Consider the following 72,089-nt stretch of genomic DNA (forward strand, 5'->3'; position numbering starts at 1 on the left):
CTAGGGAGTGGAGACCCTATGTTGGAAAAAAGACTAGGGATTGGAGACCCTATGTCTAAAATATCAATCAACTAGGGAGTGGATACCCTATGTTGGAAAAGGTGAGTAGGGAGTGGAGACCCTATGTCTAAAATAAAATCAACTAGAGAGTGGAGACCCTATGTTGGAAAAGGCGACTAGGGAGTGGAGACCCTATGTCTAAAAATAAAATCAACTAGGGAGTGGAGACCCTATGTTGGAAAAGCGACTAGGGAGTGGAGACCCTATGTCTAAAAACATCAACTAGGGAGTGGATACCCTATGTTGGAAAAGCAGACTAGAGAATGGAGACCCTATGTCTAAAAACATCAACTAGGGAGTGGAGACGCTATGTTGGAAAAGATACTAGGGAGTGGATACCCTATGTCTAAAAATTATCAACTAGGGAGTGGAGACCCTATGTTGGAAAACACAGCTAGGGATTGGAGACCCTATACTACTATGATTTGTTTTTTCTTTCTTTTTAATTTCATATATTTTTTTTAAGATAATGAGTAAAATGCGGTAAAGAGTTTGGAGAAGACTTCCATTTTGCAGTAGTTGCTTCAATACTGTTTCTAGCCTTTGCGTAATTTCGTTTTGGTTGCACCTTCTTCTTGCAAGGTTGCTTTTGGATTGCACCCGTTTCCTATTTTTTTTCAAACAAAGAACAATGTGTCAGTTTGAAACGGTGGTTGGTTTTGTGGCCTTGATTGTTTCAGTCACTTGGTCTCTATCCTTTCAGTTGCAACTGGTTGTTTCCTGAATATCGATTGCATTTCTAACCTCGGAGAACCTCTGGCTTTTTCGGACTTTGCCATGATGGTTAGTCACGTGGGACTTAACCTTTTCAACTTTTATTTTTCCCTTGTGGGCATTTGACTTTGAATTTCCTCTTTCAACAGTTTTTTATTTCTAAACATCGGCCAACATGGCCAGTTGGAGTCAACTTGATGCCCTTGCCGAGATTGGGTGCCTTTTCTTTTGCATATTGGCTTGTATCAAGTGAGAACCCTGTAAATCAGTCCTGCCTTCCCTTCTTTGTCTTAATTTTAGAACAGAGTTAAACCGAAAAGGATTCAAAGAAAAGAAAACAATGGAATGAACAAATGAATTTAGACAAGAGGTATCCTTTTCGGGGAAAAGAAAGAAGGACTTATCTGGAGTATATACAGACTTCAATGAACATGACATGCCTCTTGGACTAGATGCATGATCTGTGTAAACCGTCCAACTCTCAGAAATTCATCACAACTCTTGCTTTGAGACTGAGAAACTTTGCCCAAGACTGTGTCGATGACAATGACTGTGAGGATCCTCTTTTCGATCAATGGCGCCCTTTGCGAGTTTTCACCAGCTGTCCTCTCTCATTTCTCTTCTCACCATCGCCTTATAGTGCTCTTTGTGAGTTTTCACTAACAAGACTCTCTCATTTTTGAATTTCTCTGCTTACCATCGCCTTATGGTGCCCGTGAGGTTTTCACCAATAAGACTCTCTCATTTTATTTCTCTTATTTTGTTGTATCAGATCCGAGTAACTGTATCCTCCCATTTTGAATCTCTTTGCCGATTGATCGGAAGGACTTAAAAAGGATTTGGGTAAAAAGGATTTGGATTGAATTACAACTTTGGAACCTTTCACACAAAACCATCACCAAACTATTATAACATCTGCCCCAGTTTCACTTTTGAGGGAATTTAGATTTTTGTTTTGGTGTGACTGAACCCCAGAGAGATACTGCCTACGTAAGTACGTATCCTTTCAGAATCAAGTCAAACGTAGTTCAAGGAACTTTTTTTTTTCGTAGTAACTTCCAGGTTCCAAAGAGGGTGATCAAAGAAACAAAAAAGGATCAAACATAATACCTCTTGACCGCATCTGCATTGACAGCTGTTTCGGGGTCATTTCCTTCAATGTCTCCCAAGTACAACGCTCCTTTCGGCAATAGTTTTCTTATAATGTACGGACCTTTCCAATTTGGAGCAAATTTTCCTTTTTCTTCCTCATTATGCGGGAGAATACGTCTCAGAACGAGTTGCCCCATTTCGAATTTCCTGGGTCGCACTTTCTTGTTGTAGGCACGAGCTATTCTTTGTTGGTACAACTGCCCGTGGCAAACTGCGACCATTCGCTTTTCATCAATCATAGTTAATTTTTCCAATCGGGCCTTGATCCATTCATCATCCTTGATCTCGACTTCAACAATGATTCAAAGAGAGGGAATTTCAACTTCTGCAGGTATTACGGCTTCAGTGCCATAAACCAATAAGTAAGGCGTAGCCCCAACTGATGTGCGCAGGGTTGTGCGATATCCCAATAATACGAAAGGCAGCTTTTCATGCTACTGCCTAGAACTTTGAATTATTTTCTTGAGAATCTTCTTGATATTCTTGTTTGCAGCTTCAACAACGTCATTAGCTTTAGGCCGATAAGGGGTAGAATTACGATGCGTAATCTTAAATTGTTTGCATACCTCCCTCATCAAGTGGTTGTTCAGATTTGCAGCATTGTCTGTAATGATAGTTTTAGGAATACCAAAATGACAAATAATGTTGGAAATGCATGAAGTCCACCACCGCTTTCTTGGTGACGGCTTTGAAAGTGACTGCTTCAACCCACTTTGTGAAATAATCAATGGCAACCAAGATGAATCTATGCCCATTTGAAGCTTTCGGCTCGATTGGCCCAATAACATCCATACACCAGGCAACGAACGGCCAAGGTGCTGACATAGGATGTAACTCTGAAGGCGGTGCATGAATCCGGTCACCGTGTATCTGACACTGATGACACTTCTGGACAAAACTGAAGCAATCCTTTTCCATGGTCATCCAGTAATAACCTGTCCGAAGGATTTTCTTTGCAAGGACATATCTGTTCATGTGAGGTCCACATACTCCCGAATGCACTTCGTTAATGATCTTTTCAGCTTCTAGGGTATCTATACACCTCAAGAGATTCAGATCTCGAGTTCTTTTGTACAAGGTTTCTCAGCTCAAGAAGAAACCGCTGGCAAGCCTTCTAATGGTTCTCTTTTGGTCTCCACTAGCCTGTTCGGGATATTTCTTTATTTTCATAAACCTTTTGATATCATGATACCATGGCTGAACATATGGTTCTATTTCAATTGTATTACAATAACCATGCCTCTCTCGAATTTGGATTTCCAGCGGGTCAATATGGACATTGCCCGGATACGGCATCATTAAGGCCAAAGTAGCTAATGCATCAGCTAACTCGTTGTGGAATCGAGGAATATACCCAAACTCGATGGACTTGAATCGTTTGCTAAGATCTTCTACATGTTGCCTATATGGGATAAGCTTGATATCTCGAGTTTCCCATTCACCTTGGGCTTGTCGAATGATCAAATCTGAATCTCCCATGATTAACAATTCTTCTACATCCAGATCAACTGCCATATTCATGCCCATAATGCAGGCTTCATACTCAGCGGTGTTGTTGGTACAGAAGAACCGAAGCCTCGCTGTGGCCGGTTAGTGCTGACCGGTGGGTGAAACCAAAATTTCCCCAATCCCGACACCTTTTGCATTTACAGCTCCGACAAAGAACATTTTCCAAGCATTGGTGTCTTCTGGAATTACTTCAACTGAATTTACTTCCTCGTCCGGAAAGTAAGTACTTAGGGGTTGGTATTTATCATCAACCGGGTTCTCAGCTAGATGATCCGCCAAGGCTTGAGCTTTCATCGTTGTACGGGTGACATAGACAATGTCGAACTCAGTGAGCAGGATTTGCCATTTTGCTAACCTTCCCGTGGGCATTGGTTTCTGGAATATGTACTTTAGAGGATCCATTCTAGTTATGAGATATGTGGTATAGGCCAAAAGATAATGTCTGAGCTTCTGGGCGACCCAAGTTAGGGCGCAACAAGTTCTTTCCAACAAAGTATACTTGGCTTCATAAATGGTAAACTTCTTGCTCAAGTAGTATATGGCCTTCTCTCTCTCTTCCCGGTCACATTATGTTGCCCCAGGACACAACCAAAGGAATTTTCCAAGACTGTCAGATACAAGAACAAAGGTCTTCCTGGCTCGGGTGGAACCAACACTGGCGAATTTGACAAATATTCTTTGATCTTATCAAAAGCCTCTTGACATTCATCTGTCCATTTGATCACTGCATCTTTCTTCAGCAACTTAAATATGGGCTCACACGTGGTAGTAAGCTGAGCAATGAACCTGCTGATGTAATTCAATCTCCCTAGCAGACTCATGACCTCTTTCTTGGTTCTCGGAGGTGGAAAATCCCGAATAGACTTTATCTTTGTCGAATCTAACTCAATACCCCTTCGGCTAACTATAAACCCCAGAAGTTTCCCAAATGGAACTCCGAATGCACATTTGGCTGGATTCAATTTCAAATCATACTTGCGCAGACGCTCAAAGAACTTTCTCAAATCTTGCACATGGCTTTCTTGTATTCTGGATTTAATGATCACATCATCCACATACACCTCAATTTCCCGGTGCATTATGTCGTGGAAGATGGCAGTCATGGCTCTCATGTAAGTTGCCCCGGTCTTTTTCAAATCGAATGGCATGACTTTGTAACAATAAGTGCCTCACGGCGTGGTGAAAGCCGTCTTTTCTGCATCATCCTCATCCATCAGAACCTGGTGATACCTAGCATAACAATCCACGAAAGACTGTATCTCATGTTTGGCATAGTTGTCAACAAGAATACGAATATTTGGTAGTGGAAAGTTGTCCTTGGGACTTGCTTTGTTTAAATCCCGATAATCAACACACACTCGGGTTTTCCCATCTTTCTTCAGCACTGGGACCACATTAGCCAACCACGTGGTGTATCGGACCACCTGAATCACACCAACTTTTAATTGTTTGGTGACTTCTTCTTTGATCAAATCACTGATTTCCGTTTTAAACTTTCTTTGCTTTTGTTGTACACGTGGGTAACTGGGATAAGTTGGCAATTTATGTACTACCAAATCAACGCTCAAACCTGGCATATCATCATAGAACCATGCAAACACATCCTTGAATTCAAACAAAAGTTGGATCAATGCATCCCTAGTTCTTTCATCGGCGTAAATGCTTATCATGGTTTCTCGGACCTCTTCTGGACTACCCAAATTAACTGGCTCAGTTTCATTTAAGTTTGGCTTAGGATTATTCTCAAATTGTTCCAATTCTCGATTTATTTCCCTAAAAGCCTCATCTTCATCATATTCTGGATCTTGATTCATTATTTCACAGTTAGACAGCGTTTTAGGATCTGGGCATGAAGTCTGCAAGCATGTCATGTTATTTAAGTCCGCATTATTAGAACTGAAAAGGAAAAGATAAGAAAAATAGTAAAATTAGAATAAAGAAAAAGGAAGCATCCATTGATGATGAAATATTGATTTCATTTCATTGAATTAAAGATAAAAGGGTTTACATCGAAATCAAAAGACAATAAAATAAAAACATTCGAGTTACACCCTGAAATAACTCGTAATGTAGAAAAGATGGCAAGACTCGACTACCGGGATTCCCGCCTGACAGGGAATGGGGTAGCTTTTCAATTCTGAAGCTTGGAATTTGGCCCCATGTATAACACCTCAGCAGTGCTCGTTCCTTCCCTCGGCTGGACCATGTGGGACTCATACATCATTCGTTTCATGGCTTCACAAATATACTCAATCTCTTCAGCCGTGAAGGCCTCTTCTTCTTATTCTTCTACATATTTGGGATCAATAAATGACTTGGTGAGATGCGGAACGGGCTGAGCCAGGACCCACCCATTTTTCTTGTGCTCATCAGCCCATTTTCTATCAGCCTCTGTAGCTCGGAAACCTACGCCAAAGAACTTCTCATTGGCGGTTGACGTAACGGGCTCTATGATGCCTTGTAGATATACCTCGAGCCCCTTTCCGGGCTTGTACCTATGTTTAATCATTTCAGTGGCGACCATGACCGAGGAATTAGATAAGCAAGGTTGAGGAAACGGGGCGCCTTCTTCGTATTTATCAGCAATCACAATTTCGAAGGCTTGGTAGATAATGTGCTCACTTCCTTCTCTAGCTTCGAGACATGGGACTGAAGGGTCCTTGTAAATGGACTGTTCATCCTCATCGTGGACAACAATTTCTTGGTTTTCATGTTCAAATTTGACCATTTGATGAAGAGTGGAGGGCACAGATCCTGCAGTGTGAATCCATGGTCTTCCTAGGAGAAAATTATATGTAGTATCCATGTCCAGAACCTGGAAAGTTACGTCGAAATCCACAGGGCCAATGGTCAAAATCAAATCAATTTCCCCTATTGTGTCTCGTTTGACACCATCAAGAGCGCGCACACATACATTGTTTGGTCGGATTCTTTCTGTTCCAATTTTCATCCTCTGGAGCGTTGAGAGAGGGCAAATATCGAGCCCAGACCCACCATCTAGCATGACTCTCTTCATATAATAACCTTCGCATTTGACAGTCAAGTGAAGGGCTTTGTTGTGGGCGGCTCCCTATTGGGGAAAATCATCACGGCTGAAGGAAATCCTATTAACTTCAAAGAATTGTTCAGCCATTCTTTTCAGTTGTTCAACTAAAGTTTCAACCGGGACATATGCCTCGTTCAATATTTTCAGGAGTACCTTCTGATGTTCATTTGAGCTAATAAAAAGAGATAAAAGTAAAACCTGGGAAGGAGTCTTCCTGAGCTGGTCAATTATTGCATATTCCAAAGTTTTCATTTTTTGGAAAAACTCTTCTGCTTCCTCAGAATTCATAGGCTTCTTAGGCGGAAACCGTTTATCCTTGCTCAATTTTAACATCTTTTGCTCTTCTAGGTTGTGGTACTTCTTAGGTTGGTTCATTTCGTTCACCTCTCCCATAATCTCTTTCCCCTTGTAAGTAACCACTGTTTTGCTGTAATTCCAGGAGACTGCACTGGGGTCTCTCATAAGGTTTTGTGGTGCGCGGCTAATAACCACAGGCTCATTCAGCCTTGGTGAAATTACCGGCCCCGCACCACATAAGTCCCTTTTGGCACATTTAGCGTGACTTTCCTCTGCTCAAATCTTTTGGGAGTATTCAACATGAGTTGTTCTTTCCTTGGGGCCCTAGGAACATAGAGAATTGCGTCCTTAGCAGGTGCTGCCCCAGTATTTGTTTCTGTAATTTGAGGAGTTAGAGTGATTTTCTTCTCATTTCTGGCTTGTTTCACCGCCGCTTTAGGTCTTGCCTCTGAATCGACAATGGCGATGATAGCTTTCAAAGCTGGATAAAACTCTTTATCATCACAAATCATTCCAATGACCGTCCCATTGTTGCGAGTCGGTAATGGATTGTTAGTCACATTGGGGACTTCCTCGTCCCTCAGCACCACTCGTTTTTGTTCTATCAAATTCTCAACGGCTCTCTTGAGAGTCCAACAATCCTCCGTATCATGACCCTCTGCCCCTGAATGATAGGCACACCTAGTACCGGACCGGTATGATGGAGATTTTGGATTTTGCCGGTTTGGAGGCACAAATTGCAATAGACCCATCTGGACTAATTTTGGAAACAAGCTAGAGTAGGACTCACCAATATGGGTGAAGTCGTTTCTCCTAGGATGCTCAAGAGGGCGTGTATTATGTTGGTAATTGTTTTGTGGGGGACGGGGGGTTATATGGAGCTTGGTAAGGATGGTTATTTCTGGGAGGTGGAGCTCAGTTTTGGTTGTAGTGTTGTTGTGGCCGTGTATAAGGTTGGGCATTCATCACCGCATAGGGAGGCGGCACCACGACATATGCTGCATCTTGATGGGGGTAGTAGTGTTGTGGGGTTCTGGAAGGCAGGTAAGAATGATCGCGGGATCGATGTGGGCCTCTCAAGCCTGAAGTCATCATGGCTCCTTCTTCCCTCTTCTTTCGATTTGCTAAACCTCCCGAGCCGTTCTGGATGGCTTGGGAGGTGGCTCTCAAAGCAGATTGACTTATGATTCGGCCAGTTTTCAAGCCATTTTCTACCATTTCTCCGATTTTTATGGCCTCTGCAAAAGGTTTGCCCATTGCATACATCATGTTCTGAAAGTAATCGGCCTCTTGGGTCTGCAAGAAAACGTTGACCATTTCTGCCTCATCCATAGGCGGTTTCACTCTGGATGCTTGCTCACGCCACTTGATAGCATATTCACGGAAGCTTTTCGCGGTTTTCTTCTTGAAATTGGTCAGAGAATTCCTACCTGGAGCTATATCAATATTGTATTAAAATTGCCTGACGAAATCTCGAGCCAAGTCATCCCATATATGCCAATGGGAGATGTCCTGATCTATGAACCATTCTGACGCAATTCCCGTCAAGCTCTCCCCGAAATAGGCCATCAAAAGTTCTTCTTTTCCAACTGCCCCTCTCAGTTGATTGCAATATCTTTTCAAATGAGCGATCGGGTCTCCGTACCCGTCGTACTTTTCAAATTTTGGCATTTTAAAATCAACGGGCAAATGAACATGAGGAAATATACACAGATCGGAGTAGGAGACACTCTTTTGGCTACTCAGGCCTTGCATGTTCTTCAGACCTTTTTCGAGGCTTTTCATCTTCCGAACCATCTCTTATTGCTCGGGGTTTCTCATAGCTCTTTCCTGTTCCATAGAAGACTCAAACTGCGGGTGCTGAGGGTAAGAGTTTGGGGTAACATGAGCGTTATCTAGCTGAAATTACGGGACTTGAAAAGTGAAAGATGAAGGCTAGAAGCATGGTTTGGGAACTGTTTGGTTGTGCCGTAGTAGAGACTGGTGGTGCGGTGAATAATGTAGAAGGTACCCCTGAAAATGGTGCCTGAGGGCGAACCTCAGAAGGCATACCGGTGAAATTGGCCGATATAGTGGGGTACCCAAACGGGATGAATGGGTTTGTTACTGGGATGGGGACATTAGAGATTCCACTCGTCCTGGGAAGAAGTTCAGGAAATCCGGGGATTATACTGGGCGGTTCTTTGCCATTAGACCAAGCTTCCCACATTTCTAACATGCGGACGCGCAACCTCCTATTTCCCTCAGTGGCTGCGGACTCTAACTGTGGAATAGCCGATACAGGACTATCCTCAGGCTCAATAATTGGTAGATGACTTTCAGAGGCCATATGAACACTGCCTTTAGATCTCGTGAAGTAAGGATGGGAAGCCAGATTACCACAAAACTAACCACCTAAACAGGACCGTTGATATTTGCACACACAACAATCTGGTTAGTTTGAGATTTTTAAGAGATAAGGAATCACATATTGGGGATGCCATGCACTTAAACAATTAAATGTTTCTAAATGTCTTTGCAACGGCTGTATGTTTTATCCCGGCTTTACTATCTCTTTTCTCAAATTTCGAATCCTTATTTATTTTTTCTTCCCTTATTGTTGTTTTTGCTCTTTTATTTTTCACTCTTTTTTCTTTCTTGTTCACTCAATTTTCCTTATTTTCCTCTCTTTTTCTTTATTTTTCACTCAGATTGTCTATAGCTACGATCGAATCCGATGGGGATTGCCTACGTATCATGACGCCGCATGAATCAGATCATTACGTAGTTCAGGAAATAAATGCAGAATAAAAGAAAAGAAAATTTTGGTTTTTGGTTTTTTTCAATATTTCATTAAATAAAATCTTTTTGGGTTTTTCTATTACAAAGATTTTGGAAATACTGATAATTAAACATACATACTCAAAACAAAAAAAAATAGACTCGAAAAGGTAAAATACAGACTCAAAGCCAAAAATAATAATAATAAAAAAATCAAAAATACATAAGAGCCTCTAATACTACTCCGGGGCCCCGTGGTACATCAGTCGGTCTCGACGTGGGCATGCGTGCAATCTCTTCTTGAAGATACTCTAAATCATCCATCACATGACGGACAAAAGTCATCACAGAAGTAAAGAACATGGACCTGGTCATATCTTCGCATTCATGGCATTTCATTGCAACGTAATCAGCGATTTCTTTAATCCTCATTCTAATAACGCCCTTTTCTTGGAGCAAGCGTCCAATTTGCTGAAACCGGGCCTCCAACACTTGTGTGGCCGTATGGTTTTGGTCTTGCAATTATTGTATGACTTATTCCAATCGGGAAATCAATGTATAACAATGCTCTCTTTCAGCTTTGAAATCCTTTATTTGTTGGACCATTTTATTTTCGAGATTAGTCAGCTTTTCCCTTAAGATCGCGACCCCTCTATCATACTTTTGCTTTAAATGCTGAACACACCTTGCCCGTTCTTCTGCATTATTCGCCAATTTTGCCTGAGCTTTTGCCAATTCATCCTCGGCCTTTGTCAAATCAAACCCATAATCATGAACTTTCCGCTTCAGATTGCTTATGAGTCTTTCATTTTTTTTTACTTTTTACCGGGTTTTCAGCAACTATTTTCATTTTCTGAATCTGAGCTCGGAGGGCTTCATTTTCTCGGGCCAACCTTTTCTTTTCTCCTTCATCATCGGCAGCCTGCAAACTACTGTTAAATTTAAGGTTTTTGATTTGATCCTCTAGTTTGCTTATGGTGGTCCGGTATTCCTTTTTTTAGCTAACCAAACCTATTGTTCTCGTGCTCCATCGGTGAATTGTTGGACATGGGGTCTTTTGGCGGGATGTTCTGTCTCTTGATCGACTCGAACTCTCTTACCATACCAGGTTGTGTAGTTAGATTCTACTTCACCCGAGGAACAATCCCGTACTTGAGTCTGTGGCTCCAGAAACCTACATTGGTGCCAAATCTGGCGAACCTTTTCTTCTGGGAATGCGGCTTTTGGGCATAGTTCAATAACCTGTGGACTCAAATCTTCATCATAAGGGACTGTTTGGTATCTTCCCAATTGGCGTAGGACTCGATGCGGAGCATATGGCTGAATACTCTGAAGTCCCATCAATAAAAGAAAGCACACTCCAGCAGACATGTAAATAACCTCGTTGACCGTGAGCCAACTGAAAGTCCACTTAATTCGGTTTGCGGTCAAAAAACTCAAATACGCGAACCAAGCCTCAGTAACCTCCGGTAACTCATGACCGTTTACCCGGTTTCCGTATTCTTCAATGGAATCGAGTCCGGTCAGACCGTAGTTCATGTACCTCGGGCGATGGCAAAGATGTTTCACCAGCCACATTTGCAAAAGCAAGTTGCAACCCTCAAAGAACTTTGTTCCAGCTCGACGGGCAGTTAGAGCTCGATAGATTTCTGCGAGAATTATCGGTATAAGAGTGCCGTTGGCCTTTTTGACCATAAAGTTGGCCATTCCTGCAAGTCCTAGCTCTATATGTCTGTCACTCCTTGGGCATATCAGAGTACCTAAAAAGGCAACTATGAAGGCTAAACCTCTGTGTGCTTCCCATTTGTGTTTATTTCCCTGATGACTCAAACCATTGTCCGGAGGCTCAAATCCTCGGGGATCCCCATACCGGCTGTATAAGAAGTGGAATGTGCAAAATCCTTTGACCAAATTTCCATCTTTAACCTGCCGGCTAATGCTCAGAAGGTCCAAAAACTTATGAGGAGTTACAGGTCTTGGTGCTACTGGATATCGGTGCCTGAGATTCCCGTCAAGACCAACATAACCTGCCATCTCTTCTAGCAAAGGGGTCAACTCAAAATCAGAGAAGTGAAAAATATTGTGCGTCGGGTCCCAAAACGGTATCAAAGCTTCAATTATATCAAGCCTTGGTTTAATTTTCAGAAGCCCGGTGAGCCCACCTAAAGCCTTTGTCACATAAAGCTTGCTGACCTCCCCCAGGTCATTCCACCACATGTGGAGTCCCAGTGGAATCTCATCTACGACCCGAAAGGTACATTCTCAACGGTGCTCATTCTGCACACAAATTGAGGACAAAAATCAAAACAACACATTTTTCAAAAACACAAAGTGGTTAATTTTAAAAATCCAAATCGGTAAATTTCGTAATATTTTTTTTTGTTGCAAATACGGCCCTTTCAACACTTGAGAAAAGTTTTTAGGGTTGTTTCTGCCAACTGAGGTTGGTTATAGGAGAAAAGACTAACTTGGGTTTACATTGTGGCTATTTTTGTGAAAACAGCTTTTCGGCGCTCCAAGAGAATGTTTTAAGGCTATTTTGACAAGAACGACCTTTGGTGATGATCATGTTTCAAAAGGTTCTTATTTTGGTTAGTTTTGAAAAAATGTGGTCGGACCTGATAGGGGTTGCCTACGTATCTCACATCCGGTGAGAATCAGACCTGCGTAGTTCGGTAGGTTTTGGAGCAATAGGAAAACACAACTTATTTTGAAAATGATTTTTTTTTTCTAGAGTTTCAGTATTTTTCAAATACCTGGATTTTCAAAACCGGGTAATTTTTTTTTTTTTTACCTCACTCTTTATTTTTTCTTGGTTCCCTTTTCCTATTCTAGAAGCCGGTCAACATGCAAGTCGAAACAAACATATGCACAAATAGCACGTAAAATGCATCAAGATGGTCCAATATATTGGGTACACCTATCCTAGACGGACCCAACCCCTATGTTGAGTCCCCAAAGTCAAATGCACGTGATGCAAATAAACGTTCCTACTAGAGATCCGGCATGAGGCTATGTTATTCTAGGTTTAGATCCTAGGTGTATTGTTCTAGACCTGGCTTACCCGAGCAGACAACTCGAGCCGAGGGGGGACAACGTACCGGGAATACAGAAGCTTCACCGGCTTTGCAACTTGTCCGAACCTCGTTCTAAAATTAGGGTATGACTCTAACAGAAAAGAAGCCACGCAAAGCACACGCTTCCCAAAAGATTTAGAAGACTCAGAGAGAAGAGGGTTTCGTAACAGTTTATATACAGTTCAAGCAATATCAAAGCGGTAAAAAGCGGCATTTAGCACATTAGGCTCAAACACATAAAAATCAGATAATAAATAAAAGCTAAGTATAACAGCTATTCTAAGCTCGAATTCTGAACCCTGAACCAGAGATTCTGGGTTCTTAATCCCCAGCAGAGTTGCCAGAGCTGTCACACCTCCTTTTTCCCGAGGGGATAGGGGATAGGGAATTTTTCCAATTTAAGTGACATTATTCGAAATAGGATTATTTATTTATTCAGAGTCGCCACTTGGAATAATTTATGGTGTCCCAAGTCACCGATTTATTTTAGAATCCCAAATCGAGGAAATTTGACTCTTATTTTTGGTCCGCGAACACAGAAGACCGGGTAAGGAATTCTGTTAACTTGGGAGAAGGTGTGAAGTACTCCCGAGTTCCGTGGTTTTAGCACGGTCGCTTAACAATTAATACTTGGCGTAATTATCTGATTTATTACATGTTTTAAACTCATTGTGCATTTTTGTCTTTTACCGCTTTTTAATATTTATGAAATTTATTTGAACAAGTCGCGATATCGCACACTTGTCGTTTTGGTACACATTGCGAACCGCGCCACGTGAAACGCACCCGCGATTTATAACATGTTTATTTTTATTATTATTTGAAGTTACGGTCAAGTCGCGTGAAACGCACACTTGAATTGGGGTTTACGTATCATGACTATGCCATAGGAACCGTACCCATAGTCACGATAATTTATTATTAATCGCGCCTAAATCAAGCTACGGTGTTCGAATATTATTCAATTACTAAATTTGACATTATTGTAAGGTCATGAGGTATGTATATTGTTACGGAGGAAATGAAGTAAATTAATTATGGAAAAAGTTGGCTAGCTTGTGAATGTTTATTTGTTTTTGGTCATGTGCAACAATTAGCCCATAAATACGCTAGGGAAGTTCAATTAAAGTCTTACACCAATCATGGCCCAACCTAATCTCTTATAATTTTACTGCTAAACAATATTTGAAATTAGACTAAATTTATGGCAGGAAAAGATAGATCAGGATCAATTTAGTCACTAAGATAGGAGATCAAAATGAAACTAAAGCATGTTAAAATGGAAAGCCATTACTTCATTGAATAAACAAGAAAAGTAACGAATTAATACATATTCATCAATAAAATTAACCATATGAACTACTAAAAAGGACAATAAATTAATCTTAACAAATACTCAACATGAGAACAAATTAATCTTAGCACACTCAGATGCGAACTCAATCATATCATACTCAAAGTTAAATTAAAACAGAGTGACCCAAAACATTAACGAGAAAAAAAAACAAAATAGAAAGAGAAGTGAACCTTTGTATTGATGATTGTGGATTTAAATTACAACCACTCAATGATCGGATAGCTCTCAACTGGACCCTTCGGACCACGAAAAACTCGAGCGGCAAATCTCAACTTGCAACCTCAATCGACCTTGCAAAACTAACGATTTAGTGGCTATTTTTAGAGTTTTTTTTTTAAGTGGAAGGGGGGGGGGGGGGGAGGGGGAGGGGAGAGGGGTTAATGATGGCTCAAAAGTAGTCAAGGGCTAGTGGTTTTGGGGTGGTGAAGCTGCTGGATATTTCGAAAGAAAGCCGAAGAAAGAATGACACGAGTAGAAATTTCCTTATCCTAGAAGAAGAAAATATTTTTTTCTCAATTCCTTCCTCCCTATTTTTTTTCCTTTCTTTCTCTCTTTTTTTTCCATCACATTAAAAAAAATTCGGAATTTTCAGATTTTTATTTATTTTTTTATTTTTAATTAAAAAGAATTTTCATTTCCCATTTTTCTTATTTTTTTTTTTAAAAAAAATTCCCCACTTTCCTTTACTTTTATTTTTTAATTTTTTACTTTTTTTACTTTTAATATATTTAAAATCCCACTTTTTTTACTTTTTTTTTATTTTCCACTTATTTTACTTTTCTTTTTTTATTTCTCACTTACTTTTACTTTTTTTATTTTCCACTTATTTTACTTTTCTTTTTTTATTTCCCACTTACTTTTACTTTTTTTTTAAAATAAATAAATTAAGATACCCTTACTTTTATTTTTTTATTCCAACTTTATTTTACTTTTCATTTTTTAAATTTTCACATTCTTTTACTTTTATTTTTTTAATTTTTCACTTTCTTTTACTTTTTTTATTAAACAATTTTTACCTACTTTTACTTTTACTTTTTAATTTTATATTTCTACTTTTCCTATTTTTTAATCCCCATCCGTTTTTTAATTTAAAATAATAATTAATTTTTATTTATTTTCGGTTTTTAATTCATTTTATTTAAAAATAAAGATAAAAATAATATTAAAAATAATAATTGACCTTTTAAATTATTAATAATTTCTCTCTCTCTCTCTCTCTCTCTCTCTCTCTATATATATATATATATATATATGTATAAGTGTAACAAAGCTAAAAATTATATATATTAAATTCTGAAAATATTTACATAGTAAAAGGTGATAAAATTGACAAGAGGGGTTGCTCTGATGGTAAACAACCTCCACTTCCAACTAAGAGGTTGTGAGTTCGAGTCACCCCAATAGCAAGGTGGGGAGATCTTGGAGGGAAGGATGCCGAGGGTCTATTGGAAACAGCCTCTCTACCTCATGGTAGGGGTAAGGTCTGCGTATATACTACCCTCCCCAGACCCCACTAGTGAGATTATATTGGGTTGTTGTTGTTGTTGTAAGGTGATAAAATTTCAAATATAGTCAAAAATTAGGTGCTCACAGGACTTATGAGAGATGATTGGTCGACTTCTCACTCTCTGTTGCGGAATGAATTCAATTGAGAGTGAGAATTAGGGATGTAGCCATTTAGGATTTCAATAGTACTTTATATACATAGGAGCAAAAGTATAAAAAAATTTAACGGGTTAACGGTTTATTTGATAAGAAAATTGAGTAATTCGTTCTCAAATCATTAAGCTCTTAATTATAAAATCTCAATCTGTTCACCAACCATTACCCCGATAACCCGATACTAATTAGTCAATAAGCTATCGGTTCAGTTCGGTTAACGATTACGGTTCGATTTTGAACCGCCCTACTTTTTATACAGGGTGCCATTGCTAATATATTAATATTTTCTAAATATATATATATGCATTCATAAAAAAATTTGCCGAACTGTTCGGGTGTCGGTGACCCCTCACTTGATAACATAGGTCCGCCTCTGAAAGAAAGCATTGGTCCGGCTCAACGCGCAAGAGAAGTTGAGCTCCAGAGACAAATATTATGACCAACCTAAAGGCCATTGCTCTAAAGTTTGTTAAAAAACGGTAGGATAAAGTTTTCCATCTTCGGATTATGAAAGCAAAAAATAGGGAATATGTGCAAAACCTTTTAAAACAGAAACAAAACATAAATAATGCCCTTAAAAAAAGTATATTTGGCAACTTCAGCTAATAATTAATACAAACTGTATTAATCATATTTATTGAACTTAATATTATTAATACAAAAAATAAATTTAAATACTAACAGAACTCACCCACAAAGTCTTGGGCTTGTTAAAGTTCCGGATCCAGTAAACTCGACTGAAGGACTTTCCGACGACCGACGACCGACGACCGATTCAGAATTCGCACCGCAGTTCTCTTTAGTTTGTGGCTAAGCAATTTCTAACCGTATCAGACGGTAGATTCTTCGTCCTTTATGTTTTATCTCTTTTTCTTATCTTTTGTGTGTCTGACCTGATAGAGGATGTCAGAACTCTAGAGCAATTTGTTGTACGAGGATTTTTTATTCATTTGATTAGTTCATTTACTGAATTTATGACTTATTTCCTGAATTCATTTCAACCACTCTGTATAATTTTGATTTGGAAACTGAATTTGAGCATTTTTTTAATTCCCTCTGTTTCGAAAATGAAAAGTTCAAAGTACTAAGTTTTTTTTTCTTTTCTCCAGAAGAAGGATGAGGGTTAAACCATATATAGTCTTGCATTGGGCATCCTTAATTGTTGCAATACAAAATTTACATATTCAGAAACTTAATAAGAAAATACTTCTACATAAATCACAATGTTTTAGTATTAAAATTATTGTAAAATGTATGGAAAAATATGATCTTGCTGCGAACCGAGTGATCATCCAATTGGATAGTTAGTTTGATCTACTTTAGTTCAGCAGGCAAAGTACTAATAATGGAATTTTGCAGATGCCTTGAACTTGAACTTTAGTGCCTAAACCTCAGAAGTAAGGAGATGGAAAATTGGATGGTCTAGGGCCCTTGATTTTTCAATACATATGGAAAATTGGATGGTCTAGGGCCCTTGATTTTTCAATACATATGCTTCTTTAGCTAGGAGTAACTTCAAGCTCTTTCTTGTTTTGTAGCTTTGCTATTGGTTTTATTCTGATTTTAATCATCTCAAGGACCTATCTTGTTTGCGCTTTTACAAGTTCAGTTGTTTTAAAGTTACCATATAAAAAAAACAGTTGTTTTGGTGTTATTTGCTTCCTCTCTCTGTCTTCTTTCTTTTCCTTTTCCGTTTTTCTCGAAACAAAGTTCTCTATTATATTCTCCACTTCTCATATCATATGTGAAATATTATACCATTTTCCCTAGAAAAGAAAAATTTAGGAACTGCTTCATCAATTAATAAAACTTTCCACTATGTTCCATTCCTTTCAATTCCTAGGTTTCAAATGATGAAATCATTTTCAACATCCAAAAAAGGGATTTCAATTGCCAAGAGTTTCATACCCTTAAATACAAGATTCATGACTTGGAATCCTCTTTGTATATCCAGATTCCGTCGTCCAAATGTTACCCTAATGAACTTCTTCAATCAATAACTCCCGATGCATATTAGAGTATTAGACTACTCCAAGTTGGTTCCAGGTGCCAAACTAGAGTGCTTTAACTCTGTCCAGCTTATATTATCTAAGCCCTGACTCAAGATGTTTCTTTTTTCATAATGCTGCATTCCCCTTATTAACTGATTTTGTAATTGAGGGGAAAATAAATAGAAATGGTTTTCGCGTATTTCGTTTATTAATACTCATCCTTTACTATTTGCTACTAGTATTGGAGTTTACTGACCTAGTCGCTCCCTATAGTTTCTCATGCTAAGTATCTAATAACTTTCTGAATGTTCTTGCAATAATTATAGCTATCTTGAAAATAGTATTCATTCTTTACTATCTGGCACTGGCATTGAGTTTGCTGACCTGTTTGGTCCCTTGAAGAACAATTTGACAGTCTCGCTCTCTCTCACACCTGAGTGTTTGGATTTCATTTATTATTATGTTTGTTGCTCTCGCTTGCTTCTCCTTTTCGAGCATTGTTTCTGCAAAATAGTTTTGTATTTGTGGGTTTTGGTCTTCTTTTTTCGTTTTCAATTGTTTTATTTCAGTGCTCCCTACTCTTTCTTTCGTATCTAAGTGAACTTTCACTTTTTGCTATTGGAGCTAATTAGGAAATATGAAGAGCGATCCAAACATCCAATGGATCAGCTTTGATTTGCTGCATAGAAGCTACATAATGCTCTCTCATTCGTCCAATTTAGACACTTTTTTGGTGTTGGGGAGTGGTGGCAGTTTCCAGAATGATTCTGATCTATAGTCCCTACAGTGTCTCGTTTCCTTCAAAATTGTGCTAGTATTTACATGATCTTCTGGGACTTCTAAGGCTGCATATCTTGGTTTTACTCATTGATCTGATTGCTAAACTGGACCTTACTATAAAGCAAAAGTTATGAACTTTGATCATTGGGTAAAATGATAATTAAATTTTTAGTTTTCTCCTTTACTGATTGAAAAAGATGGTAATTAATTATTATTTTTAGCTTTGCTGTGCGGCCGTTGTATTGGTCAAATGTCTCTGTCCCCGTGAAAGAAAAAACTAAAATAGAAAGGATTCCTGGTGTAATTTTTGAAAGCATGATGACAGCTAGAATTCTAATGATTTGATTAACAGCAGCAACAACTAATACTACAATGTCACAATTCCAAACTTGTTGGGGTCGGCCATATGAATCCTCAATATCTCTTCAGCTTTATTTGGGCCCTGTTTCATCCCAATAATAATTTGTCTTTAAAGATACATTAGGGGTTCTCTAACGCTTGAGGTATTTTTAGTCATAAAATTATAAAATTTGATACAGGACAAAACATTCAGATGCTATCATAAGAAGCATATTCATGAACAATTGTTTATATATTCTCCAGAAACTTCTTAGTGGGTCATTTAGTTGATACCAGCCTTAACGCTAAGCATAGCTGGAATCATGGAATCAACTTTAATTGCTTTCTTATTGTTCTATATACCTGGTGTACTACGAGAAATATCTCTTTCATAGTTCTAAGTCTTTTCCCTGTTATACATGGTTTTTCTATTTTCTTACTGTTTGAATTTGTTTTCCTTCCTCCCCTGTAGTTCATGACGAGAAATTCACATTCTAATACGTGTTTTCCTTGCTCCAGTTTTAGCTGATGGGCTTTGGGAATAGAGGAATAGTTGGTGACAAATGGTCAGGGAGGCTTTTATGGGTCTGTGCAATTGGGAGTGCAATTGGTATGGCTATCAATCTTCTTTGAGTGTTTCTTGAGATTTTTTTAGTCAAGGGATTTGTATTTTAAGCCTGTAATAGACTGGCAGAAATTCAAATAATTAACAAATTACCTGGCAACAGCCTCTCTACATTCACTGAAGGGGTAAGGTCTGCATACTATCTACCCTCCCCAGACCCCACTTGTGGGACTATACTGGTTTGTTGTTGTCGTCGTCAAAACTTAATAATGTCATACGTCAGAAATCTCCACATATTAATTGATGATCCACAACGAAAGCTCTTTATTAAGCTAGAAAGTACCTACTTGACTGCTAAGTGCTTATTTATTCATCCTAAAACTGTTGCATGTGATGTTCGTCAACTGATGGTATCTGTTAAAATATGGAAGGTGTTTGCTCTATTGGGAAAAGAGCTTATAGAAACATCCTATCGGGTAAAAGAATGTTCTACCAGTCAAGACATAGAGAAGTTCTTCCTAGATAACTGAAATATTGTTCTTCAATGCTCTATGTTATAATTTGTTTTAAAATTTTCAAACATTTGGAATAACTAATTTTCGACTTTCTTTGTGCTAATTAGAATTGGTTAACTAAAAAGTAATGATAAAATCTGAACCAAAACCCCGCTGGCCGAATGGATCAGCTTTTATTCACTAAAACCATTAAAGTTCAATCATATCTTTCATTTTTTTCATGATAGCGGTGGATTGTATCTTTAATTTTATTCTCTAGATTTTATTTACATGCCAATTTTCAGATTCTTTTAATTTTGTATAGGTCTTGAGGGGTGCTATGGGACATTATGGGGTATGGACGCTGAGATAATCTACCTCCTTTTTCCATCCCTCTAATAGTCTAGTCTCAGTATACACACCGATTGTCGTTGACTAATGAAAAATTATGAATAATAATGATACACTAAGATTTTGATATATATTTACGTTTACTGCAACTTATCATTTCTGAGTTCTTAAATTATTCTTAGCTCTTCTGTTTGAATATTTGATGCTGTTCTTTATTGATATCTTACTTGTTTAGGCTTCTATATGGTTGCTGTGGAAAGACAAATGCAGAATAGAGAAAAGATGATGGCTGAAGCACTGGCGGATGCAGGATCAAGTATAGATGCCAGCGACAGAAGTTGAATATGGACTTGTGATAATGCTAGTACCTTGTCATTAGGTTTCTTACTTCCTTTTTGTTCATGGGGCTTTTCTTATCTTTTGCCAGTCTGGATCATGCTTTAGAAACTATTTCTGTTGTAATAAATACTCACGATCCTCAAAAAGAAAAACCCATTGGTGGACAAGAATTCTAGTTGGGAAATGTGGGACTCTGGTACTTTAAGCATTTGCGCAGCATAAGTTTGGAACTAGGAATGCGAAAGAAAAGAAACTGCTCGTCCTAAATTAAATTGGTGGCTGCTACCATCAGAGCAGCAAAGAGGGGAACATCGGTAATACAATGAATTCTGGTTTGCGCAGCATAAAGGAGAAACCGTACTTATATTGAACTTTGTTTTGCAGTTAGGTGTCTGTTTTCAGGTATATTACTGGAAGATACCAACGTATCAGGGTGGAAAAGAATATTCTATTTCTTTAATAAGTTCCTTGACATTTTCTACTAGCTTCTTGATTTAAAAAAAAAATATATAATAAACTGTGCCGTCTGGACTAGCTTGGTTTCTTGATCCTTTTTTTTTAAAATTCCTTTCTGACGGTGATCTGAGTTAGAGGCTGAGGAATCTCGTTTGTCAAATTGTATGTCTTGTGCTTGTTGATCATGAAAGAAAAAAGATCTAAAAAAGAACAAATATATATGCAAGGTTGACGACTAGCGGCAATAATGGTGACATATAGCTTACACTATATTGTATCCATGCAAGGTTGATGACTCCCGTAATGCTAGAGCAATGTCAAGGGTGTTTCTTTCAAGATGAATTTTCGCATGCATTTAGCAAGCTATAAGTACAGATGAGTCCAGTGGGATTTCATGCAAAAGAAGCATTTCCAATTCACTACTTTATTTATCGCCACAATGGCTTCTCAAAGATGTATTCCCTTAATTTTATGGCTCTTCATTAGTTTAAGCCTTGGCTCTGCTCATAGAGTCCTCCTGGAACCCACAAAAGCCGAGAAACCAGAAAACACCCAAAACCCCATTGGAGTGACAAAACCGTCTAGCGGTGGTGGAGGCTTTGGTTGGGGTTGGGGAAGCGATGGCAATAACAACGGAGGAGGCGGTGGTGGAGGAGGAGGCGGAGGCGGAGGTGGAGGAGGTGGTGGTGGAGGTGGCGGCAGCTATGGTAGCTCTTGTGGAAGTGGAAATTGTAACCAACCAGGAATTCCAGGGTATATTCCCCCTGGAATTGGTGTTCCTGGTGGAGGAGGCGGAGGCTACGGTGGCTCTTGTGGAAGTGGAAATTGTAACCAACCAGGAACTCCGGGGTGGATTCACACCCCTGGAATTGGTGTTCCTGGTGGAGTATGCAATTGCCCAACTCCACCAATCCAATATCCTTGCCCTTATGGATGTCAGCCACCAGGTTTTGGCTGTATTGTTGGGAATGCAAAGCAGACTGACAAGGAAAAGCAAGATGGTGGTGATCAAGAAAATGGAAACAGGGAGGAACAAGTGTCACCCAATTTTGAGAAACATGACTAATTTGGACCAGTTAAGCTGACACCTACATAGGCCAAGGCTTTAGCCTTTACTAATAATGGCACCTTCGTTAATAAAGATGCTTGTCTCTAAGCATCCTTAATAATACAGTATGTACTGGTTCTTCTACTTTGTAGTCTCTATGAATGTTATGACTATTGGAAATCATACAGGATTGACAAATACATCGATTGTGAAATACAAGCTTGCAAGTCCAATTGAACCATAGTATCTCGAGTTTGTGACTTGTTTAACTTCTATTTTATATAGTGACAGTATAAAAAGAGTTTTACTATGTCAGATCGTCAAAGTAGTATGTAATCATCCAAAAAAAATGAAATTCGTAACCATAAAAATAAGGTAAATTACCTACTGCAACAGGTTAAAATACACGGATAATGTAAAAATTCTTTAAACTAATGGTATATAAGTTGAACCGTTAACTATTTAAGGGAAAAAATAAGCAATGCAAGCTTTAAGGTGCTCCATCTTACCTAGCCATCTCATACGTCTAACTGATTGTACAAGGGAAACTAGATAGAGAAACAGCGGTTATATAAAGCGTTTGAGAGAAAATATTTTTGTAACTATAAAAACTATTCTTTACTATCTGCAGATTTTCTTTGATACACATTCACATGTAAGCATTTTCCAAGTATATTGTTATATGCCAAGTTAAACAGCCTGCAAAAGTATTAACACCAACTCCATGTCATGTTCAACTTTGCTGTGGCGGTTAATCTTTACCCAAATCTCCTCTAGCAGGCATTGAAGATGATCTTGCTAATACTTCATGTGGAAATCTTGGGGAAGCTGCAGAAGAAATAGAGGCACAGGGCCGAAGGAGAGGAGTACCAACACGACTTGAAGTTTCGTTAATTGTTACTGAATGATGATCATCCGTGACAATTGATGGCGGCTGTAGCTCAATTTCAGTATCTGCACCATGGACTGTTCGAGGGCTATCAACCAACTGGTTATCGTATTCCTCGAGTGAAATCACTGTGCTTGTATCAGTGCGCACAGTTGAATCATCTGGGTACATGCGCATCCTCCTTTTCCTTCTTGCTGCCTTTCCCCATCCATGGATCGTTTCTCTTATTCGCTGTGGAATCAATGCAGCCTTATAGTTTGTACCCATCTGCAAAGGAGACAGTATAGCATGCTCAAAGCTTTGCTCTTGGCTAGTGAAAATATGAACAACTACAAGCTCATTTATTAGTCCATGAAAATTATTCGGAAGTTCAATGAGGATGTGCAACGTGCAGAGTTATTAGCAAGGTGAATTGCATTAGATCATATGCTAAATGGCCAGAAATTAGCAATGCAGACAAGTATTATAAAACAGAATTTACTTTTCAAGCACCTTCCATTGGTAGAAGACTAACATGATGAACTACATGTAGACATCACAATATTTAGTGAAGATAGAAAAGAATTTACTTTTTTATAAAGAAAAGAAGAATTGTTTATAAAGAATTTACTTCACAGGTCACAGCATAAGAGCAGTACATCTACAATTTGGAATGTCTGATGTATACATGACCTAGAGACTTGTTCAGAATACAAGTAACTAGAAACACAAGAATTAAACTCATCATCCTTGTGTTATGAATATTTTTTTACTTTTGACTTCAGTGCCATTCAACTTCCTAAACAAGACCACAAATAATGGACTTGTTCCTTTCTTCAGCCATGAATTACCCATATAAAGATACAGGAAAAAATGAACTTCAGGCGCAGCTTAATAACTCAGACTGTTGGCCGTCACAATCATTATGTTGGTTTATCTTCAAGTTCTTTTGGAAGCAAAATGAGCTAAGGATCAGACTTAAATCATGGATGTAATTAGGAAAGTGAACCAGGTTGTGCAGTAGTTTATAAAGCTTAATGTTTACAATTGTTCACTTCTACCACCTTTTAGGATGATCAAGAAGATTTTATGAGGACGATTACCTTGATCTCATAACATCCATCGCCACTTTGAAGTACCGCATTTTAGACAGAAAATAACCTTTCATGATTTAACATATACCTAAAGAGAATAGAAAAAAGTAAAGCCCCTTCCCTTTCCCCCGTGCCATCACCCCCCTTTTTTCCTCACCTACTCCAGTCTCTGCTGTCTCCCAATCTATAGTTCGTTTGTCATGTGGAAGAAGAAAAAAGAACTAGAATCGAAAATTAAAATTTTAAAAAAAAGGAAGAGAGGAAGAAAGACGAGGGAAGAACAAGTCCACTCCAGAGCAGTTTTGTCTTCTAACCAAGTTTAATTATTCTGGAAGGGATTTAACCATGTAGTCCATAAACCTTAAGAAGGTTATGAGAATATTGTAGAAGGTCAGAGAGGTAATATTTTGCAAAATGGAAAGTTAAAGAGAATATCATACTTAATTCTGACTTCTTAATTTAGGTTATATCCGTCATGACATATACCTGTGTAACCAGAGCATAGAGTGGCAAGGTGCTATAACTGCAAAGGAATTGTCCAGCAAACCTGGGTGACAACAGCACAGGCTCAAACAATTGCGCTAAACAGATATACATTGGTAACAATGTAAAACCTTAAATAAGAGATGAAAATACAGTTTGTAATTACACATACCCCATAATTAGTCGTAGATACACAAGTGTGTGATTCTTTATGAAGCATGAGTTATACCCAAATTGCCACTGGAATAAAAATGTAACATTGTCGAAACTCAGACATTCAGAATATTAGTGTCTACTACACATAGAAACAACATATGCATGTGGTAGAACATATTATTCAAGCTCACAGGATAGAGAATATTTTGTGAAAAATCAGCTTATAGGATCCCAAAACACTGAGGGTGCACTGAGAGAGAAATTATCAATGACAGAAAACACAAGGTGTCTATTGGTTCCTGGTGACAAGAGTCAAATGAAATTTGGAAATACTGCATTACTAACTTGAAGCAAGGATATTTACAATTTTTCAGAAGAACACTCAGACAAGATTTTGATAATCTAAGGGTTATATACAGAAGAAAAAGAATATTTTTGACTTACAAAAATAAAAAAAATTGCGTTTTTTTGTTGAGCAAATGACAACAAAAATGGAAAAAGAACGGGTGTTCACCCCAGTGTTCCAGTACTGTGCGCACGCTTCTATTAGTAAAACTATAGGAGATTGTATTAGCGAGATCCACAGGTGAAGGGAAAAAAGCCCTCAATGTTAAGAAATTATTTCAGGGAGAAAACGTCGTTTCATTCAACTCTAAGAAAGGATTTGAATTAAAAAGAAACAAGTATTAGTATTTGCAGAAAATTTGACAATGTCAAATGCTAAAGATCAAGAATGTTAATACAGTTAAAAGGGAAATGCTTTGACCAGGTATTAAATGAAAGTTCTAAGTTATAGAAAAATTAAGCTACAAGAAAGGGAACAGTGAATACCCAGAACCAAAAAAATGAAGCTAGCTCAAATGCATTCTGCAAAAATAAGCATGCAAAAACAAGTTAGAATATATAGTCATTAAACTATGTTAGTAGATAGTCAAAACAATTAACAATTGAAGTATGAAAATAAAACAAACCTGAAAAAGGACAAAATGAATCAAGGACAAAAGTAATTCTGGTTTCTTGAACCAGAAAAGTTCATCTCGTGGTTTTAACTTTGCCCTTGAGAATGAGCCAGTAAATCCGGCACTCTCCAATGCCAAGGTTGCGATTACATGCTGCAGTTTTGTACCCACGAGTAGGACAAGCTGCACAGACGCACAAGTAAACGACTATCTCTATCATATTATCACGTCCATAAGTTAATATACAAATAATTCAGAATGTAAGGGAAGAGATAAATATCTAACTATCCCAAGGAGGAGATTTTAATGTTTGGGCTACAGTACTGCAAATTATTTTCACCCTCTAGCTAAAGCAAGCATATGTTCTATCACATATATGTATGTTAACTCAACTATAGTCCTCTTCTATCCCAGTTAATCTTTCAATATCTCTCATTGGGGGAAATAAAACATTACGTGGCTGAAGGGCTTAATCCAAGTGTATCTCCTGAAAAAGAAACCGTGCAACCGATATGCTTGTAACCCACTATAAGTCCTAAATTAAGAAAGACGACTACTCCAGAAGGAATAAGAGAAAAAGGAAATAGGCATTGTTTTACTTTTATATACACAAACATATTCATGCATATATTAAGAATCGCACAATAGAATTTCAGTGGAAGCACTTACAATGATAGGAATTAACGCTATCCAGAAATACAGATTTGATCCTGCATGTTGAAGTTCAATTGGTCATTCATTTACAACAATTGTTGGGAAGCAGAAAATGCAAGCTTATCTAATGACCAAAAACCAAGGAATGGAGGACGCAGTACCTTTCACGTTGAACAGCATAAAACCCACCACAAATCCCCAGAGAGGGCCACTACAAATATACAGCAAAAAAGTTATGACAAAAAGTTTAAATCAAGAAACTAATGATGGAAAGAAAGAAAGATTGTTGTATTATATGAGATCCACTTTTTCATCAAATCTTAGAACTAATCAAAATCAACTTCTCTCCACATTTGGGACCACTTCTCTTTAAACAACTTTTTAACTCTCTGCCTAGTCAAGAAGAGGTATGAAAAATGCGAAAGGAGTACTTTATATGCTTACCTTACACCAACTATTCTTTGAAATTCTTCTTCCATTGAGCGAATCATATAGCTGTGAAAATCATAGTTTGATGTAAGGTTGTGATTCTGCCATGAATAAGAGGAGAAAGGTCGTAACTAGTAATCTATAACAGAAATCTCTATCTTATCAAGAGACACTCTTGTGATGGAAAAGAAAATCAGTGATACAAACATGAAGATAACTCAGAAAAGATCCCTAAAATAGAGCCCGTAATGAACCGGACTTGTTATATAGCATTCTAATCTTTTGGATAAACGAGCACAGGGTAAGTTTCATGTCTAGCTATGAAAGGAAGTGTTCCATTCTTGATAGTGTGCATCAATTGTATTATTATTATTACCATTATATATATATATATATATATATATATATATATATATAGTGTGTGTGTGTGTGTGTGTGTGTGTGTTCACTACTACTCATAATTTATTTTGGCATGATGACGATAAGAGTTGAGCCTAACGAAAGAAATGAGGATTCATATTGTTGTTGTTGTTTATCATCTATTTGAAATTTCCTGCTCATTACACTGTGCTATGACTGCTTCTTCTAATCATCAGACTGAGTCCTTTTTTGACCTGGTAATTTCCTCAAACCTAGACTAAGAAATTCCACATCCTAACTACTTTTTGAATTTTAAGTTACTTTGCAAGACTGCCTTCAAAAGCATTAGAATATTTTACTTCATCTTTTGCAAGTGATTAGTTCTTTTTTTCCCGGTTATTAAAGGGAAGTGGTTCTTGCTTGAAAATGTTTCAAGTTCTCTCTCCTCTTCCCTCTTGCATGCAGACAAATGCACGCCTGCAACATCATGTCTCACTAACTTTTTTCACTACATGGTTTTACAAGTTGTCTTGGATCCATACCGTGATAAAACCCTTGCGTAGAGTAAGGTAATCGGCACGAACAACTGAGCGGCCAAACTGCCGAAAGAAACAGGTCTGCAAAATTTGATAGAAATATACAAGGGTTATATGTCAATCTTAAAAAGAAAAAGAAAAAGAAAGAGAGTAAGTCAATACAAGTAACTTTAGATACATTGCAACAAATATTGGTGGACATTATTGGATGTATATTGTGTTGCAAGATTGGTATTGTCATCATTGCGCCTCTTGTTAACCATTGATTGCAACTGAAATATTATTGATTGAGAGCAGAAAGTAAAATGAAGAATGAAATGTCTCAAAAAGCATTTATCAGTTAGATACACAAATGTGTTTTAAAAGAAAATTTATTTAAGTAAACATAGTAGTGCTTGTCAAGAGAAGTACCCATAGAGAGGGAAATCACAGCCAAAAAAACTTTATTCATGAAAATGCTAATAAATAGACAATTTGAAGATTGGAAATCACAATTTAAAGGGAAAATGATAATACAAACTCACAGCCAAAAAACCTTTAATCAAGAAAATGCTAATAAATAGACAATTAGAAGATTGGAAATCACAATTTAAAGGGAAAATGATAATACAAGCCCTCAAGTCCATAGTATCATGCAAGCCCTTATATGTTTTTACAGTAATCTAAGCACTCAAACTCCTCTTTCGCACTTAACGAGCTCCTTTGGTTAGATTTGTACATGCCCTCTTTCGGACTTAACTTTCAATTTAATACCTTAACTAGAAAACCTAATATCCAAAAATAAAATGTAAAAAAATTGTAGTAAAAAAGATAATAACAAAATCCTCAAAACGAAATACTATAGTTTTGAAAAGTTTAAGGCTTGTATTTGTACCTATTTTAAAAAAAAAATCAATTAACTAAAATCCGTTGTTATTTTGTTTCACGAGAGAAATGATATAGATATTGATTAATTAAATCCATCGTTAATCAAATTTGTTGAATTGTGTGAAATGCCTCGTCTAGAAAACGTAAGTTGTTGGAGAGGAATACACCTACTTATTTACTTTAGGTCGGCAACGTGGCCCCTTTTTCTTTATTTACATTTTAAAGTCTGCAACTTTTTCCCCTTTTTCTTGAGCCAAGCACGTGGGATACTTTGAAAATAAGTGGTGGTTACTGGTTAGATTCAAATCCAGAGTAGTATACCACATAATTGTGTGAACCACCTCATCCAAAAGCTTAACTATTAAAGAGGAAATGCTTTTATTTATTTATTTTGGAGAATGAAATTATGTGAGGGCTAGTATGAAATATGTAAGAAGAGAACTAACCACCCAAACAAGGAAATGATTCCTGGCAAGAGGACTTGATGTGTGAACTCTGACAAAAGTCGACTGCCTTCGGAATGTCTTGGCTCTAGAAATTTCTGCAGTGGAAAAAAATTCAGTTTATTTTACTAGCTTTTTTCAGTTTTATCAAAGATAGAGAGCATGATGGATTTCTCCCCATTAAGCCATTCAAAGGGGCACAAATTGAGGTTTTAAGACATATTTCTAGAAGAATAAATCGCTGATCTCTTCAATGAATACCAAGCAGGTACTGAAGTATAAATACAGATAAACAGAAGCACAGAAGCAAAGTGAAGGAGAAAAATATGAGATAATAATCAATTCTCTATGGCTCTATCCGATCTTACTTGATCTGCAAGTCCAAGCAGTGTCCAATTTAGACACATACCTTGTCCTGTGAAGAACTCTCAAGAATAGAGCATGTTACCACATCTACTATTAACTGGAAGGCACTGATCTTGGACACTAGCAGTCGGTAGATTAACCCAAACCTCAGTATGATTTTCCAACTTTAATAACACTGGTTCTCTGCTTTGGTCTAATCAAATCTGTAATGGCCTTTCTCCAGCTTGCTTCAATTCTTATGACGATATGAAGATGTATCTTTAAACTTGGATCTAGTCCTACTGAATACAAGGGTTTATAAAAAAGACAGTGAGAGAACCAGTTCACCTTTCTACAGTTACATGAAAGATGAACCCTTGATACTCTTCTTTAGTTGATCTTAAATTAGAATAAGGAGAACTTCACCAAGTCGAGGGAAAGCCATCAGCTTTCTTTAACTTTCGGGTTGTTTCCAAATACTCACTTTAGACATCAGCTTATGCATGTACATTCTCAAGAGTGAGTAGAGTCTCTGAAGATTCCCCGAAAAAAGTGATCCAAAAATGGATTTGACCTAAAGTTTCAGGGTATGTCCGACCAAAGATTTTACCTACCCAATAGTGAAATCATGCAAATAAAGCAAAAACGGCTCCCATAGAAAGTACATAATGGAAATGTACAACCACATAATAAGTATCATGTAGAGCAATGTCTAGCCCTGAATTAGCCAGAACTATTCCAGTTATCAGAATCCAAATTATACTTACAGTACAAAGGGTCATACATTAAACTGCTAATTTGCCTTGCTCCATCTCCATCATAACACATGCATGGTTCTTGACACAGCTGACTTTCTTTCTAGTACAAAGGCCTTATAATTCCTTTTAGATAAACTATACAAAGGCTTTTGCTTTCTAGTTCTGAACACATTTAAAATTGCATCTCTTGTTAAAATAAGAATTTAAAATCAGCAGATTTTCCTTACCCCAAAAAATAAGCAGCTTTTATCCACGATGATTACAAGGAAACCACAAATGGTAGAAGCTAGAGAACAAGATTACATTTTGACAAATCATATGCAAGTATAGCTTACCGGTTAGCACATCATGTCTGTCCATTTGAGCTTGATCTTCCCATTTCCTCCAACTGTGGATCTGGCCAAATTTTCAGTTATCAGTCAGCTAGCAATGAAGAACATGTGAAGAGGAAACACAGAAGAAAACAAGAAGAGAGCAGTGATAATAATGAGGATAAAGATCAAAAAGAGGTATTTCACAGATAAATGGCTACTTCTGCAAGGAAGTGGCTAGTAGCTAACACAATTAGGAAGTGATAAAGAAATGAAACTCTGGATTATTGCCAATATGGCATGACATTCACCAATTTCAATATAGACAATCGGATGTTCACCTAATGTAAAATCAAAGACGAGCTGGGCTGCAGAGTGAATGAAACTGCTAGAGATGATATGCTTAAATGTCGAAATAAGAGCAGCAAATCTTGTTGACAAATGAGGACAATGTTCAAACAGATATTGTTACATATTTGTAGACCAGTGCAACTTTTGAATGGACATATTTCCTCATAACCAATATTAGCAAAAGGACCCAGACTTAAGACATAGAATAAGTACATTATATCTCAGTATTGATAATGCACATTCTTATTTCAAATTCTCTCCTGCATTTTATTACATATATTCCAACATAACTTAATGTGAGTATTATGCTTTAATACAGGAAATCAAAAGCTGTATTAGTAATGCAGGGATTACTTTTTCTTATACGACCAACTAAGCGCTACATTAGTTATGCAGGGATTATTTTTCCTAATCCCTCTAACAAAATATTTTATTATTTTATGCAGAGTATATCTTTCCTAACCGTTTAACCAAGCAATCCCTAAGAATATCAGGAACTCAAGCAGAAATCTTCGGTCCACAAGGTACTAAGTGAAGGGGAAATAAGTGAGGATGTATTGTATTACCATCATATATGATTGTAGTTTTTTTTTATATGACTGTAGACTTTTCAAGCCAGATCAATACATCACAAATTACTTTTACGTCCAATCAAACTAGCCACTCGGAAAAGCATGGACAATTAGATTAACATATACAAAAAAAAAAAAAACTGGACTTCAAAGATTTCATCAACACAATGTGCATTTGTTTAGCAAGGTTCAAGTAAAATAGATAATACTACCTTAACAATCGCCAGCAGCATTGTCAAGCAGCTGTAAGATATATGAGTAATGGCCATGACGAAGATGAAGCGGTGCAGCTGCTCTAGGCCTTCATATGATACAAATGGTTCATGATTCTGACAAGATGTTAGACTCAGATTATTGACACTACTACTTCAGAAACAATTTTAGAAAACTTAGAGTTATTTCCTTTTTGTAAGATAATCAGTTGTAGGTACATATTTCTGAGGATGCCAGTTGCAGATCCATATTATGGAAACAGAAATAGAATCGAACAAGATATTGAAATAATGGTCTAATATGCCACATGGAAAATCAAATTTACCTCTCCGCAGGTGTTTTGATTGAAGGTATTTAATACTCTCCTCTGAAGAGTAAAAGCCATCAAAAGTTTACGCTCCTTCAAATCTTTATTCTCCATTTCTTCATCAACTTCAGACTTTGTACATGGAGCAAATACATTATTGTAAAACTTTGACGGTATGCAAGTACTAGATATGATGCTGGAAGTTGCCGTGAGTAGGAGAGAAATGAATCCAAGAAGCATCAACTCTGTATGCCAAACATTGAAAACGGTTATGACACGAAAAACAATGCTTTGGGGGATGGAATGAGAGGACTCCAAATTTCAAAGAGACTTTTCCAACTTTTTTCAACACAGAGTACCTTCTTTCATTTTCTCGACAGCTGCAAACAATGGCTTTCTATTGGTTTTCTGCAACCACTGACATGAGAAAGTAATAAAAGTTAAGTAGTTAGTTTTTAAAGACATAATCATCCGTGCTACAAGAAACATAATCAACCAAATACAACAAAATTGTTTCAACAAATATTATGATCTTGAAAAGAAAGAAGTTGCGCATTTGTTCCCTATATTTCTCTTTCCACTTGGAATTTAAAATGGGGCTTGTTAAATATGAGCAACTATCCAAGACCATAAAATCTAGGATAAGTTCCTCAATGTGTAGTCAATGTTTAAGCAGCTTCAGCAATCAAAAGCAAATTTGTATATGACCAAGAACTACTGATGAATACTTAGACCCTTCCTACTGGTCACAGAGAGAACCTCTTATTCTTATAACATCCCCCCACCTCTTCAATAAGCCTGAGAATAGTACTAACCTAAAAATCAAACATAAAATTAGTCCTAGAGCAATGTTCCAATAAAACTAACAAAACTACTAAAGTGAAGAAGGGTAGAAATCAAAGGAGCAATTGTGCTTACATTAGATAAGCGGTGGATGGATCGCTCGACAAGGAGTGAAACAGCAACAAATATAGTCAATACAGAAGCAACAGACCATGTTGGTGTCAAGGCCAATGACCGAAGTTCTTTGTTACCTTCTTCCATTCCCAGTGAAATTTTTTTTCAAATTGATCTATCCCACAATTGAATCAAACTCTACCACCAATTACATAAAAATTACAACTTTCTTGCAATCCACATGATTGGGAAGTACTCCTGACATAAAAATCAAAACTTTCTTGCATTGTCCTCTACTTAAATCTTTTCACATTACCTACTAAGTAGAGGAGAAACTCTGAACTTTTTCCAATAGAGACTGAAACTTTCAAAAAAGATGTGTTCAATTTGCAAAAATTATAAAGTCCAGCAAGAAAAAGGGTGTTGTTGATTTGTGCCAGTAACCTAACAGATGTGCCAAATGCAACACTATAATAGATTTGATTTGATGTCTAGAGCTAAGACCCACTTAATAATAATGAGGTAATAAAATGATTCCTGAAACTAATGAGAACATACACATAAACAGCTACTCTTTCACTGAGAACAGAAAGGTCCAGTCTTTATGGGTTTTCTGAACTTAAAATAGCAAATGTTGACTGAAGGGATGCCTTTTAGGAAATGTTAAAGAAATAAAAATGGGCAAGTACTCCAGAAGATAACCAAAAAAAAACAAACAAAATTGTGGGAAGTGAGTACCAAATAAAAAAGAGTTTAAATTTTATGTATTGATTGTACTTATACAAACAAGCTCTTTGATTGTAGGCAAAACTTTCCAATAAATATTAAAACTATTTATTATAATAAAGTAAAATATATTGATAGTGTAAATAATATTATATACTTATTACTTTATATACTACTTTACTAAGTATATAATTTAAGTCGAATTAAAAAGGGAAAGGTTAGAAAAGAAATGAGCTGGAGGACAGGAGGAGAGAGCATAAATAGGGGTTCCGTGTAGTTTCTGGGGCTCCAACTTCTTTGCTACTTCGTACGTTTCACTGACACATGTACAGAAAATTTCTAAGTATTTTCTACTACTCCCAAAGACCGAAGCTGTAGGGCCATGGGCCAATTGCTACGTCTCTTCGACAAAAGTGAATCAAGCCGCTAATCAAGCGGTTGGAATATTTTTCAGCACCATTAAAGATTGTGATGGAATTGTTATTATTTTTTTTTATCTTTAACTATAAGTTTTTGAATCGAGCCTCAAGTATGAAATTATTTTTGTTAGTTTATATTTGTATTCCTAAAGTAAGATTTTTCTGTGTGAATTTAAATTAGTGGGCTGCAAATACAAATATTGACGGTCCCAGTGGGTCTGTATCGTAATTTGGGACTCGGGTGTATGCCCGAAATCGTATTCGGAAATCCCTAACTTAAATTAACGCAATTTGTTGAAAACTAGAAATCTAATGGTTTAAAGAATTCATAAGTTTAACTGTAGTTTGACTTTGTTGCTACCGGGTTCGAATTTCGATTTCGGAACTTGGTACATGTTCGTTTCAGTATTTATGACTTGTTTGCACAATTTGGTGCAAAACGGATTTGATTTGACGTGATTAAAACGTTCGTTTGAGTTTCATTTAAAATTTCATTCGTTTTGGTGTCTGATTCGTAGTTTTGGGTATTATTTTGGTGTATTGATTGCGCGTTCGTATGATATTTTTGGACTTGTGTGTATGTTTTTTTGGAGCCGCGAGGGCTCGGGTGAATTTCGGATAGGATATAGAGTGGTTTTGGACTTAGGAAAATAGCTGGTGCAATCTATTTCTGGTACTGGACAGCAGATATCGTATTTGCGAGGTTTGGCTCACATATGCGAGCCTCGCTTTTGTGAACAATGTGTTACATTTGCGAGCATGGGTTGGGTTGGGAAGAGTTCGCATTTGCAGACTCTACATCTTTGCAATTGCGAAGGATTTGGTCGCAATTGCAATCACTGTCTACTTGGTGCTTCTTCGCATTTGTGAAGTATTGTTCGTATTTGCGGCCTGCCTTGATTCGCATTTGTGATAAAATTGTCGTATTTGCGACGACAACATGCTCAGTGACTTCTTCGCATTAGCGAGGGGTTGATCGCTTTTGCGATCATCACAATTGCGAACTTTGTATCGCAATTGCGATAAGTGCAGCTTGGTAAAAGAGGGGAAAAATGGGATTTAGCACATTTCTTTCAAACTCTCAACCCTAAACATCCTAGAAGCGAATTTTCCATGAGATTTTCTGCCAAAATTCATTGGTAAGTGACTTTAATCTACTTTCCTTCAATTACCCATTACATTTTATAAGTTTTCAACATCAAATCTAGGATTTTCAAGGTAGAAATTAGGGATTTTATTAGAATTAGAAATTTTTTGTAAATTTGGTATTTAAATCTCGAATTGAGGTTGGATTTCAAAACTAATTATATAACCGGGCTCGGGAGTGAATGGGTGTTCGGGTTTTGGTCGAAATTTCGATTTTGACCATGCGAGCCCAGAGTTGACTTTTTCAATAATGATCTAAATTGAACCTCTTTCATTCGTGGGTAGTTTCTAAGGCTTGTTTTGAATCACTTGGTTAATAATTTGCTAGATTTGGTTGGTTTGGAGGCTTGTTCGAAAGACAAGGCCGTGGTTGAACTTTGAGTTGATTGCGGAGTGAGGTAAGTGCTGAATCTAACCTTGATTTGAGGGAATTAGGAACTCTTGAGCTATGTGCTATGTGAATTACATGTGTAGCGGCATATATGCAAGGTGACAAGTGTATATACGTTGTCAAATTACTTGTTTCCATGTTTTTCTGTGTTTCATTAATTACTTTGTTCCATGACTTAACCCTTATATTACATGTTTTCTCTATCGTCATTGCTTAATATTATGTCTTGTCTTCATGCCTTAACTGCTACATGTTTATTTGACTTCCATGCCATAATTGCTACTTGTCATTTAGCATTTTCTGTATTTAAATGTCCATCCCCTCCCTGATTCTATACTAATTTACTACTTGTCTCGATTTGTTTCCCTCATATATCTAAATTGTTTTATGCCTTGTTGCCTTGTAGTTTTGTATTAATTGTGTGCCTTCATTGAAGTAGTTTCACTTGTACATATTATTAAAAGTAGATACCGTTGAGTTGGTAAAATTGAGACATCCGATTAGTTCGAGCCTCTTGATTATCATGTTATTCTCTATTGCTCGTACATTTGTTCTCTTGATGTATGATTTCTTGTAAATCTTAGTTATTGAGTTACTATTGTTAATTGACATTGTTTGGGGAGCGGGTTGCACGCCGCAATAGAAATTGACTATTGTTAATTGACATTGTTTGGGGAGCGGGTTGCACGCCGCAATAGAAATTGAAACAAGTGAATTGAAAAAGGGCGGAATAATGATGGACTATGATATTGACAGATAATATATGGAGGGGTCAGATTGCGCGCCACAACGGATTTGTTTAAAGTTTATATTGTAGGATCGGGTTGCACGCCGCACACATGTTGCTGAAAGTTATATTTGTTGTGATTGTTGAATTGGCCTCGGTTGTTGAGATGAGTTATATGACTGGTTATTCGGGACTCTCTGCTGGTTGATTTGAGTTTCGTTGATATGAGTTACTTGCTTTACTTCTATTCCTGTCTTTTTGTTGTTATTAATATTATTATTCCATACAGGTTAATGTAAGTGACCCGCCTTAACATCGTCACTACTTCGTTGAGGTTAGGCGGTACTTACAGAGTACATGGGTCGGTTGTACTCATACTACACTCTGCACTTTTTGTGTAGATACCGGAGTTGGTCCCATTGGCGTACCGTATACTTGCTCGGATCCAGCTACCCAGAGGAGACTTGAGGTATAGTTGCATGACGTTCGCAGCTCTGAAGTTCCCTTCTACTTCTTTAGCTGTTCATTTGATTCAGACAGTTATGTTTATTTCAGACCATTATTTGTAGTATCTTAGACGCTCATGTATTCGTGACACAAGATTTGGAGTTGTATTTGAATATCGTCACTTATTAGCTTATTTATATTCTTTCAGACTATTCATTTTCTTTATTGTCGTCGTATTTGAGTTTGTTAAAAATAGTTAATAAATACATCTAACGTTGGCTTGCCTAGTAAGTGAAATGTGAGGCGTCATCACGATCCCGAGGGTGGGAATTCTAGGTCGTGCCAATTTCTTCCATGGTTCATTTTCGAACTTATTAGACTTGTGTCTCACAAAATTTAATGTGCAAAATGCAATGATTATGATTGGATCTCGAATTATTAATTATGTGGTCACACAAACTTTAGTATGCACAATGCAATGATTATGATAAGAGTTTAACCTAACATAAGCAGTGTAATTACGTTATTCAAAAGATACCCATTGATAATTCATTATAGAAATTAACGCTATATTTGTATTCTTGTTTTTACATATGAGAAAAATAACAATTTATCCTTTTTTTAAAAATGTCTACCGATTTAACTATAATTGGATTTCGTATTTGTGGGATATTGTAATGTAATTTTGGAGTTTTAATTTATTTAAAATGTACAAATAACAATTGACAAAATTTTAATTTCATTAGCCGTTTTCGCATCGTAAGCTCAAACATCATGCTTGTTTAGTCTCATTCAACAATTAGTAGCTAGGTTGATCAAACATGTTGCTCATAATTTAATTTTTACCCATAAATCAAACCTCTGTATTGGAAGCTATTGGGAAATTATGCTATAGTCCCTCGAAGGAGAGACAGCAAGTTTAACACCATGTGATTTAAATTCTTAATTAACTATATATAATACTAACCCCAATTGTTCATAGCATTTCACATTTGCATATAGAATTGAAATCCTGAAATTCCCTTTGACTTTTGGGTTGCATGAACCTACATGCAACTCTGAAAATATTCAAAAACTTAAACAATGAAATTTTGACTTTTTCTTGTCGATGATCCTCCACTTATCAAGTTGGTAATCTACTATTAATAATTAGCTTCATCTTGTCCAAACCTCCATAGGAAAGATAAAGAAGAAAAGTTTAGAGACAATTTGTAAATCTTGGCTAAACCTTGTATTCTTTCTTGATGAAAAATGGCTACAACGCGGCCGTGTTAGTTCTAAAAACATCAATATTTGAAATTTAATTGACCTATTTCGTACATTATTACACGGTTGATAGAATTGTTTGCGTGGGTTTGACTTATAAGGGATAAAATTAAAAGACTCAACTCTCTAAATCATTTTCGTTCTGCTTATTTTTAATACCGTAAAGAGTTTAACTTTTATACACAAATAACATAAAAAAAGAATTAGAGAGTTGAGTTCTAGCATGTTATATATATATATATATATATATATATATATATATATATATATATATAGGTGTCCATAATATATGAGATTAGTAACCCAAAAAATAAAATAAATAACATGCTAGAACATATTAAAATACACTAATAATAAATTTGCAGGGTTAGTACATGTATATAAACGGTAGCTCATGAAGGAACCTGCGTACGCAAATGAGAATGCAAAAAGAAATTACTATAGTAATTAAGCGATGAATCTAATTTATATGCATTAATAATATGATGAATTATTTATATCATTAGTAAAATTTAAATATATTATAAGAGATTAATTATTTAATATTTGTTCTAAGATATCGATCAATATAGAACACTAAAAGAAGTTACCTACAATTATTATATAAGTGAACTGATCGTATAAAAAAATATATATTGGCTGTCCATATATGTAATGGTTAGCGGTACATATATAGTCTGATTTTTCTAGAAATCTGTAAGAAGTTTACTAGTATAAGAAAAGGGATGGGTTGGGTGGTCGGGCTTGGGGTAAAGGTGGAGGGGCCGCAGAGGCGGATCTAGAATTTAAAGGTTTTGGGTGTCAAAATTTTTGAACATAGTCATATTACAATTTATATTGTCTAATAGGATATAAATTTAATCGGTTTGGTCTATTTGGGTTTCACTTCGGGTTATTCGTCTTTGAAGTTAATATAAACAAATCGATCGAGCAAAAAGATTACGTAATAATTATGATAACTTGGAAAAAAACATAAAAATTCAATTGGATTATGCATTTTGTACAAGAAAAAAGATTCGTTATCACTTTATATTTAGATACTTAAGGCAAAACTTGTACTAATAAGCACTCTAAATATTAAGTAAGTTTACGGACAATTTTCAATTTATATTTTTCATAAAAATTAACTCACTCGATATTATATACAATTGTCCTACTTTAGAGCAATTTGACAAAATAATAAACTTTCATCATTGATTAAAACAATAACTTATTTAAGAATTCTTTTTTAATATTTTTTTTTTGGTTTCTACAAATAGATTTTCAGAGTCGTGGTCCTGGAGAAAACATTTAATTTTTCTTTATCTATTGATAAATCACAAAGGAATTAGGAAAGTGCAACAATGGAGATTTCTTTGAATAAAAATAAACTAATAAGATCAAAGAAAAAGTCAATATGATCTATTAATAAATAAAAAAGAGTAATTAAGGGAAGAGAAAGAAGAAACAAAGGATCCTCCTGTAATTGTCTTAAATGCACCAAACAAAAGCTTTTAAAAAAGTGAGCTAGGCAAGATTTGAATCCCCACCATTTGGGTGAAAGGGGCGGCGCCTTGCCAGTGGCACATTGAACTTTTTTGTTACTAAGGGTGCCACTTAAAATTTTTGTATATATTCCTTCTATATATACATGCATGTATATATACTGTTGTATAGTTTAGGCCAAAACTTGCGGGTGGCATATCACCCGTCCCTTACATGTAGATCCGTTCCTGGAGGGGGGTGAGTGCGCATGCATTCCACTAAGTGCAGAGGCGAATTTAGGATTTTAAATTCTATAAGTTCAACCTTTAAGATTTTTAACATTTAATCCATTATATTAAAGTTATGAGTTCACATCTACTATTTATTGTAATTGTAATAAATTTTACAAATACATTTATACTCCGCGATAAAAGTATTGGATTCAGTTGGACCCGATCCGCGTCTGACTAGTGGATGATGCATGCAATAACGTGGATACACAAAACAAGAACATGAAATATCTCATACGTACCTTTTTCTAATGCTGTATATTTATATTACCATAATAATACTGTAGGAAAATGCTAGAAAGAAATCATGATGAGTGTATCAAGCTAGCCTGCTCTGTGGATGTGAGCTAGCTTAAACTAGCAATTAATGATAAGGTCCATTTGATAATTACTTACCCCCCACTTGATGATAAGGAGACTCATTGATTAGTGATTACAAATCATCAACCACGGAAGCATACACCTTGCGTCAAGCGGTGTCACGTGATACTCCTTTGTCGAAATTTTTATTGAATATGTATATATAAATAGAATATAAAATAAAAATATTATGTATAAATATAAATATTAAAATAACATCGCTTGTTATTATAGTGATTTATTCATTTTTTTCAAATATTGATATCGCTTACCAAAAATCTTGCATACGCCACTATCATCAACATATACGAGAAGAGAAAATAAAAAAAGAAATAACTCCTATGATAATACCGATCTCGAAATCTATCTAACATAGTGTATATAATATTTATGATCTTTTGAAGAGATTATATAGAAATGTATTGCTAATGTCTTGAGCAGATTTTGACTTGAATAAAAATACATTAAAGTCCATGCACGGTGAATCCACTACCAATCCTTAATTTCGTTATTAATTAGTATTAATTATTAGTCTGGAGGAAAGTGAAATGAAAGTGAGAGTCAAATGTGGTATAGTAAAAAGCAGTAAGGACAGGGAAGGCAATTAATTAATATAATTTGGACTACTTCTCGTTGATCAAGCAGTGATAAGCGGGCCAACCCTCATTTTGTATATTTTCTTTGTCGGTACAATGAAAATTTGTACTGGCAAATCGTTTAAAAAGATAATTACAAATATAATTGCACATAATAATTATGTGAAATTAATAAATTTAAAAATAAGACTAGTACGTAACATTCTCTAACATATTAAATTGCATTTATAATATAAAAAATTTCATTATATTGTCAGTTTTTTTAATTGAGGGTCGGAAAAGGAGAACAGACTAACTACTTAGATTCCCTATTACATTGTCAATTAGATATAATTATTATAAATAGAATTGTATTAAGATGAATGTCTATATTTTAGATAAATTTTAGGGTTTGTTACTTTATGGCTAAGTCACTTTTTCTTTATAAATAGATAAGTTATATTCCATTGTAATTCTGTATACGGTCGAAATGGATTTGGTATGTCCGGTACGGTTCGAAGGGTGATATATCGAAGTAAGATCCCGAAGGGGGGGCACGAAGGGTTCACGAACTAATCTAAAGCCTGGAAAGGCCGGTCGTGTTGAGATCGATATCATAATCAAACTCGAACAAGAATCAAACTATGGCGCGGGTAGATCTATCGTGCAGATAATCCAAAAACCAACCTACATCGACCAGGAATCCGTTCGAGGGCTCGAACCGGGATCGAGCTCGAGTCAAGATCACAAGTTCGAGCCGAATCAAGCTCGAACCAAAATCGAGGGTTCTAAGCAAGATCGGGCTCGCAGACAAAAGCCGTTGTAATCCCACTAGAGGGAATCTTGGCAGAAATTATGGAAAAGCTGATTTATCATGGGTTTCCTACTGAATGTTTATTTTATTATGCTTGGAGCCAAACCCCTTCACTATAAAAGGACTTGTTTATCATTTTTGTAAGGCATCCATTGGAGGACTTACACTATCACAAATTGTATTATCCCCTCTACAAGCAAGAGTGATCTTTCTAGTTTCTTAGATTGATTCTATTTTGGTTAAATCCTAAATTTCACTGTTCATAATTGATTGGCCTAGATTACATTTTTCTCCAATCTATATTCATACTTTTATTTATCCTAGCATTCTGTATTAAGTTGTACCATGTATCTTCGGAACTACGCATAAATTCAACTCTATCCCTTTTTTCGGGTAAACAGTTTGGCGCCCACCGTGGGGCCGAGGATAATAGTGGTCACTTATTTCCGAAAACAACCTTCAATTCAGGTTCGGCTACGAATAGCCACCGACCAAATAGCTTCGCCGATCGATTACGAAGCTGGCCTTCAAGATGAAACCAACAACTTGGCACTACCCGAGATTCGAGCCGGAATACCACTAGATGTCAATTCACAAATTGCTTTGGAAGCAAACCAACGTTCCGAACCGAAAAAAACCATTCAGGGCGTTGCTCGATCCGTAGCCCAAGACACCTAAAACCCAGAGGAGATCAGGGCCAGCTTACGCATGATCTTCGAGATGTTACAAGCCCAACAATTAGCAATAGCTCAGCTACAGAGCCAAACTCGCGCACAAAGCAGGCCGGTTTCCAACCCACCTCGAGAGGTCACCCCCAGAACAGAGCCTGCCATAGTAAAATCTAACGAGCAGGAATCGGGGACTAATCCCGGAATTACTAAACTACTCGAGGAACTCACAAAACGAGTCGAAGCCAACGACAAGAGGGTGGAGACGTATAATGCCAGGGTCGATCAAATCCCGGGAGCTCCACCAATGATAAAAGGGCTTGATTTAAAAAAAATCATACAAAAGCCTTTTTCATCGAGTGCGGCACCGAAGCCAATCCCCAAAAAGTTCTGTATGCCAGAAATTCCTAAGTACAATGGTACGACCAATCCTAACGAACATGTCACCTCTTACACGTGTGCCATAAAAGGCAACGATTTGGAAGATGACGAGATTGAATCCGTGCTATTGAAAAAGTTCGGGGAGACCCTCTCGAAAGGAGCTATGATTTGGTACCACAATCTACCACCAAATTCCATCGATTCTTTTGCCATGTTGGCAGGTTCGTTCGTAAAAGCACATGCTGGTGCCATAAAGGTCGCAACGAGAAAATCAGACCTCTTCAAAGTAAAGCAAAGGCAGGGAGAAATGCTGAGGGAATTCGTATCCCGATTTCAAATGGAACGCATGGAATTACCCCCGGTCACCGACGACTGGGCCGTACAAGCTTTCACCCAAGGATTAAACAAGCTAAGTTCGACAGCATCACATCGGCTGAAGCAAAATTTGATCGAGTACCCGGCGGTAACTTGGGCAGATGTACATAACCGATATCAATCGAAAATTAGGGTCGAGGACGATCAGTCGGGGACCCCATACAGACTTGTTCATCAGAACAGGATAGTTATTAATCAAAAGCAGATCGACAGAGAACAAAGGTCAAACAAAGACCGATATCGACCATACATCACTGATCGAGTAAACAATGGTTCAACACGCAACGCAGTTCGAAACAGTCAAAGAATTGATCGGGGACAAAATTCTCGGGGGCTTATGAGTAAGAGCGGCTTCGACAAATATGCCGAGCCTATAGAAACACCTCGATTATCAGAGTATAACTTCAGTGTTGGCGCATCCGCTCTCGTATCGGCCATCGGACGCATCGAAGACACTAAATGGCCCCGACCAATGCAAACCAATCCTGCCCGGAGAAATCCCAATCAAACGTGTGAATACCATGGAACCCATGGCCACAGAACGGAAGATTCCAAGCAACTAAGAGAGGAAATAGCTCGCCTATTTAACAAAGGGCACCTTCGGGAGTTTCTGAGTGATAGAGCAAAGAGCCATTTTAGAAGTAGGGATGTCAGCAAGCAGAACGAGCAAGAAGAACCACAACACGTTATCCACATGATCATCGGCGGCACCGATACCCCCCGGGGACCGATGCTTAAGCGCACTAAAACATCGATGGTGAGGGAAAAATGATCTCGGACTCAAGAGTACGCACCCATGGGGACTTTGTCCTTTGGTGATAAAGATGCAGAAGGGGTCATACAACCTCACAACGACGCCCTGGTAATATTCGTACTCGTAAATAAAACTAAGATTACGCGTGTGTTGATCGATCCAGGTAGCTCGGCCAATATCATCCGATTAAAGGTAGTAGAGCAGCTCGGCCTGCAGGATCGAATCGTGCCTACAACTCTGGTCCTAAACTGGTTCAATATGGCATGCGAAACCACAAAAGGATAGATAGCCTTGCCAATAAACATGGCCGAAACTGTTCAGAAAATAAAGTTTCACATGATCGAAGGCGATATGAGGTATAACGCCCTTTTCGGAAGGCCATGGATCCACAACATGAGAGTCGTGCCTTCGACCCTGCACCAGGTCCTCAAATTTCCGGCGTCGGGAGATGTCAAAACGGTATACGGAGAGCAGCCAGCCGCAAAAGAAATGTTCGTCGTCGATGAAGCCAAACCAATGTCCTCACTTTCGCCGATAAAGGGCTCGGGCCCGGGCCCGGAAGGAGAACGGGACACCAAATAGCAATCGCAGACAGTGACTCCAACCCAGCCTGACAACCAGAAAGTCGAAGAGAATGAAGACCAAAGGGTCCCTCGATCTTTCATAACTCCCGATGACTCCGATGTCACAAAATCAATGATCGAGGAGCTAGAACAAGTCGTATTAATCGAGCGCCGGCCCGAGCAAAAGGTATACTTAGGAACGGGGCTGAGCCCTGAACTCAGGAAGAAACTCGTTTAATTTCTTATCAATAACATCGATTGTTTCGCCTAGTCCCATTTAGATATAACAGGGATCCCGCCGGACATAACGACATATTAGCTAAGTTTGGACCATCGGTTCAGACCGGTGAAGCAAAAAAGAAGACCCCAGTCCGATAGAAAGAATGCCTTCATAAAGGACGAGGTAACCAAACTTCTCAAAATAGGGTCCATTCGGGAGGTAAAATACCCCGAATGGTTAGCCAACGTAGTCGTAGTCCCTAAAAAAGGGGACAAACTTAGGATGTGCGTGGACTATAAGGAATTGAACAAAGCATGCCCCAAGGATTCTTTTCCATTGCCCAACATCGATCGCATGATCGATGCTACGGCCGGCCACGAGATCCTCACTTTTCTCGATGCCTATTCCGGGTATAATCAAATACAGATGAACCCGGAGGACCAGGAGAAAACCTCGTTTGTCACCAAATATGGGACGTATTGTTATAATGTGATGACCTTCGGGCTAAAAAACGCAGGGGCCACTTACCAACCCCTAGTGAATAAAATGTTCGAAGAACAAATAGGAAAATCAATGGAGGTTTATATTGATGACATGTTAGTCAAATCCCTACGCGCAGAAGACTATTTAATTCATTTGCAGGAAACGTTCGAGATTCTGAGGAAATACAAAATGAAGCTTAACCCTGAAAAATGTGCCTTCGGTGTCGGTTCGGACAAGTTCCTCGGCTTCATGGTATCACATCGGGGAATAGAGATTAACCCCGATAAAATCAAGGCTGTTGAAGACATCACTGTCGTAGAAAACGTAAAGGCCGTGCAAAGACTAACGGGTCGGATCGCCGCCCTAAGCCGATTCATATCGAGGTCATTCGATCGAAGTCATAAATTTTTTTCTCTACTCAAAAAGAAGAACGATTTTTCGTGGACCCCGGAGTGCCAACAAGCATTAGAAGGACTAAAACAATATTTGTCAAGCGCACCACTGCTTCACACTCCAAAAACCGATGAGAAACTTTGCTTGTACCTAGCAGTGTCGGAAGTCACCATAAGCGGTGTCATGGTTCGAGAAGAGCAAGGTACGCAATTCCCAGTTTATTATACAAGTCGAACCTTAGGAGAAGCGAAAACTAGATATCCTCTCCTAGAAAAGTTGGCACTTGCACTAATAAGCGCCTCAAGGAAGTTAAGGCCGTATTTCCAATGTCATCCCATATGCGTATTGTCTACTTACGCGCTTCGTAATATTTTGCACAAACCCGAGTTATCAGGCCGGCTGGCCAAATGGGCCGTCGAACTCAGTGGGTACGATATCGAATATCGACCCCATACGGCCATCAAGTCTCAAGTCCTGGCAGACTTTGTGGCCGATTTCACACCAGCCCTCATACCCGAAGCCAAAAAAGAAATGTTGAAATCAGGTACATCATCGGGGGTATGGGTCCTTTTTACGGATGGGGCTTCAAACGTAAAAGGGTCCGGGCTGGGCATAGTTTTGAAACCACCCATGGGTGGCATTATTAGACAATCTATTAAAACTATCAGATTGACTAACAACGAGGCCGAGTACGAAGCCGTGATTGCAGGTCTCGAACTAGCTAGAAATTTGGGAGCAGAAATCATTGAAGCCAACTGCGATTCCTTACTGGTGGTGAGTCAAGTAAACAAAACTTTCGAAGTTCGAGAAGGTAGAATGCAGAGGTATTTAGATAAACTGCTTATCACTTTGCGCCATTTCAAACAATGGACTTTACGGCATGTACCACGGAAACAGAATAATGAGGCCGACACACTGGCGAATTTGGGGTCATCGGTCGAGGTAGATGATATGGGCTCGGGGAATGTGGTTCAACTTTCGAGATCGGTAGTCGAAGAAGGACACGCCGAAATAAATTCTACAAGCTTAACTTGGGATTGGAGAAACAAGTATATCGAATATTTGAAAAACGGAAAACTCCCATTGGACCCTAAAGAGTCCAGAACCCTACAGACCAAGGCTGCTCGATTCACTCTGGCTTCAGATGGAACACTATACCGAAGAACGTTCGACGGACCATTGGTCGTATGCTTGGGTCCGGGGGATGTCGATTATGTCCTACGGGAAGTGCATGAGGGTACTTGCGGGAATCACTCTGGAGCCGACACATTAGTCCAAAAAATAATCAGAGCAAGGTATTATTGGATCGATATGGGCAAAGATACGAAGGAATTTGTTCGTAAATGTGATAAATGTCAAAGGTTCGCGCCAATGATCCACCAGCCCAGAGAACAACTCCACTCGAACCTATCCCCGTGGCCTTTCATGAAATGGGGAATGGATATCGTCGGCCCTCTCCCATCGACCCCAGGTAAAGCTAAATTCATTTTGTTTATGACTGACTACTTTTCTAAATGGGTTGAAGCACAGGCGTTCGAGAAAATAAGAGAGAAAGAAGTTATAGACTTTATTTGGGATCATATCATATTTCGATTCGGGATACCCGCTGAAATAGTATGTGACAATGGAAAGCAATTCATTGGCCGCAAAGTAACAAGATTCCTCGAAGACCACAAGATAAAAAGGATACTGTCGACGTCGTACCACCCCAGTGGGAACGGGCAGGCCAAATCAACGAATAAAACTGTCATTCAAAACTTAAATAAGAGGTTGAACGATGCTAAAGGGAGATGGAGAGAAATCCTACCCGAAGTCCTTTGGGCATATCGGACAACATCAAAATCCAGTACGGGGGCGACCCCGTTCTCCTTAGTATATGGATCCGAAGCATTAATACCAGTCGAGGTTGGTGAACCCAGTGCCAGATTTCGATTCTCGATGGAAGAATCAAATAATGAGGCTATGAACACAAGCCTCGAACTATCGGACGAAAGGCGAGAAACTGCCCTCGTCCGAATGGCCGCCCAAAAGCAACGAATCGAAAGGTATTATAACCGAAGAACCAAGCTCCGCCATTTCAAGCCTGGGGATTTAGTGTTAAGAAAAATTACCATCAATACATGGAATTCAAATGAAGGAAAGCTAGGACCGAATTAGGAAGGACCATATCAGGTACTCGAGGACGTGGGAAAAGGGATCGTACAGGATTAGCGTTATAAACGGCAAACAGTTATCAAGCAACTGGAATGTATCATATCTGAAACGGTACTACTGTTAAGGTATAACCTTTCCATATTCGTTTACATCTCGAAACTGACCCCTGCAGAAGTCCGAACAGGGGACGGATCTCCTATCAGAAAGCACGCTTTGCACTCTTTTTTCCTTAAGACCAGTTTTTATCCCAAATGGGTTTTTCGGCAAGGTTTTTAATGAGGCAACCACTGGTCGTGCAACACTTATGATAATAGTAAGAGAGTTACTTCACAGCAACAGGGTCCCGATAGGAAAACTGTAAAGAGCCAAATGATCGAAGCGAGCCATGCTCGTATAAGTTGGCTCGAACCCAGGCGTGTAATAACATGTGAAGAATTAAGATATAATGCGACCATTAAGCCTATGGGCTATATATTTTTATCTCAAATTCGAGCAAAAACTATTTCGACCAAATAAGCCTGCGGGCTATTTCTCATTTTGAGTTCGAGAAAACACTCACTCGACCAAATAGCCTACGGGCTGCATTAATTCGAGTTCGAATCATTCACTTGATCAAGCCTACGGGCTATTTTTTATCTCGAGTTCGAGAAAAAACTCACTCGACCAAATAGCCTATAGGCTGCATTAATTCGAGTTCGAATCATTCACTCGACCAAGCCTACGGGCTATTCTTTAATTTGAGTTCGAGCAAATACTCACTCGACCAAATAGCCTACGGGCTGTATTAATTCGAGTTCGAATTATTCACTCGACCAAGCCTACGGGCTATTCTTTAATTCGAGTTCGAGCAAACACTCACTCGACCAAATAACCTACGAGCTGCATTAATTCGAGTTCGAATCATTCACTCGATCAAGCCTACGGGCTATTCTTTAATTCGAGTTCGAGCAAACACTCACTCGATCAAATACCCTACGGGCTGCATTAATTCGAGTTCGAATCATTCACTCGATCAAGATTACGGGCTATTCTTTAATTCGAGTTCGAGCAAACACTCACTCGACCAAATAGCCTACGGGGTGCATTAATTCGAGTTAGAATCATTCACTCGATCAAGCCTACGGGCTATTTTTTATCTCGAGTTCGAGCAAAAACACACTCGACCAAATAGCCTACGGGCTGCATTAATTCGAGTTCGAATCATTCACTCAACCAAGCCTACGGGCTACATTAATTCGAGCACAAGCAAACACTCGCTCGACCGCCACGCCCACGGGCTATATTCTCTTCAAAATCGAATCGTTGACGATTAAATCGAGCACAAGCAGACACTCGCTTAGTTGAAGAGACTGCGAGGTTCGAGTTTGATTAATTGGTTTAAAATATTATGGAAATATTCATGAGGCAAATCACAACAACCCAGGAAACAGAATCAAAAGCAAGTCGGCAAAAGAAGAGGCCTATACACAAAATTTATTTATATGGGTGGCTACAGCAAAAAGAAAAAAAAATTTAAACGGGAGTGGTCTTTTCTTTATCAGATTCCCCCCCATTCTCGGATCCGCTTTTGCTCCCATCGTCGTCATCATCATCATCGGAAACCAGAGCTTCGGCATCAGCCTCGAGTTTTTTTGCCCTTTTTATCTCTTCTGTGAGATCGAAGCCGCGAGCATGAATCTCCTCGAGGGTTTCTCTCCTGGATCGGTACTTAGCAAGTTCGGCAACCCAATGCGCCCGACCATCGGTGGATTTGGCTGCCTCTCTTGCCTGAACTTGGGCAGCTTCAGCATTAGCCTGATAGACGGCCACGAGCACATCCGCATAAGTCTTTGCCTTTTCGGCATCGGATTCGGCCTTGGCGAGTATTGAGGCCAACCGAGCCTCAAGCTCCTCGATTTTCTTTGCTTGAACCAGGTTTTTCTCCTTCACTTTCTGAAGTTGGGTTTCAGAAGATGATAACTGGGCTCGAGCGGTCTCTTTTTCTGCAGCAAAGCGGTCCATACCTTATTTTCACCGCAAGGATTCCATCCTTATCACATCGACCTCCTCACGCATCCTCCCTATCATCTCGATTTTTTGCTGCAACTGTGAGACCGAAATGTTAGATACCATTCCGGTATCGAACCCATAGGTTTTCAAAAGCATCATTACCTGCTCAGATAAATCATTCTGGTCTCGATAAGCCTTGGACAGCTCGGCTCGGAGATCTTTTATTTCCTCCTCTCTCTGTCCTAAGGAAAGTCTGAGAGAGTTCCTCTCATCGATAGCGCGTTTCAGGTCGGCCGCGTATCGATGCAGCTCATTCTGGGAACGAGAACATTATTCTCGATGGACTGCCGCAGCCTACGAAGAAACAAGGAGCGAAGTTAACGAAAGACGAACATAAAGGCAATACCAACAAAAAGGTTTTCAAAAGACTCACTTGGTCCAAAGCCTGCCGCAAACCGTGAAAAAGATCCGATTCATCACCGGCACCGGCAACGTCCTCGATACCAGTAAACAGGTCACGAAACGGATCCTCTTCATCGTGAGGCCTATCTAGATTAAGGGCCCCTAGAGCTTGAGCTTCCCGAATCACCCATACGGAAAAAGCGGGAAAGATAGGCGAGTCCTCAATCGCTGCTGCCTCAAGTGAATCGCTCGGAGCATTCACCTCGGCTTGGAGGGGTTCGAAGGGCTCCCTGATTGTAACCCCTGCGGGTTGATTCCGATGAGAGGTGTCTTCGACATCCGATAGTTCGGGGACTCTGCCGGAACCACTCTCAGGTATATTTTCAGTTCGAGACGGAGCCCCATAGGGCATCATCGATCCAGCCGGCATTGAAGCATCGGTGGCTCTCTTCGTCCGGTCCGCCAGCGTGGACTCATTATATTCTTCTTCTTCTTCTTCTTCTTCTTCTTCATCCCTTAGGCGCAAAACAGATTCTACGGTTAAAGGAATGACATTCTTGTTTGGTTTACGAGCCGTCCTCTTCTTCGATTTTGGATATTCGGACAATGAAGCTCTCTTCTTTTTATTTTCCTTCACAGGCTTTGGAACGAAGGTCGTGACATCCTCCTCATTAGACAGAGGTCTCAAGACCGCATCCTTACCCAAACTTGCATATGGAAAACCTTATCAAAAATATATCGAGAAGTGCCTCGTCAGATTCCGAGAAATGAGCTTACCGTGGTTTTTGGCCTCCCACCGACCCTTAGACAAATCACGCCATGAGCGCTCGGCGTATGTGGAAGTCGAAACAAGAGCCCGTACCCAATCCTTAAGGTCGGGAACCGCTCCAGGCATCTAGAGAACCGCAACATCACGAAAAGGGGAGTGTCGATAAGAGAACAAATGAAAGAATAAAATAGAAACAACAGCAAAATCACACTTACGTTTCAAATTCCACTCCTCGGGAAAAGGGCATCTTTTCGGTCGGGATCAGGTCCGAAGTCCTTACTCGAACGAACCTGCTCATCCAACCCTGGTCCCTGTCCTCGTCAATACTCGAGAACAAAGCCTTGGTATCCCGATGCTGGAGTTTTATTAACCCTCCCCGAAAAATTTGGGGATGGTATAGCCGGATAAGATGATCAATGGTGAACGACATCCCCTCGATTTTGCTCACGAAATATCAGATCAGAATAATGATCCGCCACAAAGAAGGATGGACCTGGCCTAAGGTTACCTGATACTGCCGACAGAAGTCGAAAACCACAGAATCGAGGGGACCCAAAGTGAAAGGATAGGTATATACGTTCAAAAACCCTTTCACGTGAGAAGTAATGTCTTCGTTAGGGGTAGGTATTATCACTTCTTTTTCCCCCAATTGCAGTCCTTCTTTAACAGATCGAGGTGCTTCTCAGTAATCGAACACATGTACCTCGATACCGGCTCACACCGGCCAGGGACCGATGAACCTTTATTAACTTTAAAATCTGAAGTAAGGACGCACGCCCTGGGGACACACTCCTCTGGCCGTGGTTCCACCGGTGTCTCATCGGCGACACATTGTGAAGATGAAGCTTTCTCTTTCTGAGGAACTGTTTGCGATATTTTCGCCATTTTTGAATTCAAAAATAAGGAGCAGAAGGAGGTGATAGAGATTTGGTAGAAATGAGGGATCCTTTCGGAAAGAAATCACAGCTTTTTTGTAAGAAGAGATTGAGAAATTTTAGAAGATTGAAGATGTAAAATTGGTAAAAGATAAAGGTGAGAGTGATTTATAGGTTCAAAGCGACGACGGTTCATTATCAGCAGTGGCCGACCTCCGCCTGATATGCATTAAATGCCTTGAGAGACTAAACCGACAGGACAGCTATCATGTGCGTCATGATCGAACCTGATGGAATCAACAAAATATAATCCGATCGAGCTGTTGAAAATCATATCGTTTCTCGCCGTATTTATTTCTGAGAAACGAGGGGACTATCTGTATACGGTCAAAATAGATTTGGCATGTCTAGTACAGTTCGAAGGGTGATATATCGAAGTAAGATCCCGAGGGGGGGAGGGGGTTCACGAACTAATCTAGAGCCTGGGAAGGCCGGTCCGTGTTGAGATCGATATCATAATCAAACTCAAACAAGAATCGAACCATGGCGCGGGTAGATCTATCGTGCAGATAATCCAAAAACCAACTAACATCGACTAGGAATCCGTTTGAGGGCTCGAACCGGGATCGAGCTCGAGTCAAGATCACAAGTTCGAGCCGAATCAAGCTCGAACCAAAATCGAGGGTTCTAAGCAAGATCGGGCTCGCAGACAAAAGCCGTTGTAATCCCACTAGAGGGAATCTTGGCAGAAATTATGGAAAAGCTGATTTATCATGGGTTTTCCACTGAATGTTTATTTTATTATGCTTGGAGCCAAACCCTTTCACTATAAAAGGACTTGTTTATCATTTTTGTAAGGCATCCATTGGAGGACTTACACTATCACAAATTGTATTATCCCCTCTACAAGCAAGAGTGATCTTTCTAGTTTCTTAGATTGATTCTATTTTTGTTAAATCCTAAATTTTACTGTTCATAATTGATTGGCCTAGATTACGTTTTTTTCTCCAATCTATATTCATACTTTTATTTATCCTAGCATTTTGTATTAAGTTGTACCATGTATTTTCGGAACTGCACATAAATTCAACTCTATCCCTTTTTTCGGGTAAACAAATTCATCCTAGAATCAATATAATTCTCTTTCCCTTTTTTTTTCAATATTCTTCTTTTCTTCTATTGTTTTATTTCAATAACTAATTAATTAAATCTTTTACTTATAAAATTAATAGCAAATGAGAATTTGGAAGGAGTTGCGAAGATAGATTCCCCTCGTACTCATTTTTCTATGTATATGTCAGTTAACCAATTAGAATATAATGAAGATATAATTCTTAAAAAGTAAAGAATAAAATATTCTTCATCGTTCTTTTCTAAAGTAGCATCCTATCATCTCTTTCGCTTTTCGTGGGGCAACAGAATTAAGGTAAGTGCTCGTCACGCTGAAAAACTTCTGTGACAAATCTCATTCTTTAGTACACAACGCAGGCTTGTGTAAACACATTTAATTTCGGTTAGGGGTGTTAATAGATATTTAAAAATCGATTAAATCGATCGAATCGTATTGAATCGAATTAATTTTTAAGTTTTTTTTAATAAAATTATAGGTTTTATATAAATCTATAATCGTACCGATAATCAGGGTAGATTTTTTATTTTTTGAAAATAAATCAAAAAAATATCGAACCGTACCGAATAAATTTACATGTGAAAAATATATTTATATATTAAGTTTAAAAATAATAAAACATTAAATTTTTTCTTGGATCTTGAAATTATGAAAACAGTTACAAGTCAACAACTAATTAAACTCAAAATTCTCAAACCTATTATGCTACTCCTATTGAAACTAAATTATTTTCAGCATATTCACTAGCAAGACACAAGGTATTGTAGCGATTATGAGTAGTAAACTATAATGTATTAAATATGTTTCCTTTCGTATGATTTAGATTTATCTTTTTGAATATTTAATCCTTTATAGATTTTATTCTTGAGTCTCAGTCTCAGCTTGGTTAATATCTTTCCACTCGTGTGATTTATATTTTTTTATATTAATTTGCTTAGTTTTTTTTATGTTGTTATAGAATAGTTGATGTATCTATATTCTAACTATCTTTCATATTTTCTTAATTCATCACCCTTTAAAATGTAAAAATATCTAGAGAGTTTTACTAACAACAATAACAACAACAACAACCCGATCTGGGGAGGGTAGTGTGTACGCAGACCTTACCCCGACCCTGAGGTAGAGAGGCTGTTTTCGATAGACCCTCGGCTCCCCCCCTCCAAGAACTCCCCACCTTGCTCTTGGGGTGACTTGAACTCACAACCTCTTGGTTGGAAGTAGAGGGTGTTCACCACTAGAGCAACCCACTCTTGTCGAAAAATCTAGAGAGTTTTATTAAGTCCTATAAAAATATGTATGTTATTGCATTCTACTTCTACTAGTGACTTTTACATGATATTTTAAAAAAATACCGAAAATTAACCGAACCGTACCGATACCGAAGAAAAACCGATATGATTGGGACGATTTGAAAAGGTCTAATTTTGATTATATATTATAGAATAACCGAAAAATTGGTATGGTACAAATTTTACAAAATAACTGACCGAACCGAACCATTGACACCCTTACTTTCAGTTGTGTGCAACATCTATAAAGAAAATAGACACACAAAAAAATGATAAGAAATTCATCGCACTCAACCTTGTCTACATAAAAGAATAAAAATAAAAAGGCAGTATGGTGCACAAAGTATTCTGCGTTCTCGCAGGATTCAGGGAAGGTCGATCCGCACCTAAGGGATATGATGTAAACAGTCTACCTTAATGCAAGTATTAGTGGTTGCTGCTTGAATACGTGAGTTATAGGTCACGCGGAGATAATTTTACCGTCGCTCCGGTCTCCGAGGCTTCCTTCAACCTTGTCTACATGCATTATCAAAAAAAAGTTAAGTGCTTCTTTTTTATGCGTAAAGCTTCTAGAGCTCAATAATTCAAAAAGTTGGTGACAAGAAAAACTCATTGTTCACCTCTTATTAGAAAATAAACAGACGAAACTTTAACTAATATACACCTTACGTTTCCTATGTCTAGTCCAATTGTACACCGCAAATTGATATGACATAGCAACTGAGGAAGCTCATAATCCTTTTTTTGTCATGTCAGAGAACATGAGCAAACAACTACGTACTAAGACATAATGTTTACAAAATTAATAACTTTATTCTCAACGTTGTTCATTCATTTTTGTCTAAGCGAGTAAGCAAATAAACCAGAATTCACATCAATAAAAAAATTTAAGGTGATGAGACTAATTCAATCATCCCAAGTCCAAAATAGAGCAACATGGCACATGTAGATAATGGGTGTCACTATTCGCTAGCCACAAATCACGAATAATTAAGTCCTTCAATTTATAAAGGAAAACACTAATAAATAGAGGGACAGCTGCATGTTAGGCACAAGCAAATATCGTTAATAAGATACATGCGTCGGTAAATTGGTTTTGTAGCTCTTTACAATTTTGTTTTTAACTTTATATTTTTATAAGAGATCTTTATATGCATTTAAAATATCTGAGAAATAACATACAAAAGATCTTTGTAGGGTAATTTTCTCAGCTCCCTTAGATAAAGTTCGTACTTGCCAACACACTTAAGGAAGTTTCATAAATAACTTCCATTTGGATCGTGACTGAAAACAAAGAAGGAGCTTGTCCTACATAACAAATTTCTTACGCCTTGAAAACATCTCTTTGAAACTGTCAACTGAATGGAGTCAGAAGTTCTATCATTCGCGTGTGGCGTATATAATTATAACGTGCCAATGCCTTTATTAACAAGTATATTAAGAAAAGTTATATTCAATTGAACTCACAAAATCAAGTCAAAATTTGGATGGTGAAATAAGCTGTTAGTCATGGATTTTGCAGTCTTAGTTTTCACTCAATAAAATATTGTAGTCTTAGTCTTTGGTTGAATTATGGTCTTTTCATTTCTAGTTTTGAACCCCTTTGAGTAGAACTCTTAATTTATGAAACAATTCAATCGTGGAAACGTACTTCTAGGAATACCTATACACACTGGCGGACCCAAGTGGTAGATAGCGGACTGAACCCGCTTCACAAAAAAATAATATTGCGTATATGTATAAATTATGATTAAAGTTATGTAAATTTTGCATAAATATTTTATTTGAATCCACTTGATAACTACTATTTTACTACTACATTTATATACTTCTAAGATTGAACCCGCTTGCACAAAATTCTGGATTCGTCACTGCCTATACATCAAATTCAATTTTTTTCTTATGGTAAAAAAAAATGATTTATGTAAATGCATTCCTATGACATTCCAAGGATTTATACATAAAAAGAAATTCTTTAAAGAAAAACTAAGCGACATATTGGAATGAGAATTTGGACAATAAACCCCGCTGACACTTCCATTGATGTATGTACAGAATACTAATTATTAGTACATGTTATGTGTAATATAAGTATAAGTGTATAACAAAGTGTCTATGATTCTAAATTACAATTACAAATGGCCAAATGCATATGTAGGCCCTCAAACTTGTCCAATTTATTTTTTATTTGGACACTTAAACTAACATTTGTTCTTATTAAACATTTAAACTTGAACTTAAGTGTGTCTATTAAACACACATTGTTGACATGGCAAAGTGTATGTGCTGCACTAACTATGAGCGCGTGAGCCTTTTTTTTTTTTTAAATCAAAACAAATTCCTTCTTCTTCCTCACTCTCTCCCCCTGCCACCATCATCACCATCATCCACCGCCTTCCTCTTCTGTTCTCACCACAAAATTAATTCCACACACGTAGATTGAAACTCACTTATTTACACGCCACAAAATCATACTACAAAATTTACACATATTATTCTCCATAGGGACACTAAGAGATACTCAAAGATTTCCTCTGTGGCTCCACTGTAAGGCAACCAACTCGCCAGCCACCCTCATTCTTATTCTGTAAATTTATTTTATACTCCTTAACTTCAATCAATAACTAACCAGGCCAAAATACTCTTTGGTTTCCAGAATTCTTAAGTGAAAGAAGAGCATATAAATTGCCTCTATTAAAGAATTTTCCTTGAAGTTAAGAGATTCATTCTCATTTCATGTTTGCTATGTGCCGCATAAATATTAACTCGAATATCAAAGTGATTTTGTAGGATTATTTCTCAAGTTATGATTGTTATGTGGCCACCTTCTCTCCTCGATAAATCAGTTTCATTTTCATGGTGAAGGTCTTGGGGGTGTTGGGGGAGCGAAGAAGAAGATGGGGAGAGAGAGATTCGAATAAAATGTTATAAAAGAAAGGTTTTTTCTTTTTGTTTTTCTTCTTACTTTCCACCTGTCACATGTGGATTTGTTATTACAATGAATAAAAGGCGTTTTAAAACACACGCTTAAGTTGTTCTAGAAAATATGGAAGACGTGTTTAATAGGTACATTGGGTTCAAGTTGAGGTGTTCAATAGGAACAAAGTTTAGTTTAAGTGTCCAAATGAAAAAAAGGAACAAGTTTGAGGGTCTGCATATGTATTTGGCCATTACAAATTGACTGAGTCAGAGTGGTATCATTCATGTGAATAATTATGCATGAGCATCCCATTAAATCAAAATCTAGACAGCCAATTCAATTCAGTGCAGCGCAAACATGAGTACTTCTGGATATTCTTTGTGGTAGGCTTTAGTTGACTAGATACTTGGCATTTATTAGATGCACATGCAAATTTCACTTTTAACGTACCAATTAAAATACTATTTTCTTCCACAATACATTCAAACTGATGCCCCGATTATAGGCTTCCAAGTGCACTGCCAAACATTTGGGTCAGTCACTGTAAACCCCAGGGAATAAATAACAAGAACTAACCTAACCCCTAATGGCTAATACAATATGAGACTCCGATCAGGAAAATGTCCCGCAGTAAAAACTACTTGGACTCAAGTGAAATGCAAATAACGACAGAAACCATAGGATTGTGATTCAGACCAGCAGGGTAAACATAGGAGTCCTGGAACACGATAGAAACCACTTGCAAAGACCGAACTAACGAAGAGACTACATTGCTATAATTGCAGTGACTTAGAAATGTGTTACAAGTAAATGCCAAGAATAGCTGGGTCATATCTTCCTCACATCGGATTTTGAACTGAAACACTGAAGCTTTCAAACAAGGAGATTCTAAGACATTACATTCTGGGGTAAAGAGCCCCATTTGATGGCTCCCACCCACTTGAGAGCCTTTCGCTTTCACTCTTGGAGAGCTATAACTATGGGGCTTTTCTAGCTTGAACGGGAAGAAATTCATTAGAGGAAACATAGATTTCATGTAGCTCATCTAAAAAAGAACTATGCTTCAATATTAAGCAAGTTCGGATAAACCACATGAATCATCACTGTTCGTGTTGCTCCAATTAAGCTCATATCACTCCAATATTATATAAGATAAAATTTTAAATAAATATAAAATATACAAGAAGTCTCTGTATATTCTACTAGCATATAAATCTCTGCTCCGACTAGAAAACTCTTAGAAAGCAATGGATCTAAATTAAAGGTAAGAATGAAATAGAACTACTAGTTTCCAGAACTGTGCAACAGCTGATTGCTGCCTTTCAGGGTACTACAACCATTACAAGTCTGCAAGATGACCCACCCATCTAATTTTCACCCAATAATTCGTTCTGGCTGAAAAGCTCCTCCTGAACAGGAACTTCTTTCAGTTGTTGTGATGAAACAACGTCAGCAATAGCTTTTTTAGCAGCCGCAGCCTGATCGTCATCCACGGCAGTGTCTGCCTCAGAGACAAGTTCATTTTGCTCGTCAGAGGCATCAATATCCAGCTTTGGAGGTGGAACAAAGAAAGGAATTTTGCCTCTTTGCCAATCATGGAGAACCATCTTGGCGGCAGTCATATAGTCAGGTTCGCCTCCCTATATAGCACAAATAAGCTTATATCAAGTAAAGTCTGTCACTAATGTCTGGACATTCATAAGCACAAAATTAAAGCAAAGTATACACCACACATAGTTGAAGGATGTTAAGCACATTGCTGAATTGTTAACCCAACTGACCCAATATGCTAATCACTAAACAGGTTGGGCACAGATAAAGATTTTATAGCAAATTCCAGAGGAATAAAGAAATGTGCACGGAAATATGCATGTTCTTTATCTAGTCTAACTATGGTGTCAAAGATGCAACATCCTTCATTGTTCCAGCCAGCTATGCGTCTCTAAATGATGAACAAGAAATGACCCAAAAAATAAAAGATAAATAAATAAGTGGACTAGTTTTAAGTACTTAAATGAATACCATGACACCAAAATTTTCCCTATGTATAAAAAACAGAAAATACATATTTCCACCAGCTCAGGGAAAAAAACAATTCACCAAGTCTGACATGACGAACTACACTGCTAAGTTTATATAGTTCAATTGAGATAAAATGTACTTCTATGGAGATGCCTATTGCTTTAGCAAAACTTTTCGTCACTTCTTTCGATATTCATGCACCCTACAATTAGAAGCTTAACCCAAGAGGACAATCTAACTCTGCTCCCCCCCCCTGTTTACAGCTCTGGCAGTACTGTTCAAAGCAACAGCACGACAATTCCCGCATACAGGACTTTCTTTCTCAGCCTGAAAGAGCTACTTCACTATCAACACCCATTAAAGCCTACTTAGTTTCGAATTATTTTGTCCAAAATAACACAGAATAATTGCTACATATTTCTTCTTCTTTTTTGAGATGGCATATACTTATTCTTTGACTACCCAATTGTTCAGCTAGTGAGCTTCATTTTGTCCTACATGAACTGATGAACAATAAAAAATCATTTGAAGTTACTAGTCCTATATGAACTGATGAACATCAAACAAAATACTTTTAAGTCATCACTACTGGAGAGGTGAACGGGAGTGTTCAGTTTACCTTCAGAAGTTTGCCTGTTGACTTGCATAGCTGAAGAAGAAAGTCATTATCGTCAACCCTGGAAATATCACAAATATCATTTCAGCATCAAAACAAAAATTCTGCATACAGATTTTTTGGGGCGTCAACATACGCTGCCGAAATAAACATGATTTTTGTTTTCCTTGGTGAGATCCTTCACCTAATGTATAGATATAAAAATATGACGAAGCAGAAACAACTACACTATTTTCCACTTCTAGCTATATGAGGAAGCAGGCTAAGCAAACTAGATGAACATCCTGCCGAATACTTGGGGAATTTAGGATCCTAATCGAATGATAGAGAAAATTTACCAATCCTTTATCTTATAAGCTCTTTGAAGATGCTCCTTCTTAACACGGTTCAACACTTCACCGATGTGTTCAGCAGCATCCTGCAGGTTTGTCACTCGTACCTGAAGACGGTAGCCCAAAGTTTTAAGTTGTTTGAACTGTTAGTCAAAGAACCTCATGCTTACAACAAAGAGGAAATGGACATCTATCAAGGAATAGACAAAGAAAATATTCATCAACTGAGAAAGGAGGAAAAGGAATGTCTAAGGGAAGATGAGAGATCCTATACAACACAAGATGATAAACCTTTCACTAGTAAGACCAGTAAATCCCGGTTCAGTGGTACATATCCAACTGGCAACAAAATTAAAGCACAACTCTTAGCAGGTTTGGTCCATCAGGTTCCAAGTGGGGAAGGCCAGTATCTATTTAACAGCCGGACTGCGGTTTTTTACTTTATATTTCCCTATCCAAATGTATTCATGAATAAATTCTTCCTACATCATAACTATGGGTCTATTGGAAACAGCCTATCTATCCTCACAAGGTAGGGGTAAGGTCTGCGTACACATTACCCTCCCCAGACCCCACGGTGTGGGATAATACTGGGTATGTTGTTGTGGTCTACATCATAACTATATGATGTGCTCATTTGAATGACAGGTAGAAGTGCTCACCTGATAGGCTTATTAAGAAACATGACCAAATTTTCAATCCAAAAAGATTAAATGCCAACAATAACCGCAATCAGGAAAAATATATCAAAATACTTAAGAATGCGAATATAAGTAGGATAAAGGGTCTCAATTTCATATGAGAATCTTTTTCGGGCATTTTTCTCTATTGAGGACCATAACTTTTGTCAGGCTAGATCATCTAAGCACATCGAGTCACCTCTGCCTTAAAAGTCCTTTTTACAACAAACTCATTATATCAGCCAGAAAAACAGAAGTAAAGCTGTACGTAAAAATAGGAAATTATATCAGCCGGAGAAACAGAAGTAAAGCTGTAGGTAATCAAGCAAAAGTAGAAGACACATACCACACCCTTCAAGACTATATCTGTTTCCGAATCATTATTCTGATAAACTACACCAGGACAGTCGATCAAGAAGATCCTCTTTGTGAGTGTAATGTACTGCCAAACTTTCGTCTCTCCTGGGATAGGAGCCACCTTGCAAACCTAATTCCAAAAGAAGGGAAAAAGGTTAGTTCCCCTACCAAATCAAAATGGATGTGGTGGTCAGAAATAAGCTAATACTCAAATTAAGATTGCATTTCACAACTCACATGATATGACCTTTTAGACGCCAAGTATAGGTGATACAAAAGCAATTGCCATTATCCAACGAGAAAACAAGTTTCCTTTATGTATTATTTTAGGGAGATGGTGAAGGGAGAAGAAAATTAAGCTCTAGAAGTATATAAATATTTAGTACTCATGAATCCAGTCAGAAACAAACAATAAGTTCACTATTGACCATCCTTCGTTTGATCTTTTTAGAAGCAACGTTACTCAACAAACAAAATTTCAGTTGGGAACAGCTTGAATAGCCGAAACACAATTCTCAAGGAGGCAGATGAGCTATACAGGAAAAACAAGCATTTCAGAAACAAAATGAACAAAGCCGGCACAACTGCCTAAAAGAGGCAGAAGTATGAAGGAAAAGCTTACATTCTTTGTGCGCAATGTATTAATAACTGATGACTTGCCAACATTGGGATAACCAACAAAACCAACAGAGATTGCTTGTTTGTCGCTCTTTATTCGAGAAAACTGTCTCAGTACAGACAAAAGAGAACCCTGAATGCAAAATGGAAAAGAAAATAAGTTACAGAAAAAAGTTATCCGCAAGGGGCACATGCACATGCACAATTATCCATGTGTTTAGAAATATAGAAAAGAACATGAGCGAAGGCATTATTTTACACATCAAGTATGGTGTTTGTGCGTATAATTGCATTCAGAGGTGAGGCAAGGTCAGGAGATATTGCGAGCATACCTTTCCAAAGGACTTGGTGACACTTGCATGAAATGCCAGAGTTGGATATTCCTTAGAGAGTACTCTAAGCCATCCCTTTGTTGCCCAAGCAGGGACCAGATCACACTATATAGGCAGAAGAAAACATCAACTGATTCAAGTCCTGAAGTAAAGATTAACGTCCGGAAAAGCAGATTATAAAAATTGTGTAGTATTTTTGAAAATAAGGCAAACCTTATTCAGCAAAAGGACCATATGTTTATGCTTGCAATTTTCTTTCAAATGCTTCTCTAAATGGTAGCACCTTGTACCTCGGGGGTCTCTGGCATCAAGAACCTGCAAATCCAGGTTAACCGCAGTAAGCCAGGACAGCCAGCATTATCCTGTTCATCTAAAATATCCTTAATTCTCCATAGCAGACAGAGAAAACTACATCATAACATTACATGTTCCACATGTTCCATAAGCAGCAGACAGATCACGGCAGTGAAGTTTTTTTTTGGATAAGGTAAATAATTTTATCGATAATGGTAACTTTCTTGTATATAGCAGCATACACAAAAGTAGAGAATCTAAACATAACAGGATTCTTACGAATGACATTCAATCTTGTATATTAGCTGGAACTCATGGGTGCACCAATAAGCAACAAGGAGCAAAATCATGGCAGAAAAGCTGTGCCCGGTACGTATGGTTAAGTATGATATGGTTGGGTTTACACTTGGCTACAAGTGAAAATTTGCATTTTCAGCAGGAAAGCTTTTTAAAAAAATAAAGTTAGATAAATCTCATTAAACTAAGTATCAAGAAGGTACTCAAATCATACATCTTACAGCACATTTATACAATTACAATCTCAGAGCTTCTACAAAATACACAAACTGTCCCAAATTTTCTATTGTATTACCCCTATATCAGGAAGAAAAAAGATTTTGAAGACGCCACTTTTAACAATAGCTAATTGTATCAGCAACCAATACCATCCTCCATATTAGAAATAACAGGGATTTTAAAGGCACGATACAAACCTGAACGACTACATCAGAAGAGTCTATGACTTTGTAAAGCTCGCCCCAAATTCGTTTACTTTGTCCTTTCTCAAACATTGTGTGCCTAACAAGATCTCTGAACCCATCTACATTTTCATCCATGGAGGTGCTAGCACCATGTTTGTCTTCAAAGGCATCTGCGAAAATTGAGAACCAAAATTTGTTGAAGCAAATAGCTACTTAAGTGCTTAAGCCCAAAAAAGGAAATTTTACCCTTAAATTTAGCAGCCAGGAGATGATTCTCAATTCATACCTTGAGACACTTCAGCCTTCTTGGCTAGAGAATCATAATCTAATGCCATAAGCTTGGGGCGTTTCCTCTTCGCTTTAGGTCCAAAGGCATCAGCAAAAGGCGCATTGTCAAGAAGATGAACTCTTGCTTGCTTTAAAAAAAGAAAAAAGAGAACAATATTAGCAAACAGAATGCAGAATTAAGCATGATACCAGCAAGAATTCGCATCAATTTGCTAATTATTCTATACACGTATATATATATACTTACATACATGTAAGTATAATATATGTGTGTGTGTTGTCACAGGAAGCTCGCTGATCAAATAACAATATGTATGCATATAAAAATGATACTCCATTAATCAGTGAGCTGCGAGGAGGTTCACATTGATTAAGTGGGAACAGAAGAACAAGTTGATAAGCTCAAAGAGAAAGCACCCATGCATACCTTCTGGTGATCATTTAAAAGGGACATGGGCAACTTCCTTTCCTTTAATATAACATTGTAATTACTGGAAAGCCGACTTGATAGCTCTTCTCTAAAGAATTCCAGTTCCTTCTGGTTAACCACCCGAGTATTCCCTGTAAAGTCCCCGAAAACCATATCCTAATTCAGTCATTTCAACATAGTTCATCCATACACTAAAAACGCATATACTGTAAATAAATTAATTGATCAGACAGAATAGTTGAACAATGAAAATTCAAGTAATTTCAGCTGAAGTAAAACATGAAGACTCCCTACTCCATCACAACTATTACAACTTCGAACAAATCCAATGCCAATTCTGACTAAATTTCAGAGTTCTATCAAACCTAATAAAGCATAATATGCTCAGTTTGAATTACAGAGAAGCGCAAGTGTGCAACTTTTTACATACCGAACCAACGGCGATCTGGTTGTATCCGAGTAGATGGCAGTTCCTTTGATTGTAAGTCGTGCTTAATGATTTTACCCTTAACGTCGCGCTTAGGCCTGGTATTATACATCTTAAGCCGCCGCACAGTGGCGGCGCTACGGCCGTTTTTGGTTGCGCTGCCATCTCTATTGCCGTCTAAGGAATGCTTAGGCTTCCCCGATACATTCACCGACCTCTCTTTCGTCTTCGCCATCTCCGTGCGAAGAATAAAATTAGGGTTTTTGGCGTCGGCGAAAGCCTAATACCCACAGTTTTAAGTCTCGGATGGTTGGTGGAGTCACTCCACAAAGAATGGGGAGAGAAGCGGCGAAGTGAAACCTAGCTGTCCAATATGTGTGATTGGATGTTGTTCTGAATATTACTCTAAGCTGCTTTAACTTTAGCTTATTTACCTTTTGGCATACAGACCTTTCAATTTTGCTTATTTTTTCTTGGAATACCTAGTTGGGGTACTTATTGGGCGGATCGGACAAATATTTACACTTATCGGTTTGGCTTATCGGTTATCGATTTATAAACATAGTAATTCACTAGCCAACCATTAAGACATCAGACGGATTGTATTGAAATTGTAATTATCGGGTGATTTATCGGCTAAATTAAATAGACAATACAAAAAAAATAGAGAACTAGAGATAACGAAAAATTTAGGTCCAAATTTATTTATATGATATTCTTTAATCCATGTGACATGCAATATTAAGTAAAAAGGAGAGTAAATAAGTATGTGGTATGAAAAAAAAATTGACAACTCAATTGAAAGAAAAAATATTTTTTACGACGAAAACAAGTTAGTTAACTAATGCACAAACAAATCTAATTCTTATCTCATAAAAAATTATGTGTGACATGCAATTCATGTCTGACCAAATTCATAGTTGAACTTTGAAGAGCTAACTGTTGAGGAAGACGACCGTTGCCAATGTTGAATTGAGAAATTAGGAATTTAGGATTTTAAGTAGTACTTTATATATAAATGGGTAAAAGTATAAATATACTCTCTTCGTTTTAGTTTATGTGAATCTATTTCCTTTTTAGTCTATGCCAAAAAGAATGAACCCTTTCCATATTTGGAAACAATTTACTTTTATGCAATGATTTATAGCCACACAAAATATATGTGTCTCGTTTACACCACACGTTCAAAAGTCTTCCATTTTTTCATAAACTCCGCGCTAGTCAAATGGGTTCACATAAATTAAAATAGATGGAGTAATAATTTTTAACATGTTAATTGTTTATCCGATAAGAAAATTGAGTAATCCGCTCCCAACCCCTTAAGTCGTTAATTATAAAATTTCAATCTGTTCACCAACCGTTACTCCGATAACTCGATACCAATAATCCAAAAAGTCAATTTTATGGTTCGATTAACAGTGATAGTTCGATTTTGAACAACCCTAATACCTAGTACCAAATAGTACTCCTACTCAATGGATATTTAGAACTTTTCGACTTAAACGATTGACGTAAAAAAAAGAGGAAGAAGAAAAAATAGAATTTTTTGACAAAGAAGTGATTTACATCCTTTACCAAAAATTTGTTCTCATTTAAGAATATAACTGTTTTTAGTTTTATAATCCTATTTCTTTTTTAAATAATTACATTGTATATCACCCGACCCAGTTCTATGATCAAATGAGCCCATATTTTGAGATCTTACTCGTTTGGACTTATATTGTATATATCTTGAAATAAAAGTTTCACTATTTAACCCAAACAGTTTTCACTCGTCTCTTCTACCTCTTTTTCTCTCCACTTTGGTGGCCACCTCCTATAAGTTGTTATGAAGTCAAGATTTTGATATTAAAGTAAAAAATTAGATTGAGGGAGTCAGAGGATTTTCAAATCTAAAATTTTATGAAAGGATCATGCGCAAATTCGAGTGGATTATATTGAAATTAATTGGTAATAGTCGAAAAGGCTTCAATCTAGAGATTTGGTTCATTTGGACTAGTTTGTAATTCTTTGAAAACGAACTTGGTGAGGTAAAATCGGGAGAAGACGAATTGGTTCTTAGTTTTTGTTGAAGTGTTTTCAAGATTGAAGCTTTGGACCGAGATTTTAAGCTTATTCCAACTCATATTTTTTTTTTTGTGCAAATCCGAGGAAGATCCATTTTGGTGGAAAAAAATCAAATAGGTGTTGATTAATACTGGTGAAATTATTTGGTAAAGTTAATAAATATTGAAACAGCTTGTAGTAACTTGAATCTAGAGTACTCTGTTGATTGAGTTTGATTAATATTGGTTTTGGAAATCATACCAATTGAAAAAGAAAATTGAAGGTGAAATCCAATTTTCATATACAATATTATACAACATTATACAAAATTATAATAAGTGAATAATATTGTATAATATTGTATATTAGGTGTGTAAATACTGTTATACAACATTACTCATTCTATTCGCAATTTTTGTTAAACTTTGGAAGCAGGGGTCTTTCTTTTGAAGTAAGCTTCTATTTCACATGTGCAATTAATACTAGATTTATTTTTTTGTGTTGGTAAAATACTGGAATATATTATTATAAATTTCATATATAAGTAACAAGTTTATACAAAGTTACACATTTTATACATATATACCGCATGTGGACTTAAAACTCAAATTAAAAAAAATTTTCTCGAACAATCTACGTATAAAGTTGATTTTTTGTTGATTTTTCTGTCCAATTACGAACTTGTAGCAATTTTTTTCCAATTTTTATTTTTTATTTCTGCTATTTAGAACTTGGGAAAGTTTTTTTATTATTTTATAGATTTTTATAGTTGCATTATAGTTGGGTTATATTGTTGTAGCTGCAATAGGAATATATGTGATCGATTTAAGCTGGTTGTGTGCAAAGAATAAAAATTCACGTAGAAAATCTGGAGAGTCAAATTTTTCGTACATGGGCATATTATCTTTAGGCTATAGATTTGCAAAGTCATATCTAGGCCGCATAGTTGCAATATATGTGTGTGGATTGTATTTGTAATGACCCAATCGGTCATTTTTACTTTTAAAATCTTGTTCCCCTAAATTAAACTCCTTGTATGTGCTTTTATTGATTTATGACTTGCGGGGATGGTTGGTTCGGGATTTGAAAGTGTTCGGGTTGAAATCGGAACACTTGGTTCCTTAGTTTGGCTTTAAAGGCCCAAGTTTGACTTCAGTCAACATTTTGAGAAAACGACCCCGGAATCAAAATTTGACAGGTCCGATAGGTTCGTATGATAATTTTGGACTTGGACGTATGTTCGAATCGGGGTTTGGACAACTCGGGAGTGTTTCGATGCTTAATAGTGAAAATTAACTATTTGAAGGTTAATGCTCTTTAAATTTGGTTTGGAGTAGGTTTTGGAGTAATTGAGGTCTGTTTAGAATTCCGAGCCTGATAATAACTCCGTATGGTGATTTAAGACTTGCACGCAAAATTTGGTGTCATTCCGGGTAGTATAAGTATGATTCGGCGCGTTCGAAGGAAGTTAGAAATTTAAAGTTCATATTTTGATCCAATTTGGTTTTGGGGTGCGAATCTTAGGTTCGTTGTTGATTTGCGTATTTCGAGAGTTCGAGCAAGTCCGTGTTATATTTTCAGACTTGTTGGTGCATTTGGACGGCGTCCCAGGGGGATCGGATGAGTTTTGAACCACCCGGAGCTAAGTTGAAAAAATCAGAAATTCCAGTTCTATTTTCCTTCTTCGCGAACACGGAAGGACCCTCTCATTCGCGAAGGAAAATGGGAGTTGGGCTATTGCCCTTCGCGTTTGCGTGGAGGGTGACACGTTTGCGAAGCCCGAGAGTTTTGGCCTACGTGTTCGCGAGGGAGATCACGCGTTCGCAAATGGCAGGGCAGTAAGCCTTCGCATTCGCGGAGGGTAATTTTAAGGGTGTGGAATTTTGCCTTTGCGAACGCGAGGCACTGACCGCATTCGCGAATAAGGGTTTCACTGTACCAGACAGAATGTCTTAAAATGGGATTCCACTATTTTTAATCATATTTCTTCCATTTTTGGGCGATTTTGGAGCTTTTTGAGAGGGGGTTTCAACTAGCAACTTGAAGGTAAGTTAATTCTACACACTTTGAGTTAAATACATAGATTGTGGGTAGATTATAAACTGTAAATCATGGAAATCAAGGGTTAAATGAAAAACTTAGATTGTATAAAAATGAGATTTTAACCACGAAAATAGTTATGGAATTGTATGAAAATTGTATATTTGAGTTCTTGAGGTTATGGGTAATGATTTCCTCTGAAAATTTCCGGAATCCGAGCATGTGGGCCCGGGATGAATTTTAGGAATTTATCATTTTTGGATAGGGTAATTTATTTAATAGTCTAATTTTGAATTTTTGAGCATGTATTAATTATTTTATATAACTTTTGGATAGTTTCGGATTTTTCGGCACCAAATTGAGATTTTTACGACATTGTGATCGGTAAGTGGGCTTTGAGACAAGGTAAGTCTCTTGCCTAACCTTGTAAGAGGGAATTTACCCCATAGGTGATTCACATTAATAATTATTGCTAATTGTGGGGGCTACGTACGCACGAGGTGACGAGAGTCCGTGCGTAGCTACTAATTATGTTAATGTCCGGGTAGTTTAGGACTCAAATTATGAATTACTTGTAATAATTGCTCCTTTCATTTAATTAAATTACTCGAATTATATTGTAAATTATTTGAGGAAATAGTAAAAGATCGAAACTTCATATACTCGAATTTTGTGTAAATTATTGAATTGTTAATAAAAATTGAACATCCTACGTGTTAATATTATAATAACTTCTCATTCCGGGGGTTCATAATTACAATATTTTCTGCTGGAAATTCGGGGGCAGAAATCGAAGGCCGAGGACCGAGCCCCAGGATCGAGGCCGAGGATCAAAGGCCGAAGATCAAGGCCCAGGATCGAGGTCAAGGATCGAAGGCCGAGGATCGAGGCCGAGGATCGAAGGCCGAAGATCGAGGCCCAGGATCGAATCGAAGGCCGAAGATCGAGGCCTATGATCAAATCGAAGGCCGAAGATCGAGGCCCAGGATCGAGCCCGAGTATAGAGGGCAGCCTGGACAGAACTGTAAGTTATAAAACAGGGGGCTTCGTCCTATTTTTCATTTTTGACAAATTAGAGTTTGGGGAGAGGCAATTTTTGGGAGATTTTCTAGAGAAAACATCGGGGTAAGTGTTCTTAACTCAATTTTGGTTAGATTACCCGAATCCATCATTATTTTCACCATTTAATTAGTGTTTTGAGATTGAAATTTGGGAAAAATTTAGAATTCTCATAGAAATAAATTTTTGAGATTTCTGAGTCGATTCTGAGTCGGATTTGAGTGAAACTTGTATGGTTGGACTCGCAATTGAATGGGTTGTCGGATTTTGTGAGTTTCGCCGAATTCTGAGACATGGTCCCCACAAGCGATTTTTGAGCTAATTTCAGATTTTATTGAAGTATGTAGTATTTTCTTATGAAATTGATTCCTATAATTTTTGTTGACTGTATCGAATTATTTTGGCGAGATTCGAGCCATTAAGAGTTGGATAATCGAGGAAAAGGCCTACTAGTGGATTATATTAGAGCAAGTCGAGGTAAATGGCTTGTCTAACCTTGTGTGGGCGAAATTCCCCTAGGATTGATATTGATGTGATAATTGTAATGTGTTGATAGTCGTGTACACGAGGTGACGAGTGTGTACACGGGCTAAATGTGAAAGATTATATTTTTAAATTGTGTAAGAGCACTATTGCATATTAATTAAATTATTTTATTCTGTTATATTCATCATCATTAATATATTAATTAATATATTCTGTTATTATTATTATTATATTGTTAAACATTTGACCATGCCTTTTATTATTTTTAGTCCTGACCTCGTCACTACTCTACCGAGGTTAGGCTTGACACTTACTGGGTACCGTTGTGGTGTACTCATACTACGCTTTTGCACATCTTTTTGTGCAGATCCAGGTACATCCTACTAGTCCAGGCATCAGTAAGCTACCCGTGTACGAAGACTTCGAGGTATATCTGCCAACGTCCGCAGACTCCGGAGTCCCCTTCTATCATTGTTATGTTGCTTCCTTATTTTCTTTAGACTCTGATATATAAAGATATTGATGATAAATTCTTAGAAACCCGACAAAAATTACAAAACTAGAAAGCTCATCCACTCACGAGTCCAACCATACCAAATTTATCAAAATCCGATCTCATTTGGTCCCTCAAATTTCCAAATCAAACTCTCCGAAAATCCCAAGCCCTAACCCCTCATTTTCACCCCTAATTTCCACTAATTACATGATTAAGCAATGGAAAATCACCATATATACGAGTATTATGGCTCAAGCAACTTACCTCACTGATATCTCCTTGATTCCCTCTTCAAAATCACTCCCAAAAGCTTCAAAACCGACTGTAAATGGTGGAGAATGGACCAAAATTCGCGAAGTGTGCGATATATACCTTCTGCCCAGGCTTTTCGCACTTGCGGCCTATTCTTTGCGCCTGCGGGATCGCACCTGCAGTCAAATCGCCACACTTGCGAAACTCACTTAATCCCTCAGCCTCAGCACCCGCTGGCTCACAGGTGCGGACAAGCCTTCGCACCTGCGCTCCAGCCTTAGCCTTCCATTTTCCGCATCTGCGGCCCAAATCGCGCACCTGCGCATTTTCTTTCCGATTCTGCGAAGCCTGCCCAAAATCCTCTTCTACGCATCTGCGCCCTTGGTCTCGTACTTGCGGGCTCGCAAATGCGATAGACTTCTATGCACCCGCGGACCCAGCCTACCTCCACACTGTCCGCATTTGCGCTCCACTACTCCGCACCTGTGACCTCGCACCTGAGACTCCCCTTCCGCAGGTGCGGAAACACCAGCAGAATTCACACCAACAACTCTCAAACACTCAAAACCAACCCGTCGACCATCCGAAACTCACCCGAGACTCTCGAGATCTCAACCAATAATACCAACAAGTCACATATCAATATGCGAACTTAGTCGAGCCTTTGGAACACTCAAAACAACATCAAAACACTAAATTACTCTCAGATTAAAGCCTAAGAATTTCTAAACTTCCAAATTTAACAACCGATGCTGAAACTATCAAACCGCGTCTGAATGACCTCAAATTTTACACACGCATCACAAATGACACCACAAACCTACTCCAACTTCCGGAATTCCATTCTGACCCCGATATTAAATTTTCCACTTCCGACCGAAATTACCAAAATTTCAACTTTCGCCAATCAAGCCTAATTCCACTACGGACCTCCAAATCACATTCCGGACGTACTCCTAAGTCCAAAATCACCTAACAAAGCTAATGGAACCATTTTCCAACTTCCGCTTCTACTTTAGAGACTAAGTGTCTCAATTTAGTCCGAAACCACTCCAGATACCCGAACCAACCAACCCGACACAACACAATATAGTTGAATAACACATAAAGAAGCAAAAATGGGGGAAACGAGGCTATAACTCTCGAAACGACCAACCGGGTCATTACAGTACTTATCTTCGGGAGGCTATGGAACTATTAGGAAATATTCACTTCTTTGATTCCTTATCATGCACATTTGTTGACTTCGAAGTTCTAAACCATTATCTTTCTTTTCTCTCAAAGATGGTGAGGACACGCACAACTAGATCCAATGATCACACCCGCGCCCCCTGCTGGAGCCGCAAGAGGCCGGGGTCGGGGCAGAGGCCGAGCCAGAGGTCGAGGAAGACCACGTGGTGCAACCAGAAAACCTGCACGAGCTACTGCAGCAGAGCCACCAGTAGCTCCAATTGGAGAATAGGCACCTGAGACGCCTGTTACTACCCTTGCACTTCAGGAGACTCTTGCCTAGTTTTTGAGCATGTTTGGCACTCTAGCTCAGGCAGGGTTAATTCCACTTACTCCTGCCACATCTCAGGCCGGGGGCGGAGCATAGACTTCCGTCACCCGTACTCCAGAGCCACGGGCCTATGTTGACCATACCCCAGAGGTTATACCAGTGGAGCCATTTATTCCAGTTCGGCCCGAGGTTAGGACATCAGTTTCAGAGGGGAAGCAGCTCAGGCTCGAGAGGTACAAGAAGTACCACCCTCCCACATTCAACGGTTTGGCTTCAGAGGATGCTCAGGGTTTTTAGAGGAATGTCACCGTATCCTTCGTATTATGGGTATTGTGGATTCCTGTGGGGTTTCTTTCACAACATTCCAGCTTAGAGCAGCAGCCTACCAGTGGTGGCAGGCATATGAGTTGGATAGTCCGGCTGAGGCAACTTCACTCACATGAACTCAGTTTTCATATATGTTCTTAAGGGAGTATGTTCCTCAGAGTCTTAGAGATGCATGGCGCACATAATTTGAGCAGTT

The 72,089-nt window shown here is 37.9% G+C and overlaps 5 protein-coding genes across 6 annotated transcripts; 1 reads left to right on the forward strand and 4 right to left on the reverse strand.

The window, feature by feature from the left end:
• Positions 1–1,871: 1,871 nt before the first annotated feature.
• Positions 1,872–2,681, reverse strand: LOC138895535 (uncharacterized). The gene is made up of 2 exons (XM_070180235.1): positions 2,375–2,681; positions 1,872–2,215 (listed from the first exon to the last, which is right to left on the reverse strand). The coding sequence occupies exons 1-2, from the start codon at positions 2,679–2,681 to the stop codon at positions 1,872–1,874; spliced, it is 651 nt and encodes a 216-aa protein (XP_070036336.1).
• Positions 2,682–3,009: 328 nt separating this feature from the next.
• LOC138895536 (uncharacterized) lies at positions 3,010–3,441 on the reverse strand. The gene has a single exon (XM_070180236.1). It carries the CDS (start codon positions 3,439–3,441, stop codon positions 3,010–3,012), a length of 432 nt encoding a protein of 143 aa, XP_070036337.1.
• A 12,860-nt stretch (positions 3,442–16,301) lies between these two features.
• LOC104107442 (uncharacterized) lies at positions 16,302–20,677 on the forward strand. Of its 2 annotated transcripts, none has more exons than XM_009616258.4 (3): positions 16,302–16,471; positions 19,264–19,354; positions 20,390–20,677. In XM_009616258.4, exons 2-3 carry the CDS (start codon positions 19,273–19,275, stop codon positions 20,494–20,496), a joined length of 189 nt encoding a protein of 62 aa, XP_009614553.1. In that variant the 5' UTR covers positions 16,302–16,471; positions 19,264–19,272; the 3' UTR covers positions 20,497–20,677. The 2 variants fall into 2 exon arrangements, with proteins under 2 accessions (XP_009614553.1, XP_070037578.1); XM_070181477.1 differs by lacking the exon at positions 16,302–16,471 and adding an exon at positions 16,526–16,563.
• A 1,723-nt stretch (positions 20,678–22,400) lies between these two features.
• On the reverse strand, positions 22,401–33,388 carry LOC104107443 (MLO-like protein 11). The gene is made up of 15 exons (XM_009616259.4): positions 32,622–33,388; positions 32,063–32,120; positions 31,722–31,948; positions 31,396–31,512; positions 30,285–30,345; positions 28,850–28,944; positions 27,543–27,617; positions 26,656–26,741; positions 26,373–26,422; positions 26,227–26,267; positions 25,570–25,740; positions 25,430–25,465; positions 24,615–24,682; positions 24,446–24,506; positions 22,401–23,153 (listed from the first exon to the last, which is right to left on the reverse strand). The coding sequence occupies exons 1-15, from the start codon at positions 32,745–32,747 to the stop codon at positions 22,749–22,751; spliced, it is 1,677 nt and encodes a 558-aa protein (XP_009614554.1). The 5' UTR covers positions 32,748–33,388; the 3' UTR covers positions 22,401–22,748.
• Positions 33,389–57,710: 24,322 nt separating this feature from the next.
• On the reverse strand, positions 57,711–64,081 carry LOC104109318 (nuclear/nucleolar GTPase 2). The gene is made up of 11 exons (XM_009618578.4): positions 63,690–64,081; positions 63,257–63,390; positions 62,828–62,957; positions 62,554–62,711; positions 61,760–61,861; positions 61,547–61,651; positions 61,219–61,347; positions 60,586–60,726; positions 59,566–59,666; positions 59,231–59,288; positions 57,711–58,229 (listed from the first exon to the last, which is right to left on the reverse strand). The coding sequence occupies exons 1-11, from the start codon at positions 63,919–63,921 to the stop codon at positions 57,957–57,959; spliced, it is 1,563 nt and encodes a 520-aa protein (XP_009616873.1). The 5' UTR covers positions 63,922–64,081; the 3' UTR covers positions 57,711–57,956.
• Between the last annotated feature and the right edge of the window lie 8,008 nt (positions 64,082–72,089).

Source organism: Nicotiana tomentosiformis, chromosome 7 (assembly GCF_000390325.3).
Source record: "Nicotiana tomentosiformis chromosome 7, ASM39032v3, whole genome shotgun sequence".
Taxonomy (NCBI): Eukaryota; Viridiplantae; Streptophyta; class Magnoliopsida; order Solanales; family Solanaceae; genus Nicotiana; species Nicotiana tomentosiformis.

What these genes read in the sequence shown, in the direction of transcription:
- LOC138895535 (XM_070180235.1), bottom strand. Translation starts at nt 2,681, where the DNA reads ATGGGCATAGATTCATCTTGGTTGCCATTGATTATTTCACAAAGTGGG. An exon ending in TCTCAAGAAAATAATTCAAA is followed by an intron (nt 2,216 to 2,374) that starts GTTCTAGGCAGT and finishes TCATTGTTGAAG; the next exon opens with TCGAGATCAAGGATGATGAA.
- LOC138895536 (XM_070180236.1), bottom strand. Translation starts at nt 3,441, where the DNA reads ATGGCAGTTGATCTGGATGTAGAAGAATTGTTAATCATGGGAGATTCA.
- LOC104107442 (XM_009616258.4), top strand. Translation starts at nt 19,273, where the DNA reads ATGGGCTTTGGGAATAGAGGAATAGTTGGTGACAAATGGTCAGGGAGG. An exon ending in TGCAATTGGGAGTGCAATTG is followed by an intron (nt 19,355 to 20,389) that starts GTATGGCTATCA and finishes TTACTTGTTTAG; the next exon opens with GCTTCTATATGGTTGCTGTG.
- LOC104107443 (XM_009616259.4), bottom strand. Translation starts at nt 32,747, where the DNA reads ATGGAAGAAGGTAACAAAGAACTTCGGTCATTGGCCTTGACACCAACA. An exon ending in TAGCGTTAATTCCTATCATT is followed by an intron (nt 25,741 to 26,226) that starts GTAAGTGCTTCC and finishes GCGTCTGTGCAG; the next exon opens with CTTGTCCTACTCGTGGGTAC. An exon ending in TCTATGCTCTGGTTACACAG is followed by an intron (nt 23,154 to 24,445) that starts GTATATGTCATG and finishes TCTCCTTTGCAG; the next exon opens with ATGGGTACAAACTATAAGGC.
- LOC104109318 (XM_009618578.4), bottom strand. Translation starts at nt 63,921, where the DNA reads ATGGCGAAGACGAAAGAGAGGTCGGTGAATGTATCGGGGAAGCCTAAG. An exon ending in TTTTAAATGATCACCAGAAG is followed by an intron (nt 62,958 to 63,256) that starts GTATGCATGGGT and finishes CTTTTTTTAAAG; the next exon opens with CAAGCAAGAGTTCATCTTCT. An exon ending in GCTTATAAGATAAAGGATTG is followed by an intron (nt 59,289 to 59,565) that starts GTAAATTTTCTC and finishes TGATATTTCCAG; the next exon opens with GGTTGACGATAATGACTTTC.